Below are 66,260 nucleotides of genomic sequence, written 5' to 3' on the forward strand. Positions count from 1 at the left end.
GTAGGCCAATTAGACCAAGCAACTAGGGTTCAAGTAGGGTGATTACTCTCTCGAGATTTAACCCGTTAATTGGGACTACCATTTCTCATGGGTCCATCCCAATTCCTTGTTGGGTCAATTTTGGGGTCATGGACTCTCTTTCTCAAGAAGAGTTAAACCCACAAAGCTAGAATCAGTGTATTCAACCACCAATCCTTAATTAAAACCTAAAAATCAACCCAAATAACAAACACCCAATATCAATCTACCCTTAGATGGCAACACCCATCAATTACCCACACTAGGGTTGAGCCACAACCCTAGCTAGTGAGTTTAGCTACTCATGCTAGATACAGAAATTAAAGAAATAGATGAAGAAGTAAGCATATTAATTAATTGCTAGGAAGAAAATACAATAATCAAGAGCAAAAGTGCCAAAAATGGCTACAATATTCGGTCTCACGAGCTCAGCTGCGTTCAGAACATAAAACTTAACCTAAAAATGGAAAAAGGTCCTATTTATACTGGGCTGAAAAAACTGGACAAAAATACCCCTGCGAGGTCAGTGCGGACCGCGCAAACATGATCGCGGCCGCACTGGCTCTTGAACTCCTGGTTTCTGCTTCTCTAAAGTCGAGGACCGCGAACCGCGTGAAAATGTAGCGCGGCCGCGGTGGAAGTTGGCACGGCCGCACAGAAATGAACGCGGGCCGCTTTGCTTGGAATTGACCAAAATTAGGGTCCTCTGAATCTCTGCTCTGCGGACCGCGTGGAAATGACCGCGGCCGCGTAGCCTTCCCCTTGAATCTACCATCCTCTGAACCTCCTAGTGTGGCCGCGTTCACAGTTGTGTGGTCCGCACTAGGTCCTCTTTTCCTCAACTTGCTTAGTCTTTGACACTTGAGCAGGTTTCACTCCTTTTTGAGCCGATATTTGACATTCGTCGCTTTGTCGATCAAACCTGCAATCAAGTACAACTTGTGAGAATTTTGGGACTATTTTGTAGCAATTTTTAACCAAAGAATAGGCAAGTAGTGGCATAAAACACGTTAAGATCCTAACTTATCAACAACCACATGTAACCTCTTACCAATTGTCTTTCTGGATGTAGGTATCGTCGTATTACGAATAAAATAGAATTTAGGAGCTCGAATTCATACAACTTAGCTCTACCAAATGATCTAGAGTAAGAAGAAAGAGTGACAGTCCTAAATGCCATGTAGCCTCCTGCTTATAAGTGGTGCATGACACACACATAAACAAGACTCTACTAGACACGGCTTGTAGACTCCCTAGGACAGAACTGACTGATACCATTTCTGGCACAACCCAAATCGATGGGTCGCGACGGGCACCCGGTGCCCTTACTCAATCGAGTACCAACGTAACGTATCTTTCTCATTACATCAACGGGGGTAAATAGGCCAAAAGGGTCGTATGAGGTAACAAGAATAAAACATGAGAGAACACTCGACATAAAACAACCCAACCTGATATACTTACTTATACATATGACGTACAGGCCTATAAGGCCAAAATAATCACTCGTACACTGAATATAGGCCGATAAGGCCATACCAATCAATATATGTCTAAATACATGACATACGTCTACAAGCCTCTAAGAGTACTGATCGGTGCCAACCCTGCACCACTATAGAGCAGCGAGAGAGGTCGATACAGCTTTTACCCGAATAGGTCGGGATCGAATCCACAGGGAGCTAGATTTGGGAATTGGATTCCTATCTAAACTAGCAAGGCGTAATGCTCTTAATTACGCTTCCAATCATAATTGTCCTTTTGATTACTTCTACTTTTATACTAATGAGATGCCAAATTTAACTAAGAATAATTGCTAGAAGGGTTGTCTAATAGGTAACGAGGCACTAGGGAAGTGACTTTCCCGTAGGTGAATACTTGACGGGTTCTAAAGTCTAAGGCAAAGATGTTATGTTTGGGATCGCGATATAGCCAATGCACAACATTACTCACTCTATACCTCTCGGTAGCTTGAGTGACTTTGCCCTAATTGACTTTCTCAAGACCAATTGGGTGTCGAAATTATGCAAGCAATGTAGGCTCAAGTCGGGTATTACTATCTCTAGATTTAACCCTTTAGCTTGAGTACGCCCCAATTCCTTGTTGGACTGATTACCTAGACTCAAACTCTCTTTCTCAAGAAGAGTCCAAATCAAATAGGCACAAATTAGTGTTTGCAACCACTAATCCAACATAGAAAACACAAATCAGTCCAAATATCAACCACCCAGAAACATCTAAGCCTTAAAACACAAGACCCATCAAATACCCACACTAGGGTTGAGCCACAACCCTAGCTAATGGGTCTAGCTACTCATAATAATGGAAGAGAACATGTAATTAGATGAAGAATAACCCATATGATATGTTTACAAGCTAATAATTGAAGATTCAATGATAAACCAACTATGAAATTACTCAAAATAGTCAAAAATAGCCGTTTACATGCTCAGCTAAAAGATAGATACCCTAAAAATCTGAAAGAGAACTATTTATACAAGGCCGAATTTCCTGGAAAAAAATACCGCTGCGGAGGTACCACGGACCGTGGAAAATGCACCGCGGCCGCGGTGAGGCTTGTTAGCTTGACTTTTGGGTCTCTGAATCTGGCCACCGCAGACCTCAGAAAATGCACCGCGGTCGGGGTGACTTCACTGCGGTCCGCATAAAATGGTTTGCGGCCGTAGTGGCTTCCAATTGTCTACAATCCCATCTCTCTTAATCTCTGCTCTGTGGACCGTATAAAATCAATTGCGGCCGCGGTGAGGCTACTGCGGTCCGCACAAAATGATTTGCTACCGCAGTGCTTGAGCTTCCAAAATCTGCACTTCTCTAAATCTCCTCACCGTGGACCGCACTAAATGGATTGCGGTTGCGGTGGGTCTATTGTAGCTGTGCTTTGACTTGTTCTTGGTACTTGTGCATGTTTCACTCCTTTTTGAGCTGGTTTTTGACTCTTGTCACTTTCTTGACCAAAACCTGCAAACAAGTACAACATGTAAGCCTTTTGGGACTATTTGTATTTATTTTTAATCAAAACTCAAGTTAAAAAGAGTATAAAATGAACTAGAATCCCTATTTATCAAGTACATAAACGTCATAAGCCCGGGACAGGGCCCCGACATACCAATCAATACTTGTCTAAATAATACTAACCAAATAAGCAATTCCGGAGCAAATGGAACGCACCAACATCTTCCGCTGAGATGATAGCCTACTTGGAGGACTCTCTACAGGGACCTGCAGGCATGAAACGCAGCGTCCCCAGCAAAAGGGAGGTCAATACAAATAATGTACCGAGCATGTAAGGAATGAAATTCAGTAAATAATAGACATGAGAGAAACATGGAGTAAAGGACTTAACATGTATATCTGAATAGCTCTGTGAATTACTTAATATTATAATATCATGCATGTGTGTATAAATGCCATACCATGCATGGGTATATGCGTTCATAACATCATCAAGCCTCTGAGGGCATCCCATCATATCATCACGACCACTGTGGGCAAATCATCAACATATACCAGCTGATCAGGTGGTGGTGCGTATATAACGCCGTAACATTTTCCCATATCCCATATACATATATACATATATACCCGTATATAACACCATCTGATCATGGGTCAATGTAAATGAATGCAATGCATGATAAGTACGTCAATAAAATCTTTCAGAGTGTCATAAGACCATTATGCCTTTGATTAATATCATGAAATAAAATTTATCAACTTACGTATATTCTAAGACCCATGGACAGATGATAGAATAATATGACACATGGGGGATCAAGAACATAAGTATCTCTACTATTTCTATGAATAGAGTCATTTATGAAAATTGCGCATCTGCTCTATCACGACCTAAACCGATGGGCCACGACGGGCACCCGATGCCCTACATATCCGAGTACCAACGTAACGTATTTTTCTTATTACATCAACACGGGTAAATGGGCTAAAAGGGTCATATGAGGTAACAAGAATCAAACATGAGGGAACACTCGACGTAAAATAACCCAACCTGATATACTGACTTGTACATATAACGTACGGGCCTATAAGGCCAAAATAATCGCTCGTACACTAAACATAGGCCGACAAGGCCATACAATCTTTCATATACATGACATATGTCTACAAGCCTCTAAGAGTACATAAATATCATAAGACCGGAACTGACCCCCGACATACCAATCAATACATGTCTAAATTATATTGACCAAATAAGCAACTCTGGAGCAAATGGAGCGCACCAACATCTTCAAGTGGGATGTGTATGAAGCAGAGCAGGTTCTCTATCTGGTTCTTTACAACAAGTTTGTTAAATCATCAAAACCCAAGAAGCATAAGGTTAAGTAAAACCCATCAGACGCGTATTGTTTGGTACGGAGAGGCCCTGTCCCAACCTTTATGTTAAGTGTGTACTCTTAGAGGCTTGTTGATAGCATCCTAGGAAGCTCAACTCTATTCAAGTAAAAGGATGAAGCTTTGGAATCTCAATGAGACCCTTTAACAAGATGTCAAGCTAAAGAGTTGCAAAACAAGGTCATTAGGCTTCAAGTGCAAATAAAGAAGTTATTAATTGGGAGGAAGAAGAGCTCAAGGATAAAGGTTGTGAATTAGCTAGGTGTTACAATTGTTTTAAGGCTCAAATTTATGTCCAAGAAGAGGAGTATTGGATCCCAAGAGACATCCTTTGAAGAAGGTCCTAATCAGTCCACTTTTGGACCAATTTGGCACCTAAAATGTGCCCAAACTTGCAGTCCATGAAGTCCTACATAAAACCACATTTTTATAACATAAAAGGGACTTACTTGATGTCCAAGAAAGGTACAATAGTCGTGCTAGATGTTGAGTACAAGTTGGTGCCAAGTTGCTTGCAAATTTCCTTCAAGATTTTCAAAATTCTATCCAAGATTGGTTTGAGACTTATTTCCATATATTTTGGTACTATATTTATTGCTTTCCTAGTTAGTTAAGGTTATGTTTTTCTTTTACTAAGATTTTTAGAATCACTTTCCAAGAATGACTTGGTTTTTGCTTCCTAGTATTTTAGTTTTCCTAAGGTAGTTGAACTTGTTGTCCAAAGTAGTTTAGGACATTATTTTCTTATTTTTAGGCTTAATTTCATGACCCCTACTACCTATATAAGGGGTGTCTTCTTTGTTTTTAGACTTAGATTATTCAGATTATTATCAATAAAAATTGTGAGATTTTTCTTGCACTATTGTGTGTGGCTACTCTTGGATTTATTCTTCAACCTTCAAGATTCAACTTAAGGTGGTAAGATTAAACCATTTTCGAGATCTTAGATCACTTCTAGGTATTTAAGAAATGTGACAAGTTTAGGCTTATTGTTGTTCTTGTTATTCTAAACGCGTCGGGTTTCACAATCTATCTCTTGTTTTTAATTCTCTACCAAAGGCGATTAGTTCTTTGTCAGCTAATTGTTGTTGCTAGGATTCAACTTCAAGAATAGACTTCTTGAATTCAAGAAACTCTTTCTTGAATTCAATCTATCTTTAATTTTCCGTCCTTTTTCATTTCTTTATTTTCTTTTAGCTTCCGTACGTTTCTTGATTTTCTTGTTTTTTTAGTAATTCTTGAATTCCCTATCGCGTTGTTATCACTTGTAGACAAATGGAATGTATACGAATGCTTGTATGGCCTTGCCGGCCTATATTTTGAGTTTACAAATGATCATGTTGGCCTTATAGGCCCGTATATCATATGTATAAGTTTGTATTCCTCATGCTTTACTTCGGTTCATTTACCTATGATAGAATGATACGAAAGATACGTTACGTTGTTACTCGGTTGAGCAAGGTGCCGGATTCCCGTCGCGGCCCATCGGTTTGGGTCGTTACATTGGTACTCAGTTGAGTAAGGTGCCGGATGCCCGCCGCGGCCCATCGGTTTGGGTTGTGATAGTTTTGATGATGTCTTTTTATTTTAAATTCATGTATTATGCTAATGTAATAATATTTTTTGGCATTTAGATGATTGTTGTATTATTATACATAAATTTGTCTCATTAATTAAATTTTATTGTTCCTTCATATAAATAAACGTTTAAATCATCACATGCCATTATTAACGTGCAACGCATGTTCTAGATACTAGTAAGATAAAAATGTTGGAAAATGTCCTATGACCAATTCCATTATATCAAAGTTGCAAAAACACTAAGCAAGCAAGTAGAACACCCTGAATTGTTATTCATGATCAGATCATGCATGTTGGAATCAAATTCTTTTACAAAATCCAGAATATTATGTTACAAAAATACTAAGAGCATGTTTGGAAAGCCACCTTGGAAATAGATTTAGGTGTAATTGGGTGTAATTACATAGTTTGCCATGTTTGTTTAGGTAAGTAATTACTTGGTCAACATGAAATTGGGTGTAATTGGAGGGGTGTAATTACACTCTCCAATTCTCAAGGGGAGGTGAGAATTGGTGGTAATTACACTGTGTAATTATAAGGTTACTTTTTAGTTTCTTTTCTTTTTGTTTTTTATTTTAATTTATTTTCTTTATAACTTTTTATTTCTATTATTTTAATTTTTTAATTTTATTTTTACTTTTTAATTTCTTTTAAAATTTTAAATATTATTTTCTTTGTACACTATTTATATTTTATTTCTCTACCTTTACTTCTTGTGATTCTATGTAATTGCTTATATTTTATTTTTTATTTATTTTATTATTGTATTTTTTAAAACTACGCCTCCTAATATTAGAAATAATGAATCATGCAATTAAAGAGGAATTTCGTTGTTGAATGTGGTTATAAATTTATTATGTTTCCTAATCTTAAGTTGTAGTGGAACTTACTATTGTTGTGTTGGAATTTGGCATATGTTAGACTTTTTTTTAGATTTTAAAATTGTGTTATATTCATGGTCCAAATTTACTTGTTTTAGTAGTATCGGCTCACATTGCATGTCGTTCATTTTTTTTAGTTAGAATTGATAGATTAGTTTTGTCAAACATTTAAATAATGTTTGACATTATATTAATAAATATTTATTTTATTTTATCAAACATGAATTCCATGATGTTCTTACAAAAAGTATATTTTTAGTTTTTGTAAGTATCTAAATTAAATATTATTAATTTGAATATGTATACAAATTATTTTTACAATATTACTTAGAAATATATCATTACTAAGTAATATATATTCACGAAAAAACCATACATCTTAAATACCAAATATAATATTATTTTCATTTAGAAAAATTTATAAGCATATAATTATTGTATTAACTTTTAAGTTTTGATAATTACTTCATTTAAAATTAAATGTAATTGCGTAATTACACTTGTGCAACCAAACAAATAAATAAATAATTACACTGTAATTACACTATGACAAACAAACATGTCGTCGTAATTACATAACTATATAATTACTAGACTGTGTAATTACTACCCTAGTAACTACACCAATTCCAATTACGAAGCCAGACTTTTCATTGGGGATTCAACTTCTGTAGATGTAGGCTAGACCACATTTTTATTTCAAGTCAAGGGCAACCTTTATATTTATCATGAATTTTATTATTTTTGGCTTGTAATATACATGTGTAAATAAGTAACCTTTTTAGGAAGGTTATTATTTCTACTCCCTTATTTCTAAGATGCTCATAAAAGGGCAACTCGGTAGACATTCTGTGTTCCCGCAGATTTTGGTGCATCCCAAGGAGTGATGTAGACAGATTACCCTAGCTAATATATACATTAGTGGTTGCTTCACGGCTCAAACCATGAATACAACTTTACCGCTGCTTCCAAGATTCTCCTTCCCAGACGAGTTATAATACTAGTTGTAATACAATGTTTGTGGCCTTAATTTACTTTTGCACGAAAAAATAAGGTAGAATAGTTTTAAAAAAGGTAATTAAATAGAAGAAAATATAATTTATTCTAAAGGTAGAACCGACAATATGGGTCGGGCCGGGCTAGCGTAGCCCGGCCCATGTGGGCTTTAGCAATTGACGGGCTGGGCTGGGCTAGCCCATTATTTTGATGGGCCTTATAATGGTCAGCCCACCCCAGCCCTATGTGGGTCGCGGGCCCCAACGGACCGGCCCATCATTTTTAAAAATATAGTTTTATATTTTTTCTTTAAGTTCTGACCTAAAAAAAGATAATTATTTAAAAGTTAAAAAATATCTTATTGGAAAAAATCGAAAAACTTAATAACTTTTTATATTGTTCCAATATATCACAATAAACACTAAAAAAAGTAAAAGACAAGACTATATTTCATTCACTAAAAGTTAAAACTTTAAACAAACTATTCAAGACAACGTTCATGATGCTTATGAGATATCCAACACATCATCTTCATCAAACACATTTGAATCCGCTTGTGACAAGGTTATCTTAACATCTTCACTTTTATCTACATCTACAATTCATATGCAATATTAATTAGTTAAATATTAAAAATAATTAAATTTTTAAAATTAATAATATTTAAATTCACATAAAAAAAGATTATCAGTTTGATTTTTGGGAAAACCCGTACAACCAATTTCGAGTAGTAACAAGTGTTTGGACATTTTCATAATAAATGCAACTTCTTTACTTTGTAAGAACACGCCACCAATGCTAAATGTTAATCTGATGCTACAATGGTAATAAGAATACTAAGTACATCACGCACCATTATTGAAAGATCGGGATATTTTCTAGTATGGTCCTTCCAATAAATGACAACATCCATCTTTTGAAACTTCTCAAGATCAAGTTTTGGTTCCTCTTAATAAAGATCCAGTTCTAACTTTCCATCTCTAAAGGCGGTATACTTTTTGTTTTTTATATATTTTAAATAAATATTTTATTAGGCCCACGGGCCGGCCCGGTACAACCTCAGTCAGGCCTCACGGGCCACGTGCTTACTCGGGCCGGGCTTAAAAGCCTTGTTTTTAAACGGGCTCTAAAAATTCTAATCCTACCCTACTTAATTACGGGCTGGATTGGGCTGGCCCAACGGGCCAAGCCCATATTAACGGCTGTAGCCCATATTAACGGCTGTATCTAAAGGTAGTTTAGAATAGTTTCACTAGTAGCAATTCTCAGGAAAAAGAAGTAGGGTTCAGCAGGACCCGATTCATCCGGTTACGGCCCAAATGGCTCTACAAGATCTAGATGGTTCTGTGGATCTAGACTTTTCCATTCTCCAATCCGCGCCGTCGAAACAGCAAAACCCTAAAACCCCCAAAACCCTACCTTTTAAATCTCTATATATTCATCGTTTCCTCTTCTACTTCACTTCACTTCACAGCAGTTTTTGACGAAATCTCTTCTGCCTACTCTTAACTTTTTTATTTTCAAAATCAAAACTTCTTCCTATTAGGGTTATTGATAGAGGAATCAAAATTTTCGTTTTTTTTCATATTGGGGAGATCGGTGATGATGAATTCGAAGGCTTGTTTCTCAAAACATTCGCAGTGGCCGCCTAAGTGCTTTCGCCTTCGCCAGGCTTGAGAGTAAATGCTGCTTTTATCCTTCCTTGGATGTCTGAGATTCCCCTTTATAATCCAAACTTGAATGTTGCCTTTGTTTATTTTGAATGTTAGCTGCTGTTTTTAAAATTAAATTACTAAGCAGGCGATTCTTGTGTTTTGATTGATTGATTGAATCTTTAATTATAGAGGTGTCCATGATGATAAATTTGAAGGCTTGTTTCTCAAGACATTCGCAGTGGCCGACTAAGAGCTTTCGCCTTCGCCAGGCTTGAGAGTTAATGCTGCGTTTATCCTTCCTTGGATGTCTGAGACACCATCTTTTCAACTTACCATATTATTTAAAAAAAGTAAAACTTTTGCTTTTTCAACTAGTGGTTTTTGGCCTTTTTTTTGTGGTGCTTGTGCTGTTGGAACTGTCATTTTTGTAGCCGAATTTGGAATATTTATTTCTTTATGTGGCTGAAGTATAGCTTTTTCAATATTATGATATTTGTTATTTGATATCAGGGGATCTGGAACAGTAACGTTTGCTGCGGTCCGAACAAGTTTTGTGAAATTGTTTTTATGTAAATAGAGCAGAATGTACAGAGAATTTATACAATTAGCCTAACTAGTTTACTTTGATTTATTTTGTTGAATCTTACTCTTTCAGTGTCTATGATGATAAATTTTAAGGCTTGTTTCTCAAAACATTCGCAGTGGCCGCCTAAGTGCTTTCGCCTTCGCCTGGCTTGAGAGTTTATGCTGCTTTTATCCTTGGATGTCTGAGACACTATATTTTCATCTTACAAGTATTACATTTTGTAGCTTTTGCTTATTGAACTTACCATTTTAATGCCAAATTTGGAATTCTTAATGTTACTTGTGGCTAAAGATTATAGCTTTTTGGAAACATTATGATCTTTGTTTTATAAATCAGGGGATTTGGGACTAGGATGTCTGCCCCTTGAGCATATGTAAAGTTGCTTTAGGGATGAACAAGTCCCTGACAATTGAACTCCATTCTTCACTTTGTCAGCATTGTTTTATTTAATGCTTTGCTGATCATTATCGGATGGTACACTTTTTTGGATTAATTTGATAAGTTGCTTTGTGTTTTTTTTTTTTGTAAAAATTATCTTGTTGCCTATGATATACATTTTAAGGCTTGTTTCTCAAAACATTCGCAGTGGCCGTCTAAGTGCTCTTGCCTTCGCCAGGCTTGAGAGTGCATGCTGCTTTTATGAACACTTGATTTGTGGTACTTTTATATGATTTTGTTTGTAGTAAATGGAGTATTTGATGAGTAGCTCTAGTTTTAGATGCTTACATCATTAGCTTTTCAATCTTGTCATTCTATCTAAATACATAAATAGGATACCTAGGAACAATTGATGATTTTGTTCTTGCTTGATATGATTAAAGGAGACTAATAATAATGTCACTTGTATGAGTGTAACTCATGAAACTAGTTTTCATTATCTTTTTCTTTCGTTAAACTCTATTTATGGCCCATGATGATAAATCCTAAGGCTTGTTTCTCAAAACATTCGCAGTGGCCGCCTAAGTGCTTTCGCCTTCGCCAGGCTTGAGAGTATATGCTGCTTTTATCCTTCCTTGGATGTCTGAGGCCTTGTTTTCCTACTTTTACTGTAGATTAAGGATCTTTTTTCCTATGCTTTCTTTTAATGCTAACATGATAGTTGATTGTAGGTAAGTTATCATGAATACTTGGTCTATGCTGGTTTTGTAGGGCTATGATTAAAAAGAGAGAGGATAGAGTGAAGTTCTCATTTTTGAATGGATCTTGGTAGATCAAGATGCATAATTAAGGGGTTTATGATTTAGTTGCCCCTTTCTTTGATTCACTGGAAGCTGTTGGCAGCTTGTCAACTAACCCTTGTATCTTTATTCTATCCTGTTGCTCCTTTCAATATGAGATTTTTTCACAGTGATGGTTCTTCCATAAATACACTTGATATGAGCCCTCTCAGTTGAACCAAAATTATGTACAATTTGTGATATAATCAACTGTGCTTGAAAATTTAATAAGGCTTGCTATACTGATTATTCTGCTCGTCGTTTGCCCTTAGTCTTATCAAATGTAATTAGAATGTAGATGCTATATTTAAAGGCTGGCATATAATTAGCAGAACCGAAGTGATGGGTTGATTTAAAGTGTATTTTGCAATAGTAATTTTCCATCTAGTCATGTTTGATGATGCACTAAGAGGGCTATGGGAGTGAAATTTTTTCTTCTTTTGCATGGCTTGGTAGATGAAGATGCAAAATTCAATTTTGCCTACCAATTGATATAATTTATTGCCCAACAAACCAAGGAATTTCGAAAATTATGAACCAAAATTTCAACTTTGAAGTGAATTTGGTAAATTTTGAATGGTAACCAAAATATCAATTTGGAGGAGAGAACGACATTAACGAAATTAAAGAAGTTGAAGATGCATAATATGAACTAAAATTTCACGTGGAAGGATGTTATAAAAGGCTTTTTAGGCCTTGCCTCTGAGCAGGGCACTTGCAAAATGCCATAAGACTTGCGCGTGGGTCGTTTGGTAGGAAGTATTAGAAAACATATTTGATTCATTTTTTTCAAACTTGTGTGTAATTAAGACTTGTGTTAGATATATTATACTTGGTATTATTCTATCTATAAGTAGTCATAGAAAATCATGGCAGTAGTAATATCAAGGCTATTAAGCACTAGTATAGTTAAAGGCACAAGTGTCCTTAAAGTTCCTCAAAGCTTGTGAATGCGAAGGGCATTTTGTAAACAATTATTTTCCTTAAAAATTATGCAATGCATTATAATTTTAATACACCACACCAAGCAGTAGATAAGAAATAATATTTGCATAACTAATGCTTGCGTTATTAATTCATGCATTACTAACTTATGTATTACTCATACACCTTATCATCATTATTATTATACATCTGTAACGACCCGGTCCTTCGTTCTGAGAGTTATAGTCACATTTTTCCCATCTATGCTTATTTATATGTTGTTCAGCTGTGTTGAGTTGTATCAAGTTTGTTTTGGAGTGAAATGAACACTTAGTCTCTTAATTAGAAAGCTAAGTCAGAAAGGTCAACCGAAAGTTGATGAGTAAACGAATTCGGATTTGGATTTTCATGATTCGATTAGCTTCCTTGGGTGATTTTAGAATTAGGAGTGTGTCCGGAATGTAATTTGGAGGTCCGTGGTAGAATTAGGCTTGAATTGGCAAAAGTTGGAAGTTTAAAAGTCTTAGGCTTGAATTCGATGTTGATTTGGTGTTTTGGTGTTGTTTTGGGTATTCCGGAGGTTCGACTAAGTTCGGGTAGTGATACATGACTTGTTGGAATTATTGGTTGAGATCCCGAGGGCCTCGGGTGTGTTTCGGATAGGTTTGGGTTGTGTTGCGCTCGTTTTTCTTATGTTTCGATGCCGTTTCTTCAAGCATAAATGATATCATATTGAACAAATGAGCTCCGATTTCGTTTTTGATTGAAGCATTAGATCCGTATCGTAATTACGGATCCGTAGCAAAAAAATCGTCGAATTTGGACATCGTATGAGGATTTTATGGTCATTTTACTAAAAATTAGGTTGCCAGATTTTTCAGAGTAATTACGAATTTGTCACTAGCAGCGTATTTAAAAATTTGCACTATTTGCAAATATTAAAACCTGCATATCTCCTTCGTTATAAGGTCAAATTGAGTGATTCAAAAGCCTAACTTGACTAGAATTTCACAAGGAATCCATTAGAGGCATAAAATACGAGTTTCGGGATCGTTTGGCTCGAGAAACGAGGCAAAATAGCTGGTAGAAAAATATACAAAATTATGGTTTGTTCATTCGGTCATATTTTGAGTTGGGGAGCTCAGATTTGGGCGATTTTGGAGGCGATTTTCACCATATGGATTGGGGTAAGTGTTCTCTATTCGATTTTGATTATAATTTATGAATCCATCTTCGTTTCTGGGCTTTGATTGATGATTTCAAAGTGAAATTGAGGGAGCTAGGGTTTGAGTATTGGAGAGTTTTAAGTGAGGATTTGAGGGGCCAAACGGAGTCCGATTTTGACAAATTTTATATGGTTAGACTCGGGAGAGGACGAGGATTATTATTCTGCCATTTTTGACTGATTTCGAGACGTGGGCCCGGGGGCTGGGTTTTGGCCGATTTCGGATTTTTGGCATGTTTATGTAGTTTTTATTGTGTAATTCGATTCTTTAGACGATGTTGATAGTAGTATTATGATTATGGTTAGATTCGAAGCTTTTGGATACTAAGTCGAGGGACGAGGACATCCCGGAGTAGGATTTTACGCTGTTGAGGTAAGTAACAGTTTTAACTCTGGCTTTGAGGGTATAAACCCGGAGAAAGTAATATCATGTGATTGTTTGGTGGTGATACCCATGCTAGGTGACGGGCGTGTGGGTGTGCACCGCGAGGGATTGAGACTTGGTCCGTCCCGTGAGGCCAGGCCTAAAAGCTATTATTTGTGATTATGTGTTTACTTGTTGTTGAACTTGTTTGCCTTCATGTTAGAGATCTTGTTTAGATTTTATTCATGCTCACATTATTTGTACTCAGTCATAAAAATTATTGTACATGTTTACCTCCGCCTCTATTATTTGATAATATGTTGTGATACTTGATGTGGGTTGTATCCCCTTATTTGTTGATGATGGTGAGGCTAGTGAGGTACATGATTGAGTGAGGCCGAGGGCCTGGTTGTGAGGATATTAATACCATAGCGCATGAGTTGTCCGCGTAGCACGTGAGTTGACCGTGCGGGTCCAGGTATTGATACCATAGCACGTGAGTTGTCCGCGTAGCACGTGAGTTGACCGTGCGGATCCAGGTATTGATATGGTAGCACGTGAGTTGTCCGTGCTTAGCGCTTGGGCTTTGGGAGCCCCTCCGGAGTCTGTACACACCCCCAGTGAGTGCAGAGTGTTGAGTGTATTGAGTGTTGAGTGTGGAGTGCTAAGTGCGAGTGCTGAGTGATGGAGTGACGTTGCTGTGAGGTTGCATTAACTTTTGATGTTGCTGCATTTATCTGTTAAATTTCTTTGTGGCATTTACCGAGTTATGGAATTTACCTGTTCATTCCTGTTATATTTAAAATTGTGAAAAAAAATAAATAATTGGACTATTTTGCTCAGCTCGTCACTACTGCTCAGTTCCTTAGTTATTTCTGTTACTACTGAGGTGGTTGTACTCATACTACACCCTGCACTATATGTGCAAATCCAGGTGAGTTCGTTGATTTCAGCGCGCTTCAATTGGAGACTGCAAGGTAGTTGCCAACGTCCGCAGGACCTTGTTACTCCTTTCATCATTTCTTCTTTGGACAGTTAGACAATTTATATATCTCAGTTCATAGTTTTAGACGTTCATGACTTAGTGACACCTCGATGTTTGGGACTCGTTTCCATATTTTATAATATTTATATTTAGAGTTGGTTTAGTTTATCAGGAATTAAATTATTGGCAATGTTTTATTAAATTCTTATAATCAAATGAGTAGTAATATTTTGGGAATAGGCTTGCCTTGTAACACGATAGGCGCCATCACGACCATGTCACAGTCTTGGCATGGCAGTCCAAGATAGCGTGATAGGGTGATAACCAGTCCATCCCCAATATAATATCAAAGTCGACCATATCTAAAAGCAACAGATCTACACGAGTCTCCAGACCCCCAATCACCACAACACAAGAGCGATGGACTCGATCGACCATGATGGAATCACCCATCGGCATAGGCACATAAATAGGAATACCCAATGCATCACTAGGCATGATCAAATACAGGGCAAAATAGGATGACACATACGAATACGTAGACCCCGGATCAAACAACACTGAAGCATCTCTATCACAAACCAGAACCGTACATGTAATAACCGCATCTGAAGCCTCTGCCTCAGGCCTGGCCTGAAGGGCATAGCATCAGGGCTGGGCCCCACCACTCTGATCTACCTCTCTGGGACGGCCTGCTGCTGGCTGGCCTCCACCTTTGGCGGTCTGGGCTCCACCTCTATGACCTCTACCTCCACCTCTAGTACCTCTACCCCCGCCTCTAGCTGGCTGGGCGGCCTGTGGAACATCTGGTACCTGAATCGTAGGACGGGGAACCTGCTGCTACGACTGAGTACCCCTCAACCTCGGACAAGCCCTCCTGATGTGACCGTACTCACCACACTCATAACATCCACCCGGATGCTGCGACTGAGGAAACTGAGGCTGACCCTGGCGGCCTGAATGACCACCCCGGAAGCTCTGGAGCGGCGGTGCACTGATAGGAGCTGATCGTGCACTATAGGACTGCTGGTCAGAATGTTGCCTGCGAAAACCACGGTCACCTGATGCACCATGGGAAACCTGGAGCGCTGACTGGAAGGGCCTAGGAGGATGACCCCTATCATACGAATCTCTGCCTCCAGATGAAGTACCACTGAATCATCCTGACTGACGGGGTCTCTTGTCTGCCCTATGACCACCCCCTTATGACAATACCATCTCAATCCTCCGGGCCACATTGGCCGCCTCCTGAAAGGATATCTCGCTCCCAGCCTCTCTAGCCATCTGGAGATGAATATGCTAAATGAGTCCATCAATAAACCGTCTCACTCTCTCCCTCTCAATGGGAAGTATAACAAGAGCATGGCGAGCCAAATCAATAAACCTGGTCTCGTACTGGGTGACTGACACGGATCCCTGCTGGAGACGCTCGAACTGCCTCCGATAGGCCTCTCGCTGTGTAATAGGGAGAAACTTCTCCAGAAATAGATGTGTGAACTGCTCCTAGGTCAAGGCTGGAGATCCTGCTGGTCTAGCTAAACAATAATCCCTCCACCAAGTCTTGGTTGATCCAGACAACTGCAATGTAGCGAAATCAACCCCATTGGTCTCAACAATACCCATGTTCCGAAGAACCTCATGGTAGCTGTCCAAATAATCCTGAGGATCCTCGGTAGATGCATCACTGAAGGTAGTAGTGAAGAGCTTGGTGAACCTATCCAATCTCCATAAAGCATCGGCAGACATAGCTGCCCCATCACCGGCCTGGGCTACCACGCTCGGCTGAGCTGCTCCAACTGGCTGAACTACTGGAGTCTAAATCGGGGGAGCTCCCTGCTCCAGAGTACGAGTAGCAGGAGTCTAGGCCCCTCCTCCAGCCTGAGAGACGACTGGTTCTACAAGGAGTAAGCCTGCTCGGGTAACACTCTCCATGAGACCCACCAATCGGACCAGAGCGTCCTGAAGAACTGGGGTAGCAATAAACCCCTCTGGGACCTGAGCTGGGCCCACCGAAATTGCTGGGGCTGGGGCCGGAACCTCCTCATCAACATCAACCTGAGGCTCCACCACTGGTGCTGCTGCTCGGGGCTGAGCTCTGCCCCTACCTCGGCCTCTAGCATGGCCTCGGCCTCTGCCCCTAGCGGAAGCTGCCTGGGGCTCGGACTGCTGATCGGAAGATGAGGAAGCGCGTGTTCTCGCCATCTGCGAAAGAACAGAGTAGAAATTCAATTAGCGTTGAGAAACCAAACCGCACGACAAGAAAGAACAAATGTGAAACTTTTCCTAACTCGGTAGTCTCTGGGGGATAAATACACACGTCTCTGTACCGAATCCCTCAGACTCTACTAAACTTGTCCGGAGTTGTGAGACCTATGCAACCTAGAGCTCTGATACCAACTTGTCACGACCCGGATTCCCCACCCTCGGGAGTCGTGATGGCGCCTACTGATGAGAGCTAGGCAAGCCAACCCTTAACTACCTTTAGCATTAACTAATTTACTTCTTTTAACAATTATCGGTAATATCATGAAAACGGCGGAATAAAGCAAATAAGCGGAAGTCTTAAATTAAAGAATCTAAACAACAATGCAAAAACTCAACATAAACCTCTACCCAAGAGCTGGTGTCACATACTCACGAACTACTAAGAGTGCTAAATACAACCGTTTGAAAGAAAATATAACTGTTTGTGTCGAAATACATGAGATAACAGACTGAAATAAAAGATAAAAGAGACGTCGGGCCTGCGGACGCCTGCAAGGCTACCTCGGTGTCTCGCTGGACTGAAGGCTAACTCCCGCGCTATTGCAGCTGCTGTCCAACACCTGGATCTGTGCAAAAGAGCACAGGGTGTAGCATCAGCACAACCGACCCCATGTATTGGTAAGTGTCTGGCCTAACCCCGGCGAGGTAGTGACGAGGCTAGTACCAGACTCTAGACAAATCTGTGCAGTTATATAATATATTGCAGAAAATAAATAAGTAATGAGCAGTTATAAGGGAGGGGGGTACATGCCTCGGGGAAAACAATTCAACTTAGCAGAAACTGAATTAAATACGAAGGAACAGTACAATGCCAAAACAATATGATAGCACTACTGCTGCAGCACGCAACCCAACCCGTACGTATAAATATAACTGTTGCGGCGTGCAACCCGATCCACTAATTATAATATACACCTGTTGCGGGTGCAACCCGATCCAATACAATATATGTTGCGGCGTGCAACCCGACCCAATACAATATATGTTGCGCGCGTGCAACCCGATCCAATATAACGTATGTTGCGGCGCGCAACCCATTCCACATATACATAGCTTACAGTAATCATAACCACAAATCCCGGCAGGGGGATTAATCATAAAATACTCTATCCCGGCAGGGGAACTCAACAGTACAAGTATACTCATCCCGACAAGGGAGAACCAGCTATTACCAATCTCAATTCGAATTTTTAACATTTCTATTATCACCATTTCTAACTCATGATTAACTTCCACGAAAATAAGCTAAGTCTTTGCTCAATATCACAAGTCTACTCAATATTTCATCCATAGAATTATTCAAGAACACAAAATGTCAATTTAAGACTCACGGTCATGCTCGACACCGACGTATAGATACTCGTCACCATGCCTATACGCCGTACTCCACAAGAAACACAAAACAAATATGACTCAACTCCTAATCCCTCAAGCTAAGGTTAAACCGAACACTTACCTCAATGCTTTGAATTCAACTCAAGTCTCAATAATGGCTTTACCCCTCGATTCCACCTCCAATCCGCTCGAATCTAGTCACAAGTTACTTAATTACATCAATAAACGCTAAATGAATCAATTTGAATGCATAAAATGACTTTCCCAAACCCAAAAATTTCAAAATCGCCCCCGGGCCCACGTAGTCAAAACTCGAGGTTCGAACCAAAACCCGGCTACCCATTCCCCCACGAACCGAAATATATGATTTGTTTTGAAATCGGACCTCAAATTGAGGTCCAAATCCCCAATCTTTAGAAAAACCTAGGTTCTACCCAAAACCCCCATTTTCTCCCATGAAAATCTTTGATTTTAAGTTGAAAACATGTTAAATGATGTTAATGATTGAAAGAAATGAGTAAAAATCAACTTACAATCGATTTGGAAGAAAACTTGTTCTTGAAAAATCGCCCAAGAAGTTTGTGTGTTGAAAGAATGTTGAAAATGGTTCAAAATTGGCTAAGTGTAAAATATGCAGGTTGCAGATATGGGATTTGCGAACCCCGACCTGATGTGGGAATTGCGAAGGCAAATTCGCATTTGCGAACACTGGGCAAAGGGAGGGACTTCGCATTTGCGACCAAGAGTGTCGCATTTGCGAAAGTCCCAGTATCGCATTTGTGAGCCAGAACGTCGCATTTGCGACAGGCCCCGCTTCGCATTTGCGGACCAAATGGTCGCATTTGCGACCCAGCTACAGGATCCCCTATCTCGCATTTGCGATCACAGGCCCACATTTGCGAGACCTTCTTCGCAAATGCGAAGATTGCAGAACTGAAATGCCAGATTTTCACAAAGGTTAAAAATGCACTCACGGCCTATCCAAAATTCACCCGAGCCCTCAGGGCTCCAAACCAAACATACACACAACCTCAAAAACATCCTACGGACTTATCTGTGCGATCGAATCGCCAAAATAATATCATATACATCGAATTAAGCCTCAAAATCCATGATTCCTTCCAAGTTTCGTGAAACATCAAACTTTCCATTTTAAGTCCGAAACACGTCAAACGACGTCCGTTTTCAACCAAACTTTACAGAAAGTGCTTAAACCATATATAAGACCTATACCGGGCGCCGGAACCAAAATACGGGCTCGATACCAACTCGTTCTAATCAAATTTCATTTCTAATTTCCTTAAATATTTTCAGAAAATAATTTTACTCAAAAATTCATTTCTCGGCCTTGGAACCTCGAAATTCGATTCCGGGCATACGCCCAAGTCCCATATTTTCCTACGGACCCTCCGGGACCGTCAAATCACTGGTCCGGGTCCGTTTACCCAAAATATTGATTAAAGTCAAATTTATTCATTTTAACACCAAAATTTAGCATTTTTCACAGAATTTTATATTTAAGCTTTCCGGCTACGCGCCCGGACTGCGCACGCAAATCGAGGTGACTCTAAATGAGGTTTTCAAGGCCTCGAAAGCACAGAATTAATTTAAAACAGGTGAAGACCCCTTTGGGTCGTCACACTAGAATTCTAATTATATTCTTTTATTGTGAGTTATTATACTTAATATTAAAAGATTATTTTTGTAATCCAATATTTTATTCATGCTTATCATGCGGTTAGGCATTCTTTTTAAACCATATATTCCTATAATCCTATTTATATTTGGACAACAACGATGAGAAGTATTAGTGTACAATAAATATTGATAAAATATTGAATTTACCTCTTTTGTAAAAGTGTTTCAGTTGTTATGAGTCTTTATGACTTCGAACCAATTAAAAAAATTGCACTCTTGGTTGAAATAATACTAATACATCTATGATTAAAATAGGATTCCAAAAGGTAATCACGTAGGATTCCTAACATGTAGTATTATGTCTCAATATTAATAGGATTACAAGGCTAATGTCTAGAATTTCGGTTATGTCCTTTTATTGCGAGTTATTATATTTAATATTAAAAGGTTATTTTTGTAATCCAACATTTTATTCATACTTTTATAATAATATAGATATAGATATAGATATAAATATAGATATAGATATAGATAGATAGATAGATAGATAGATAGATAGATAATAGATTAGTATTTTATAATATTTAAAAAATACCAAAAATATTTTCATTTTAATATATAGTTCACCTTAATAGTTTAATCTTATTAACTAAGATTAATTAGTATATTTTGGTAGTATTTTTATTTTTATTTTTATTCAATGAGAAAGAATTGAATTTGGATCAATTGGAAACTCATTTTTGGATTTTAGTGATCTAGGAAGACAAAAGTCCATTCTTCACAAATCCTTTTCTTGCGCATCAGACTCATCCCTTGATCATAGCCATTGATCTACTTTCATCCAAGGGCCAATATTAATTCCCCATCCAAAATAAAACTTAACTAAAAACCTAATCTCTAAGATCTAGTAGCAGCAGCCCTCCCTTCTCTAGAATAGCGCCTCCTCCCCTTTTCAGATTTTAGACCCATTCTTTCTCTCAACTTACAAAAAGCACACAAACACACAAGAAAGAACGAGCAAAAAAACAGAACAAGGGCAATTTGGAGAAAACGAGAGGGGAGGCTGACGCAAAAAAGGGGTAACGTGAGAAGGGACAAGAACAGTCCAATATATGAAAACGATAAGGCCGTCCTATATTTGAGTTTCCTTAAACCCTTTTACCTTTCACCACTATACACTGAACGATTACTCAAATCTGCATAAATCCGTTTGAGCTCAAGTTCGAAGCATTCTCGTTCAAGTTCGAGTTTGGGTTTCGAGTTTTCCGGTGTCGATTCGAGGTTTCGTTTCGCAATTTTAGCGTTTCAATCCAACCAATGTTACTTTGTTATTCCGATTGAGTTGCAAATTTTCAGCTTTATGCATCCGTATAAAAGGTCCATCCTCTTTTACTTTTAAATAAATTTTGTACTCTGGCTAGCCTTACCCGATCTTCTGTGTTTCTTGGACTTTAAAACATAGTCATAATAATTATTCCATAATAATTATTCCAAGTGGAGACTCTGAATCAAATAAATAATCTCATTTCGTTTGATGTCAAATTACCAATTTTATACAAAATAATGTATTAGACTCTAATCTTCCATACTTTCTCTCCCTCTTCCACCCCAAAACTATGATTATAAATTAACAGAAGAATGTTTGACCTCTTTCTCAGCTTCAGCCATACATTTACGAGAACAAAGAAATTTGGCATCAAGCAATTCTATTACGTTTTCTCTTCTTTTTTTACTTTCTATTTTTTCTATGTTAAACAATAAATGAATTATCATTTTTGAATTAGAGAAGATCGTTAATTTCTGTTAGCTTTTTGGAATCATAAACAAAATAGTATTAATCAGAAGTGAGTAGATTGAATTGGAAATTGGAAACTATGTTAATCAATTACTCCCTCCGTTCCAGTTCACGTCAACCTATTTCCTTTTTGGTCCATTCCAAAAAGAATGATCACTTTTTAAATTTAGAAACAATTTAGTTTAAACTTACAATTCTACCTGTAACGAGAAGCTTTTATAACCACACAAATACTCTGGGACTAATTTCAGAAGTCTTCAATTTTTCTTAAATTCCGTGCCTAGTCAAACAGGTTCACATAAATTGAACTGAGGGAGTAGAAAGCTTAGAAGCTTTGAATTCGAAATATGTAATTTTTGTTTGGATTGGGTGTTGTTCCAAATGATTGGTAATAATCTTTGGAGTTTATATCTCAAATTTGTGAGAATTTGGTGAAAATTTGAGGTGGTTTTGGTTAAAATTTCAGATTGAAACTCGAAAAAGAAGACATAAACAAATTGTATATATCTTGTATGTCGAGTATAGAAATGCTATACAAAATATCTACAACTTATATAATTGTATACAAGTTGTATATAAAATGTATATAAATTGTATGTAAATTATAGTTTTTGATCGGATTCCGTACAAAAAATGTGTATTTAAGTTGTAGATAAATTATAGATTTTGACCGTATTTGTATATATTTTATAAAAAACTTTAGTTATTTTTAATAAATATAAAAACTTAGACAAAATCTGATAAATAAGTTTAAAATCTCGTATTTATACGATAAAGTCCCTTGATTGATATATTGATATTGCCTTTTTACAAACCAATAATTTCAAGAGTGGCACAAAATTTGGGCTCTTTTCTTTTGGGTTCAATTGTGAAAATGGGCTTGGCCCAGAACCAATTGCCAGTTCAAGAGAAAAAGGTTTTCCCGGTGGCTGAACATATATTTGATATATACGCCAATTTTATAACCGGCGAAAAGCTCAGCAAACCTCTATAGTTGAAGTGTAATCAGGTGACTCCTCCAGCTCATACTCTTTTAACACACTTATTTTTACATGTTCTTTGTGAAGTCAAACGAAATCCTTGCGTTTGCTATGCTCATAAGCTGTTCGACGTAAATCTTAAAAGAAAAACCACAACCTTTAGGTCTTAACACAACTCATATTTGGGATGCTAATAATATAAATTCCATTTTTGAGATTACGGATATCACGTATATAAGCTTCTGAAGGAATTGTTGGGCGATAACGATCGCATTTGGAATATGTAGTAAATTTAAAAAAGTTGTGTATGTGTAAATAACATGGATGTAACTCACTAATACTAAACCTGAATTTGGCTATGATTAATTGGGAGAAGGTAGAAAATAATCGAAACCTTCCCCCCTCCCCCTAAAGATTGAGGACTTGTGAGCCTTGCGCCATGAGAACTAGTCCGAGTATTTAAATGGAGAAGGTAGAGGGAGGAGTGCCCATTAACCCGGAGTTCCGACAGTTGCTGTTGGATTGGCCCAAACAAATCCTTATTCTCTTAAGGGTCTTTAAAAAAGCTATCTTAAGTTTGGTTGGGCAGTAACTAGCGAGTTGGTTAGCTAAGAAACTTGACATTGTTGCTTCAATTCTCTTAAAGGTTAAAAAGGTTCAGTCTTTTGCTGGCATAGTTTACGGCCCAATTCAAGTACTCCATCAATATTGAAGCAATTTGGAGGACTGCAGGTTTATCCAATGGGAAAAGCATCGAGGGACAAAAGAGTATGGATTTTATTCAGGATGTTGTTCTTTTTTGCTTATAACCAGAAGCTTCATCCTTAACAGGTTTCAATTTTTTAGGATATTTACTATCGGAAAGCAAAGGAAGAAGGATGGCGTGCCCGTAGCGCCTTCAAGCTCCTTCAGATTGATGAGGAATTTAACATCTTTGAAGGTTCTCTTCTCAATAACTGGCTTGGAATTTTCGTTGTTTATTTTTCCTGATTGATTCCACATGTAAGGAAAGAGAGTAATATTATAAAAGTTGCTGCATTTTATCTTTACCAAGAAAAGAACGGCTTCTCGTTATCAAACTGACTTTATGAGTAAAATCTTTTATTACTGGTGATTTCTCTTTGATGGATCTGGAAAAGTTGGCAGGTCTTCGTTAGTTCATTACAATGCAGCTCCTGATGTATAAGCCCTTTTATGAAAATTAAACAAGTTGTAGACAAACTAAATTTTCAGGTTCTGTAGCAATATTTTATATGGACTATGGAGAACAAGATATCAATTTCTATGTTTCCCAAAATATGTTTGGTTAGAGCTTGAAATAATTGTATGTTGAATGAGTAGATGGATACTAGTACTCTCTTTCAGCAAAATGCTGCAGATTAGGAGTTCACCAATTTTATTTTACATTGCTTTGTTGGTCAGAATTGTTTGTTTGTAGAACTTCATTAATTGCCCTATCTATATGCAGGTGTGAAGCGAGTTGTGGATTTGTGTGCAGCACCAGGCAGCTGGAGTCAGGTATTTACAATGGAACTTGGTTAGTTGGTTATTGTTGTTTTTGTGTCTGGGTATAGCTCTGTAATCAATAATCACCTGCTATAAAGATTTGCCTTTTTAATTTTGTTTTGTTTTATTCAGAATAACACAACTGATATCTTTAGCCCTGTGCTTACTCATGCTTATTTGAAAGGATTATTATAATTTAGGCAGAATATCCTAATAGGCTCTTGCACTTATACCGATTTGTCATCCTGGTCCTTGTATTTTATAGTTTGTCAGGTGAACACTAGTACTTATTCAAACTCTATATATTAAACCCTTTTTCGAAGAGGTCAACCTGCGTGTAACACAATTGCTTCCATGTAGGACTCCACGTCATTATTTAATGCCACATACGAAATAATATATTAAATATTATATTACCCCTCCCCCCCTCCCCCAAACCGTATGTCCCTTATTTTACACAAGCTGTTTCACTTTCACTGTTTGTTCTCCTTCATCATCTTCTCCGTGCTATCTCTCCTTCGTCTTTTTTCATTAAATTTCTGGTCATTGTTTCGTGCCTTTCTTCCGTCGTTCTGTGGCAAGTACTGTCATCTCTTCTTAACTCATTTTTTTTAATCTCTTTTTTAATCTCTTTTTTGGTTCGTTTATTAGTTGATGGTTGGGTTAGGTCGGTGATTAATTGCTCTTGAGTGTGCCTGAATATTAGTTTTTTCTTTTTGTTTTGTTTTGTTTGCTTACTATTTGAACTATAAAACCCCTTTGTTATAGTTGTGCATATAGTAATATATTCAGTTATTCCGTTTCGTTTTAGTTTTTTTTTTTGTGGGTAAAATCCTAAATTAGTCTTCTGATTTTTATTTTTCTGAATTATGTTGGATTTTATTCTGGGTTGTTGTCCACCAAGTTATATCATAATATTATAGAAATTTTTGGGGAAGATATAGGGTTAATCTTGGATGCTTTATCAGATAAAAAATTAGGTTTTTGTTTGTTTATGGAGTCCTATAAAGGCGTATTTCATCAGCAAGAAGGACGAAAAATCTGAAAAAATTAAGGGAAAGAAGAGAGATGATTTTGTTAAATACCCAAGAGAGTTCCAACTAGGTTAACAATGGAAAATGAAGAAGAAGGCCATTAAATAATGGGAAATGTTACTGTTACGGTTTTCTAATAGGCCTCACGCCCCTAAAAGGCGTGTGAGTCACGCACTGAAGCCAAGTCAGCTTTATAGTCTCAGTCAACGGTCATAAGGGTTTAATATATAGAGTTTGAATAAGTACAAGTGTTCACCTGACAAACTATAGAATACAAGGACCGGGATGATAAAGTGACACAAGTATAAGTGTCATTTAGGCTATTCTGCCTATAATTTATAATCATTTTAAGAGTGATATAGATTTTGGAGGTGGATAGGATTCTCAAGTTTTCAACATATTTTTGCATATATACGTATTTACACTTGTGTGACTAATGCCATAGGACAAATGTTGTCATATGTAGAGGTTTGCCCCCCCCCCCCCCTCTCCATGTGCCTCTCTTTTTACCCAAGGTTATCACTATTATGGTGTCCTATTTTGGTCAAACTTTTGTTTTTTGCCATATGATTTGGCTTCTAAATTGAAAGTCTTTCCCTCTGTGCTTTCGTTAAGCTCTAAAGGAACAGACCTACATAGAACATAAGAACTGAAAATATCTTGAGAATTAAAAAGAGGGAGTTCAGTCTAAGCCCGTTAAGTACTATGTTTTAGACTGTACTTTTTGAACTTTACTAGGGAAATAAATGGAAAGAATTTTCCTTTTCTGATTTTTAGAGGTTCTCATTGGACAAATATCTACGTGCTGTTGGATTTGGCATGATGTTTTATGGTGCACCATTATTGGCTTGTCTCTGGTAGTACCATTACTTCCCACAAAGAAAGATATGAAGAAGTAAAGAAATATAATTATGTGCTACATGTCTTTCTCCTTATTGTGTGCTCCATTTCCAAGTTCCTAAATGTTTTTATTCTCTTTATAGGTTTTAAGCCGGAAGTTGTATCTCCCAGCAAAGTTGTCACCTGATACCAAGTATGTATACTTTCCTTTTTGTAGAATTGATTCTATGTCAATTGCTCTTTCATCTGTTCGTCTTTTTGATGGATAAATCATATTAGGAGCTCGAGACGGTTGTCCAGGTCAATGTTTCTTAATCCAGCAAATATCTTAGTCACTTAGCTAGTTAGTCTACTAAGAAAAAGTGAATAAATATGCCCATTGTAATGATATTATAAAGTTGTCTTTTCAAATCTAATGATCGAGTGTTCCTGTGTAGTTGGTGCTTCTGTGACTTGTTTTGCCTTTTGTCTCATTTCTTCCTAATTCAATCTTTTGGAAAGAGAGTTAATCAGCATGCTATCATATTCATCATGTAATAATATGGAAGAACAATTAGTCATGAACCACAGCTTCAGCTTGCTGCATCCTCTTCTCCTAGATCCTAGTAACACATTGACCTTGCCCCACATCACCATGTGGAATGGGAAAAAGTTTGCTCTCCATTGATTTTTTCTAATGGTGATTGATTTAGGCTATTGACAAGTTTCCTACCTTAGAGGCTTGCCGCTGCAGCTATGATACGTTTGTAGGATAGGAGATTTTAACATTCACTCTTCGGCCAACTTTAAAATTGTAAAAGTCAAGTTGCTACCACTTATACTGTTTTTTGTTTTCCTGGCCATGTCACCAACATGTAACGTAGGTGCTACTATCTTTTTTATTCATGTGATTTCCAGGGACGTCGATCTACCACTTATTGTGGCTATTGACTTACAGCCTATGGCTCCCATTGAAGGTGTTATTCAAGTACAGGGTGATATAACAAATGCTAAAACAGCTGAAGTGGTATGGATTCCTATGCTGTTTCATTTATTTAATTTGAAATTTTGATTTTTGAAGGCTGGCTTGTAACTTCCTAATTAGGTTTCGAGAATTACTAGCATTTTGGCAAATTTGATGCATGTGCACTTTAATGAATCGAGATAATTATTGTCTATGGCATGTAATACAAAAACTTATAAACTGTGAGCATTGATTGTGGATGAAAATTGATTTTGGATATTTCTCTGGGAAGATAAGCAATTTCAGTAGAAAAGAAGCATTTTGCAAATTCTAGTGTTTGTGTTTTTTCATAATGTCTTCCATTTGAAGAACGAAATTCTAAAGTTGAAATGGATGAAGCAGACATGTTGAAAAAATTGACTACCTAAAAGGAAGTTAACTTCCTGTTCCATAGTAGAGCTATTTGAGAAATTAAAAATTAAAAATTAAAAAAAAAAAAAAAAGAGCATTTAGAATGGATGGAGTATTCAACGGCTGAGAAAATTTAGTAGATGGAACAGTTATATCACTCTACTTTCTTACTTTTAGCCATTATTATTTCTTTTGTTTAATTTCTCTTGAAATATCTTAAAGAAATTATCTCCCTTAAGATTCAATGCAATTTTCATCTAATATATAATATCATAATTTTCCTTTTCTCAGATATCTTTTAAAATGTTATACTGTAGCAATTAATACACTTGGAGATAATAAGTTTCCGTGTTATAACTACTCATACAAGAAATTAAACAGTGTCGTTAAGTTTAAGTTGAATCAGGAAAAGTGGGTTTATTAGAATCTAAATTTCACCACACGAGAGATTGAGTTAGTAACTCTGGTTGATGTTTGAGGGCATGATCAATAGAAAGGATGAAAAAAACAATCATTCTATATTAGCAGTTTGAGGACATTGTTTTTCATGATCAATAGAAAGGAAGAAAAAAACAATCATTTTATATTAGCAGTTTGAGGACATTGTTTTTCCCCATTTTATGTCGATTAGACACAATGCTCAGAGAAAACGAAGGTTAGGTTTGGAATGAAGGTGGCTAGTTTGGTGTCCAACTGCATCTTTGAGAGTTCACGTGTAAGTTAGGAATAACTTTTATAGCACAAGAGGCATGATCCATGACTTCAGGCTGTGAAAACATTGATTGAGGCAAAAAATTAGGGATGGTGCTGCAATTTTGCTCAACAAAAATCTTATACATCCATGCTACTCAAAATGTTGTAATACATTGGGCTTCTTATCTTAGTGTGTTCATCTGTTCTCCTATTATCTTCGTTTTTACATTTTCTCTTCTTTGTTTTTTTTGTTCTTCAAGGAGTATATTAGGAGATATTAGTATTATGTTATTTTCCCTCATGCTTTGTGGTTAACAGTTTTTATGCATCATTGTCAATTTCTAACAGGTTATTAGACATTTTGACGGATGCAAGGCTGACCTTGTTGTCTGTGATGGTGCACCTGATGGTAAGAAATTGCTTTCAACTGCCGTGATACATTAGTTTGGTCTTTGCTGTATTTGATGAAACTAATCTGTGCTAATGTTAATCTTATGTTGCAGTAACGGGACTTCATGACATGGATGAATTTGTTCAGTCCCAGCTGATATTGGCGGTTAGTTTCTAAGAGAAAATAGGTGGAATTGGTTTAGTGAATAATATTCACCTCAATATAGCAACACTGTAATAACCTACAAGGCACACTCATATAGATGTGTAGTTTTCATGGCTTTGCTGCATGCCTGCAACTATAAAATTATCAGTGCCATTGTTGTCTAGGAACACTTAAAAGTCTAATTAGAAGTTCCTTGTTTTCTACTATTTAGGATGTCTGAAAGAAATGCCTTTTTGTAAATCTCCACAATAAATTGTGTTTTCTTTTGAGGAAGATGACTAATTCTTCTTCTATCTGGTGATGTTATATCACTATTTTCACTTTGCTTCGTATATAGATTACCAAAAAAAGAAAAGAATTGTTTCTGTATGTGATTCGTTTTTAGTTTTTTGGTATCCTGCTTATAATGTTCAATTATTCCTTGAAAGATCAGTTATATGTGCTTAAAGAGATGTTTCTCATGTAAGTCTGCCATGTTGTTCTCAGTCTCTGTTTGGAGATATCTCAGTTGTCATCTGGGTGGTTGAACTTGCAGGGCCTAACCATAGTCACTCACATACTAAAAAGAGGCGGAAAGTTCATAGCAAAAATTTTTCGAGGAAAAGACACAAGCCTTCTTTACTGTCAGGTTCATTGCACGTGTACTCATTATTTTTGGATTTAGTTTCTTCACTCGTTCAAGATCTCATTTAGTCTTTAGAGGAGACCTTTGTTTCTTGTTTTCTGCTTTCGGATGTTCTACGTTCTTGGGTTATCATGGTGGATTGCTTATGTTTTGCCTTCAAAATGCAGCTAAAACTATTTTTCACGGAAGTGACTTTTGCTAAGCCAAAAAGCAGTCGGAATTCTAGCATAGGTGAGTAGCTAATGTTTTCTACCTTGTTTATGTGGCAAATTTTCCTGCTAATGGAACCCATTCATTTGCGAGCTCTTGCTAATTAATAATGTTGTAATATTTCGTGGGAAGTTGATATTGTAAAATTTCAAGGATTTCAGTATTTGCTTTATGCCCTTACAATCTAGAAAGGACCCCATGTTTGTCGTTTCACACAGAAATATTCATAATATTGATTGCTTCCTGTTTCTTAGAGTGCTGGTAGTATCTTTCTAGCCTTTGTTGTTGTTACTGTTCTATTGTTTCTTTTCATCTTCTTGAGTCGAGGGTCTACCGGAAACANCTCTCTTTCTCAAGAAGAGTTAAACCCACAAAGCTAGAATCAGTGTTTGCAACCACCAATCCTTAATTAAAACCTAAAATCAACCCAAATAACAAACACCCAATATCAATCTAACCTTANAGGTTCTGCAGCCTCCCAAGGATAAGTACAGACGTCTCCGTACAGATCCGCGAGACTTTACTAAACTGGCTCATGACCCGTGAGACCTATGTAACCTAGGCTCTGATACCAACTTGTCACGACCCCAAAAGACCCCGGTCGTAATGGCGTCTATCGCAACTAGGCCAGTCGATTCAACACTTAAAACATCAAGGTCTTTTTCTTAATTCATTTACTAATCAAATATGATCACAAATCTCTCATTTTAATATTTCAAAATAAGCGGAAACAATTACGCAGAACATCAAACACTGCCCGTAAAACACCAAACACTGCCCGATCCCGGTGTCACTAGTCATGAGCCACTAGAATACAATCTGATACTGTCTACTCAATACAAAAATGAATCTGCTAAATAAAATACTAAAAGATAGGAAGGAGAAAGGCAGGGATGCGGACGCCGTGCAACTACCTTGCTAAATCCGGAAAATACTCTGAAGGCAAAAATCAGCTCTCACTCGGATGCTCTGGCACCTGGATCTGCACACAAGGTGCAGGGAGTAACGTGAGTACGGCAACTCAGTAAGTAACAATTATAAATAAAGGCTGAGTGCAGTGACGAGCATTTAAAGTCATAAACATATCATAACATAGAAATCTCGGAGGAAATAACAAGATCAATTTAGTAGATAAATTCTGAACCCAATGAAAAGTCGTTAAAATATTTGTTCAACACTTCTCAATAGAGGCTCAGTAATAAGAAGAGTGAAAACAATATTTCCATAAAAACCATCCCCTCAGGCAACATGTCACTCATATATATAGCCCCTCGGGAAAGCCTCTCAATCACTCGTGACTCAACTATCATCGATCAGCACTCACACTCAATAGATATCTCATGATAACCGGTACGGTGTGTAGCCCGATCCATAAATATATAATCGACTGCGCTCACTAGGGGTGTGCAGACTCTGGAGGGGCTCCTACAGCCCAAGCGCTATATCGCTGCGGTGTGCCGCCCGATCCAATACATCGCTGCGATATGCAACCCGATCCATATATACATATATACATATATACATATATATATATATATATATGTATATATGTATATATGTATATATGGATCGGGTTGCATATCGCTACACCGCGGCGTGCAGCCCGATCCATAACTATCCTCACAATCCGGACCTCGGCCTCACTCACTCATCAACCTCACAAGCTACTCGGGCATCTCAGCGTAAACTCAGGGAACTCAGCCCAAAACACTTTCATAAATACTAAAATAGAGTGATGAACAGTATTAAATAGTAAACAGGTATAAACCATAACTGATGATAAAGTTTTCTATCAAAACAATGTGAGGATAATAGTAAAATACCCCTGAGGGTCCAACAGTACGGTACAAGGCCCCAAACATGGCATTCAGCCCAAGTTAACAGAAGCATTTCTAAAACATGTAGTTATCATATGGAGTTTATCAAGATATGCAACTCTACTTTTGCCACGGGACGGACCAAGTCACGATCCCTACGGGTGCACGCCCACGCGCCCACACGCCCGTCACCTAGCATGTGCGCCACCACATTTATCAAAATATGCAACCCGATCCATATATACATATATATCTGCGGCGTGCAGCCCGATCCATAACTATCCTCACAATCCGGACCTCGGCCTCACAAGCTACTCGGGCATCTCAGCGTAAACTCAGGGAACTCAGCCCAAAACACTTTCATAAATACTAAAATAGTTGATTGCTTCCTGTTTCTTAGAGTGCTGGTAGTATCTTTCTAGCCTTTGTTGTTGTTACTGTTCTATTGTTTCTTTTCATCTTCTTGAGTCGAGGGTCTACCGGAAACAACTTTTCTATCCAGGGGTAGGGGTAAGGTCTGTGTATACACTATCCTCCCCAGACCCCACCTGTGGGATTATACTGAGTTGTTCTTCTTCTTATTGCCTTATGATATTTCTGCGGAGTTACTTTGTATATCCGGCTTCAACTTTGGTTATTTCTTTGAATTAGCGGTAGGTGTTTTAGGATTAGTGGAGTCTATCAGGTATATCAAATGCGAATTGGAATGAAACTTGGGGTGTGTGTTTTGTACGAAGGAAAATGTTTTTCAATTTTCTCATGTTTAGTTGGGTTAAATATTTTGGACTATATTTTTCTTATAAACTCATTTTCCTCCAACTGGGGGAAAATGACTTCCCTACTAAGAGGAGGGAAATTCATTTTCCAAAAAATTTTTTTCAACTTTCCTCACCCAAAGCCTCTCCCCCAATCCACACCTTTGCCAACCCGCCCCCAAACCCCTGACCTTCCGACCTACACCACGACCACACCCCAACCACCCCGAGACAAAATGGGTGAGGGCAGGGCAGTGGGGGTATAGGTTTGATGTCGAGGTTGCGGTTCGGGATTGGGCCTAAGGTCCGGGTCGGGGTTCAGGTTCCGAGATAGGGGTTGGAGTTTGGGGTCGTACCCTAGACCCTCGGCCCCGACCCCCGACCACAACCTGACCCTGAATTCCAAACCCCAACCCTGGACCCTATCTCGACCTCGTAAACTGATCCCGACCTTGATCTTGAACCCGACTGTAATCTCGACCTCGATCTGGATCCTGACCCTATCACCAATCCGACCGCGAACTCCCGACCATGACCCCGAACCTTGACCCTGGCACTAACCCATCCCTTACCCCGGTTCCAACCCCAATTTGGATCCCTGACGTGCAACTCCATCGCCTCGCTCCTCCCCCACCCTCACCCGTGTCATCTCCCATAGTATTTGCCTAGATTATATATTTTTCATGACATTTTCTGCTAACTAACCAAACACCAGAAAAGAAAATAAGTAAGAAACTACTATTTTCCAAGAAAAACATGTTCCTTTATGCCCAACACACCCTTGTACTTGTATATTTCTGGGTTTGGAAGATATCTTAAAGCAACACTAGAATTGCTATGCACATAAATCTAATACTAGCTTTACCTTGTACAGAGGCATTTGCAGTTTGCGAGAATTACTCTCCACCTGAAGGATTTAATGAGAAAGATCTTCATCGCCTTCTTGAAAAGATTGGAAGTCCATCTGGCACAGAGGACCTAGGTAATTTCCATATGCCGATGCTTCTTCTCTAAATAGCCTTTTACTTTATGCTAACTTTAAATTTTGCCACCTTATGTTTTTTGAGGCAAGTGACATGGATCTTAAATCTGCCTCTATATCTTTTTCTTGGTGTTGGAATATAGTTTCTGGTTGCTGTTTTATATGTTGGAAGTAATGTGGCTTCCATTTTTTTAATTCAGATTATATTTAATAACGACTATATTTGTATTTTGCATCATCTTTCAAGCATTTGTTACATGACAGATTGCAGTAGTGCATGGCTGGAAGGTCCTAATAAGGTGTATATTCCATTTCTGGCTTGTGGAGACCTTAGTGGGTACGATTCAGACCGTTCATATCCACTTCCTAAAGCTGCAGACGGAACCTATCAGTGTTTAGATCCTGTACAACCTCCAATTGCACCGCCATATAAACGAGCTCTAGAAATGAAGAAAGCGTCGAGTCAAGGAATCCAAAACCTAGACAAGCTTTCTCTTGGCACCTGAGCTTACCTTCCAGAATCATTCCATTCTATATTTGAAAAGTCGCTTATATGTCACTAAATGTAAGGACTCTTTATTGTGTTAATTGCACTTGCAATTGATAAATTTAATGTGTTTTGTTTAGTCTTTAGACAGTTTAGAACCAGATGTGAGTCATCTAGTTGTGCCCCAGGGCTTTTGGTTCACTGGCAAAGATAGTACAGCTAGGCGCACGTCACTGTGATTTGATTCCTCTTGTGAACTTGTATTGAAGTGAGGAAGGGTAGGGGAGCAAGCCCATTATCCACCCACGTTAGGAACAATTGATTTTTCAGTTATCAAAAAAGAATGATTGTAATATACTTGTGTAATAGCAAATTTTTGTGTTGTATTCCAAAAGTTTATTTTGAAACAACGAAACGTAATTGTGTCGTAACTTCTTTTGTTTTCTCTAAGACTTGGTGTGTTGCAATTTCCATGTGAATTTGAGTGCGCAACAAGTATTTCTTCCTCTTTTGCAGTCTACCGACTTACGCGTTACACTATACAATAGGAGCAATTTTCTTTCAAGGTACTCTTGCAATTTTCAGTTAAAGTCCAGTAAAGTAGTCAACAGTCAATTCCATACAACAAATGGGTCAATAGAAATTGCCAAAATTCAGCTGAAACCGAGCAGAAAATGGCAGCAATTTCCTCCTCAGCTGCATCTCTTTGACACTCCTAAAATCCCATGATCTACTTTCTGCTCCAGGATATCACCATATAAATGTTTATTTGCACGGAAGGTGTAAAATATATTTACACAATTAGGTTGGATATAAGATACTTTAAATGAAAATCTGTTTTGAGCATATAGTGTAAAGAATTTTTATATTATTTGTTAAGTTGACTTATAATAACACGTAACTCTCAACAAAACCTAAAATGGTAACCCAAAAAATAAAGTCCGTTAAATTATACTGATAGTATAATATTTTTGGGGTACTATAAGTAAGGACAACTTAAACTCTCATTTTAAATGAGAATTTAAGTTTTCTATTTTGTTAGTATATAGGCTTCTTGTACTATCAAGTAAAGTTGATCTATGTAATTTTTCATGGCAAATTTAATATGGTGAATTAAAATATAAAATAATTACTGACTACAATAGTTAGATTATATTGATAATGTAAAAATCATTTTTCATAATCTCGGTTTATCAAGCTTAATTCTTTATAAATGAGTCTCTATAATAGGCATAATTGGTAACATGTTAGAAATAGTATTCACTTCGTTCCAATTTAGGTTGGTCACGGAGTTTTAAGAAAAGATAAATATTGTTGGGTATAATTATCTTATTAAGAGTAAAATACAAGAAGTTAAATATAAACATGTATCATTTTTGTGGGACATGCTAAAGGGACATAATATCACCTAAATTGATACGAAAGAACTAATTGATTTGCTCTCACAAATTAGATTACACTAAAAATTATTTAAAAAAGAGTTACACTCTCTGTATGGCAGTATATAACTTAAATCCGATCAAGAAACCAACCGCTACTGTCTCTTCATCAAATTACGGGAAGAACAAGTTAGGTATGAAAGAAAGAAAGAATAGAGTTACATTCACAAGCCAGGACTATGTTCACATTCATAAAATCCAGTGCCCGAAACAACTTTTACAGCTTTTAGTATAGAAAAAATTATGTGACACATCAAACATATCTATTGTATTTATCAATCGTAGTTATACTTTCATAAAATCATCATTCGTAGTTATATTATATTTTATAGCAAATTCATTTATAGTATCGAAACAAGAGAGCAACAAGCTCTCATAGATCAGTTGGTTAGAGCGCATGCTTATTAAGCAGAGGTATTTGTTTATTTTATTTCGCCTTGGTTGTATTTGTTGCGCGAACGAATACAGGCGATACAGGTTGTATCCCTTGTATAACCCTATATTTTGCCGGTTGTATTCGTTGGGCGGACACATACAGTTGACATGGTTGTATTCGCGTCTGAGTACATGTATTAAAGCTGGTAACAATTGCACAGTAGCTACGAATGGTAATTAAGCAAACTATAGTTGCGTATGATAATTGGGCTCTAAACTGTTGCGCTTTATGAAAATTCCTCTTTAGTATATTTCAAAAATCTAATTACTTAGATTTAACTTTAATTAATGTTCTCTATCGAATTAACTCTTTTAACTATTATTTCTAATAGCTTTTTCATTATTATTTTTACAATTTATCACTCAAATTCAAGTTTTAAAGATACCCATAACTTGGATGTATAAGGTAACATTTTGATAAAAACTTGAGGAAGATTCTTTTGGGATTGCATGAGTTAGACAAATCAAAATTCATAAATCTTGTCTGCCGGCCACTAACTAATGAATATTTAGTGGTGATAATTGCCATCTATCTGCATTTAAGTATAGGGAATACTTACCATTTAATTTAGATTATTAATCAATAATTATTATATATAATTATTCCTTTCGCAATAAGTGATCAATTTGCTTTTTTTTTATTTTGGACCAAAATAAGTGTCCATTTATATAATCAAGAAAAAAATCAATTTTTTTTTACAAAATTACCCTTATGTACACATCCCTAAAAAGTTTTCTTACTCCTCACATTAAATATTTAATTAAGGTTAGTTTAGTTATACTAAATATTTTTGTATAGAATTTATTATTTTCTTAATGGGCGTGCCAAAAACAAATTGATCCGTTATCGTGGACAGGAGGGAGTATATGTTATCATTAAATGATATAATAGTGCAAATATTCTTTACAATATAAGTGCATAGACTTAAACTCAAATAAATAACAAGTACAACTGGAAGAAAGAACTTACATAAAAAAAAAAGTAGGAACTCTTGAAAAAAGAAAGGATAAATATAAATAAATACACCCAAAATCTTCAAATTAAAGCCGGGCGTTACAATATGATGAGGAATCTTCTGCTTCTATGCTACTCTAGCTAATTTACTAATTCCAAAACAACTGAAATCTTTTGTTGTATGAAACTTAATTCCTACATAATAAACAATTAAAATGTCTAAATATTTTGTCCTCCTCAATATATTCATCTACATAATTACAGTAGCATAAAAACTATTCCTTTTGGAGAAGAAAAAGAAAACTAATAAGAAAAAAAAAATATTCCTCCTGTGTATGTTTGATCACATCGTCAGATAAAGGAGGAGGGTTATGGTAGAATAACCGCCAGCATAAAACTTGCGAAATTATGATGAGTCCTCATGAGCTTGAAAACTTGTTTGAGATTGAGGCGTAGTAATTGTTATTATCGTTTAGGAGAAAAATGAAAATAAAACTATTGGCAAGTAGTGCTGGAAACAGAACTGGACCTGTGTAAACAAGAAGAAGAATTCAAGAACTCAATGCAATCTTCAATAGCTTCAGCTCTTTGAGAATCATGAATTGTTTCTGCATAAGAACGTGATCTTGCTAAGCTTGCTGATGATACTTTACGTGATGACCTTTTTCTATTGGAATTCGAAAGGAAATTTAGAGCACTAGCCACTTTAGTTCCAATATTCTTTAGAAAACTAGCCACAGAAAATTCAGAAGAAGAAGAAGAGGTTTTTTGAAGCCTAGAATTCCAATTAGATGATGAAGATGGCTTCTTTTTAAAGTAAAAATTATTTTGGTCATAGAAATGATCAGGGCTAAAACTGACTCTTCTACTCATTTTTTTTTTTCTTTTAATTTGTGTGTTATTGGAAGAGAGGGAGAGAGTTTTGTGACATGAAGAATAGAGGCAGTTGGGAAAATGATGAGAGGTATTTATTGAGAGTTGAAGAGAAAGAAAAAGATTACTACTACTCCATATATGGCCCCATTTATTTTTCAGTTTTTATTGTGGTAATTAATAAAGAAAAGAAGAAGATTCAAACCTACTTGACCTATTTATTGTAATAAGACAGGAGAAAAACTTTAACTGATATTCTGCAACTTTTCATGGCCCATATTCATATCAGTTTGACTATGGACCAAATTAGTCTTTATCTCATTTATTTACTCTCATAATTTCATGACCTAGACTAATTAAGCTATTCATGCATTCCCATATAAAATTTAGCTAAGTAATATTGTTGCAACTACTTATTTGTGATAAAATGGGTGTGAATTTACAAATATATATCTTTAAGTTCTATATATATATATATAGTTTCAGTCGAAAATAGTGATCTTGCTGACACATGCTCTACGGAGAGGTGATTGTTGGAGCTTAAGTGCAAAAAGAATTAATTGATGGTCTATTTGGTATTTGTAATAAATAATAACAAGTCTTAGTTGTTGAATCTATATCATTTTTATTAGGTTTAATAAAATGAAGGGTAACAAGTGAAAATTGAAAGGTGGAAAAGAAAACATGTACAAGAAACTAAACGATACATTAGACTTTGGATAAGGGACATAATGACTTTGATTTGTTCAAGATTGATGAAACGTGCATGGAGGGCAATCATGAGGTCAGTATATATCACAACTACTTTTACAAAAGTTGAAGAGAGATCATTTTCGAATAATTAATCATCTTCATGTACCATTTTTATTTTCTTGTTGATTTCTTGTAATGAAGAACTTCTACCGTGGGCGGATTGAATCCATGGTCTTTCCATCAAACTAAATAATTTATGTATATATTTTTTGGAATTCGCCTAATATTATCAGTTGAAAGCTGAATGATAGACTTGATTGAATACTGAGTTATTTACCCAAAAAAATAAGGATCAATTATGATTTTATTTTTTTCTCCTTTCTTTAGTGACACATCCATACTCTAGAAATCCTATATCCACCTCCACCTAGATCAGAATAGGATCACAATTTGGCTCCTTAAATCTTAGTTTCTAATTTATCAATGTAAATTAGAAATTTACCGAACCGAGAAAAGATAAAATTTGGTCAAGAAAGGAGAAGAAAGTGTGGTGCGGATGGCGGGCCCCTACTAGGAATGGGATAAAGTGAAATAATGTACATTATCTTTTTTATTTTATTTTTGGTTAAAAGGAAGAGGGCGAGAGCTTAGGTGGCAAAGAGAAAACATGAAAGGGATTCATAAATTTTTACAAAATTCAAAGTATAGAAAATAAACTAGTAATTAAGTAAGTGTATACACTGATGGATGCAACTTTTAGGCAATGAGTTCAGAGTATATATATTTTCGTGTGTGAAAATCGAACTGATATTTTTGCAAATATAGTACATTTAAATCATAATCTCAAAAGATAATTAGTGGTGGAAATAATAACTTACAAAAAGTGTCATCTCACACTTCTTCATCGGAAAATATCTAAACATACGTGTAAATAATGTACAATCAGTGGCATCGTGTGCTTACACAAAATTTCACATACGTCACAAAGTTCAATCCATCAGTATTAAAAAATTTAAAAAAACTTATTAATTTTAAATTTTAGATTTGCCTCGAAAAGTATACTAACTTGAACTAGTTGATCAATATTTTTTTAATGGTGTATATAACATAGTGAGGTAATTTGAATATTGACTTTGCTAAATGATTCAGTAATGTTTAGTTGAAAAAAGTTTTATACCACTTTGTATTCTCATATTTGTAATTGTACACTTTTGAAGTTGGAAATTAATTTCCTTTTTCTCTTTTGGGCATAAGGAAATAAATCAGATAAATAAACCTAACATAAAGGAGTCGTCAGCTTTAACTTTAAGAGGTGCTCCTCGATATCCCATGCTTGGACCTTTGCCCAATGTCCTAGCTCTCCCTTCTCTCTTTTGCTTGCCATTTGACTCTTCATTTGAGTTTTACTTTTATTGACCGATAATGCAACAAAGTTTTTAATTGATATACTCCCTCCGTCCATTCTAATTGATTTTTTAACGATTTTCACACATATTAAGGAATTTATATTTTAATATTAATTAATAATAAAATGAATCATATAATCCTAATTTATTCATTGAAAATATAACAAATACTCCTAAACTCTTTATTTCAAGAATAACTTTGGTAAAAAAAGTTAATTTCTTCTTGATATTTGAAAAATCAAATATTGCAGACCACTAAAAAAGGTTAAAAAATCAATTAAAGTGGACCAGAGAAAATATTATTTTTAGCTTGTTCTAAAAAAAAGTATTTTTAAAAATAATAATATAATTTTATGTAATAATTTATCATTATATATATATATATATATATATATGTGTGTGTGTGTGTGTGAGAGAGAGAAAATTGAGAATAGACAAAGACAGAGAAGAAAAAGAGAAGAATCTGTTTTGAAATGTGGTGGGGGTACTGTGGGGGCATGGCGTGGATATTTGGGAATCGCTCCTATATAGTATATCTTTAACTTTCTTTTACCTTCTTTGACTAAAAAAGAGTACTCCTGTATTAAAGCACACCTTTGGCCCTCTCTTGTTTTTCCTCCAACAAAGGGCAGACAATTGAAGGGTGTTTTGGTAAGTTGATAAAATGAAATGGGGAAGATCATCATATTATATAAGAGTGTTTTCTCATTTAAGAAGCTTTTATAAAACTCGTATATAGATTTAATCTTTGACTTCACAACGATCTCCTCGTCTTTCCCTAAGAATGGAATAACAATAATATCAACGGGATATATGTTACTATATTAGCAATAGTGGTAATACAAAGTACAACAACAATAACAAACTCAGTATATTTCCATAAATGGGGTTTGGGGAGGGTAGTGTGCATGCAGATCTTATCCTACTTATGGAGATAGAGAAGCTGTTTCAGATAGATCCTCGGCTCAGTGGCGAAGCCAGAAATTTCTTCAAGGGTGTTCAAACTTGAAATAATTGGAAAAAAATTTCCGACAAAGAGTGTTCAATATATGTTATATACCTCTAAAACCTAATATTTTACCTATATACACAGTGTAATTATCCGACAAAGGGTGGTTAGTTGACCACCCTATAAGACACATGCCCTCGCCCCAGCCTCGGCTCAAGGAACAGTGGAGATAAAGCAACAAGTATGGCAGGATACTATTCACAAACGACCAAAAAAGAAGAAATCTACCGAAAAAACCAACCAAAGTCGGTCGGTATTTTTAATTATGTAATTAAAAATGCACTGTTTGGGAATAGAACCAGGGTCTATACTATGGCAGGATACTATTCTACCACTAGACCATTGGTACATATTGGTTTAAGACTTTCTTTTATTTTATTTATACTCTTTCATTGCATTTTCGCGCGAAAATAACCGACGAAATCGGTCGGGTTTATTAAGAATATAAAATTACCGATCGAAGTCGGTTGGTTTTTAAAATGACCGACTCAAATAAGTCGGTCGGCTTTTTGAATATTAATTTTAATTTATTTTACATGAAAATCGATCAAAGTTGGTCGGTTTCTTAAAAAATAAATTTTGCGGGACACCAAAATAGTTTCCTGCATTTTTGCTCCAAACAAATCAAAGGAAGTTGGTCGGTTTTGTAAAAAAAATTTAAAAATAAAATATTTTGAAAACCGACTGACTTCGGTCGATTTTTTGACCGACCGAATTCGGTCGGTTTTGGCCGAATTTCTAGTAGTGGCAATGGACAACCTCTCACACCTTGTGACCGGAGCATTTATGTCTCTCCTCTTCACATGCTCGAACCATCTCAACCTCGATCTTGTAATTTGTCCTCCACAAATGCCACTCCTACCTTGTCCCTAATAACTTCATTCATAATCCTGTCCTACCTGGTATGTCCACACATCCATCTGAACATTCTCATCTCAGCTACTTTCATCTTTTGGACATGAGACTTCTTAACGGGCCAGCACTCAGCCACATACAATATAGTTGGTCTAACCACCACTCCGTAGAACTTGCCCTTATGTTCAGGTGGCACATTCTTATCACACAAAACCTCCGAGGCGAGCCTCCATCTCATCCATCCCGCTCCAGTACGATGAGTAACATCCTCGTCAATCTTCCTGTTTTCTTGAATAATAGACCCAAGATACTTGAAACTATCTCTTTTGGGGACGACTTGAGTATCAATCTTCACTTCCACTCCTCCTTCATGCATCCCATCACTGAACTAGCACTCCAAGTACTTAGTTTTCGACCTACTCAAATTGAAATCCTTAGACTCCAATGCCTGTGTCCAAACTTCTTACCTAATGTTAACTCCGTCTTGCGTCTCGTCAATCACGACTATGCCATCCGCGAATAGCATACACCATGGCACCTCCCCTTGTATGTGTCGCGGCAACACTTACAACGCTAAGGCAAACAGAAATGGGCTAAGAGCCGATCCCTGATGCAACCCATCTCCACTGGGAAATGATCCGAGTCTCCTCTCGCAGTCCTCACCCGAGTCTTCGCTCACTGGTACATGTCCTTAATCACCCTAATGTACGCCACTGTGAAACTGCTAGCCTTCATACATCTCCATAGGATCTCTCTCGTGATTTTATCATAGGCTTTCTCTATGTCTATGAATACCATATGCAAGTCCTTCTTCCTCTCCCTGTACTGCTCCACCAATCTCCTCACAAGGTAAATGGCTTCTGTAGTAGACCGTCCCGGCATGAATCCGAATTGGTTCTCGGAAATAGTAACACTACATCGCACCCTCCTCTACACCACCCTCTCCCAAATTTTCATGGTATGACTCAGCAGCTTGATACCCCTATAGTTGTTGTAGTCCTAGACATCACTTTTGTTTTTATACAACAAGATCATCAAACTCCACCGCCAATCTTCTGGCATCTTTTTCGTCGTGAAAATAACGTTAAACAACTCAATAAGTCACTCCAAGCCTACCTGACCCACTTCTTTCTAAAATTCCACTAGGATCTCGTCAGGCCTAGTTGCCTTATCCCTGCTCATCTTCCGTATTGCCTCCTCAACCTCCTCGCTTCTAATACGCCTACAAAACCCAAAATCCCTCTGACTTCTTGAGTTTTCTAACTCACCTAGCATGATGTTCCTGTCCCCTCCTTCGTTCAAGAGTCTATGGAAGTACTCCTGCCATCTACGCATGATATACACCTCTTCCAACAGAATCTTACCATCTTCGTCTTTGATGCACCGCACTTGGTCAAGGTCCCGAGCCTTCCTCTCCTAATCTTGGCTAACCTGTACAACTTCCTGTCGCCTTCTTTGCCCCCAAGATCCTCATACAATCGCTTAAAAGCTGCAGTCTTAGCTGCCGTGACTGCCAAATTTGCCTATTTCCTTGCCTTCTTATAACACTCCCTACACGTCCTCTTCTCCTCCTCATCGGTGCTCCCCAGTAGCTTCAGGTATGTCGCTTTCTTAGCCTCCACTTTTTCTTGGACCTCCTCATTCCACCACCAATCTCCTTTATGGCCTCCCGAATAACCCTTCGTTAATACAAGTTCCAAATGGTTAATTATATTGTCAAACGGAATACCATGAAACAATGAGGTTAAAACGGAACATAAGGTAAGACCATGAAACAAAGACGGAAGTTGTAAGAGCATTAATTTTACCATTTTGACAAGGGAAGGGTAGCTAAGTGGCAAATACCCTCCACCTCCAACAATAGAATTGACAAAGTTGGGACTACTAACAGAGAACTCGAAATAGCATAATCGAATTTTATATATGTGTGAAAAACATATATGGATAGAATTAAATATATTCTCTCCGATCCAGTTTATATGAACATATTTTTTTTTTTTGGTCCGTTCAAAAAAAATGATCCCTTTCTAAATTTGGAAATAGTTTAGTTTAAACTTCCAATTCTACCCTTAATAAGAAGCTTTTATAACCACACAGATACTCTGAGATGTTTACCGCCACAAGTTTCAAAAGAATTATAGCCATACAATTATTTTGACTCGTTTAGGACCACAAATTCCAAAAGTTTTTTTTTTTAAACTATATATCCAGTCAAACAGGTTCACATAAATTAAAACAGAAGGAGTATTATGTATTAAGAATCCACACTCTCAATTAAAATGTACGACTTCTAAAGTTTGGATCTGCCACTAAGTAGCCAAACGAAGAAAAAAAAAACAATGTTAGGCTTTCGAGTAAAGAGGTTTGAGGTTAGAGTTTAGTGTAAAAACTCTAATCGCATCCGCTATCTGTACCAAATCATTAGATGAATAATTGTCTATCATAAAACATATTTATCAGTCAACTTAGACTAAGTGATATGCATACTCACTTTATTTTTAACTATTAAGATAAATTATTTGGTTGGTCATCGGGGCGAAGCTATCTTTTACAAAGGGTGGTCAACTGATCACCCTTCACCGAAATATTACGAAAAATTACACTGTATATATAAGTAAAGTATTGATTTTAGATGTACAAAACATATATTGAACACCATTTATCGGGAATTTTTTAGTTCTTTCAAGTCTGAACACCCTTGGAAACATTTCTGGCTTCACCACCGTTGGTCATACAGCCAAAATAAGTAAATATTTACCGAAAGTTTACCATATCAAGGGGCAGAAAAGTATTTTATTATTTTGAGAATCCAATGTTAATGGAAAGTGAATGGTGGAAGAATTATGTGGAGAGAGAGCACTGTGAGTGATAGCAAATTAAATAGGACCTGTTATACTGCTGAAATGGTAAGGATCGGAGGGGAAATTGATAGTTCTAAAAGACAGTTAATGCCGAGATTGAGAGTGTTCCAAAGGTCCATATCCCCACCCTCCCAGCAGCCATTCATTGTGGAAAATGACGCCAAACAAACACTCGAATTGATCGTCGTTAGGCATTTGGTTGGCGTTTCGACCATTTCTTGGAAATGTGTTTTGAGAAAAATTTGTGGAATTCCTTTTCTACTCTTGTTTGTCCCAAATTAATAGTCATGTTTTGCTTTTTAAGAATCAACTAGTAGTCGTACCCGCGTGACGCGCGGTCAATATTAAAAAAATATTAATTAAATTAAATTATGATTGGGCTTGTTTGATCCTATTAGATCGTATTGCTTTAATAAAATTCAATTGTCATCTTGTTTGTCAATACGATATACTCAATAATGAAATCTCTATTAAATCAAAGGTACTTATATAGTCAGTGAATAACTTTTGTTCTATATTTTTCTTTATTATATTAGCCAATGTTTAGTATTCGCTTTCTTTATGTAATTATGAGAAAATATTCAATTTATTACTGTTGAATTTTTTTTTTTTTAATTTTAAATTTTATTCTGTTCTTAATAATATTATCTAAATTTTAATGAATAAAATTTCGGTTAAACTAACGGGACTTATACAGGCAGCGCATCGAAAAACGTTTTTGCTATGTATTTTTCTTTATTATATCATCCAATATTTAATATTATTACATTGTTAATAGAAAGTTTAGCATATTACTCTATTTAATATTTTTCTTTGAAAGTTTTTTCATTTAAAACTCCAACTTGAAACTATTCCCCAATTTGAATTGGTAATTTATTATTTTTTTAATTTCGTTTTATTTAAAATTATTTTAAAACTCCAAATTGAAACTACTCCCCTATTTGAATGGGTAGTTTTTCTTCTCTTTTTTCATTTTTTTGATATATATAAAAGTTATATATATATATATATATATATATATATATATATATATATATATATATATATATGTGTGTGTGTGTGTGTGGGTCTTGCTAACGTACATGAAGGTAGTATATTAACACCCTACCCATTTTGTCTTTTCCTTAAATACCCTAATTTTTAATTTCTATACTTTTATATGGGTCTTGCTAACATACGTGAAGGTAGTATATTAGCACCCTACCCATTTTGTCTTTTCCTTAAATACCCTAATTTTTAATTTCTATATATTTTTTTTTTGGTTGAAATTTCTATACTTGTGAGAGGGGTCTTTTGTAATTTTTATAGCAAAACATAATTTTCTTCACTCAGCTTTCTCTCTCTCGATTTGCCTGCTTCTCTCTTCTCCCTTTCTTTATCCTCCCTCGCTGTCTCTTAGCTATTGTGAATTAGGAATTGAGACTTGAATTTGGGCTTGAATATTTCGAATTTGTTATAAATTGTTACTTTGGGTTTGTGTCAAAGTAGTTTTGACCTAGATAATCGAAGGTAAGTACCGTTGAAAACATTGGTGGTTCAAAAATTCCGAGTCCTCCATTGATAAACCTTTGAAGCTTCTGGGTTTTGTGTCAGATCGAAAAAAAAATACTCAAAAATCGACTGGGTGTTATCTTCAATTGTTGGAAACTGTTTTGCAAACTTGAATTCGAAGTTTCGGGAATTTTGCCAACTGATTTGAGGTGTACTCAGACTGAAATTCCAGTTGAAACTCAAGCTCCTTAGATCTGAAGGATTCGAATTACTTGGTGGTATTGGTTCAATTAACTTTTGTTTTTCTTTTTACTAAGCTAACTCATAAAATTAATTAAGCTTCCACTTTTTCTCATTAAAATCACAATTGTTGAATAATGATTACAGAGGAGAGAGAGAGACGGGGAGAGAGGAACAGAAGAATGGGTATTGGATCTAATATTTTTGTGAAAAGACCAAAATGTCTTCCCTATTAAATGTATTGGAATAAACTATTAAGGGTATTTAAGGAAAAGATAAAATGGGTAGGGTGCTAACATACTACCTTCTAGTATGTTAGCAAGACCCTATATATATATATATATATTTAATATCTTGATAAATAGAGTTGGAATGAACCTCTTCTGTCCTTGGCTTCGCCCTTAATAAGAGACTCGTCCTATTATTTTTCCAAGAAAAGTACCAATAACACTATTCATTAGATTTTGAAAAGTACAAGTCAAACTTCACGAGTATACTTTGTTGTTTCTTTTGTCGAGATTGAGAGAGTCAATCTCGGTCGATCGATTGACCACCTAGCAGATTATGAGAATCGATTCCTTCTGACACTGTCCAAATCTTCACATTATAAATATATAATATTAGAGTTCTTTCACTTGAACAAAGCGAGTAATGGAAGAAACCACCAATATAGCCACTACAGGGTGGAGCTAGAAGCGCAGGTACAGGTTCAGCCGAATTCATTAACTTTAGTAAAAACTTTATATTTTATATTAAGAAATTTACTAAATATATACAAAAATAAATTTAGAATCCAATAATATTATTGTCTTAGAATTTAGAACTCATAAAGTTTAAAATCTGGCTTTACCTCTGATTACTATGCTTTATATTAAGAGAAATTTTCATAAAGCACTATCTTTTAGTGGTACTTAGCTATCTATAGATACCATTTGCTATATTACGGATTGTAGATACGTTTTTTTTTGTTATAAGATGTATTAGATGTATTTACGCTATTGTATTCATGAATACAGTAGCAAAAATAGGCGTGAATCGGGGAAGTCCAGCTAATCAGTTGTTGTATTCGAGTGTATTCGACTGTATTCAGGGGATTATAGCTGGACAGATTTTTGTATTCGACTATATTCATGGCGTGAAACAGGGGATTATAGCTGGACAGATTTTTGTATTCGACTGTATTCATGGCGTGAAACATGGGATTACAGCTGGACAAATTATTGTATTCGACTGTATTCACGGCGTAAAATAGGGGATTATACTGATTTTAAACGGAAAGTGAATCAATTAACATAATAGACTCCTAATATAACTTAACAAACTCAACTATGACACACAAATTTTGTATTTCCAGTTATAAAAAAATTCTCAACCGAAAAATACCCCAAAAACATAGAAATCTTCAGAGAAATTGTATAATACATCTGAATACATAAATTATATTGATTAAAAAAAACATATGAAAATACATTCATGGAATATAGCGAGACAGTGAATACAATGAAATACATAGAATACAGTGGGATACATTGAAATACAATGAATACAATGAAATACATCGAGATACACTGAAATACATTGAAATATATTAGCAGAAAAAGGGTTTCTTCATCATCAAACCCATCTTCGAAATTCAGCGAATAACTCAACGGATCATAACGAAACTGATCAGTAGAGGAGGAGTGTTGTCTCTTGTGCCGGTTGGATCCAAAGCTGAAAATAGTAAAAACCTTGTCTTTTAAATCCGGGAGGTTATTGGGTTCCCAAATCAGCGCCGGATTCTCATCGGAGGATGACGGCGGAGGCGGAGGAGAAGGGTGGCGGTGAGGAAAGCAACAGGAGAAGCAAAAGGAGTTCTTCAACTTTTGCTTCAGAGATGGAGCTGAATTGGGTATAGAAAAAGGATGATTTTCGTCCATTGGAGTTTGAGATTTGGGAGTAAAAAATGGAGGAGAAATTGAGGGGTTTTACACAGTAGAGAAATAGAAAACGACGGATATTCTAATACATGAGAGAGAAAAATAATACATGCGTATTTTATGGCTTAAGAGTAGGAAGTGACCATAAATAGTTATTTGACTATAAAAATCAAAAGGTTGCTGTGGAATATAATTTTTTAAAAGGGTATTTATTTAAAATAAATAAGATATCAACCTTTGCTATATGAGGTAAAAATTCCTTATATCAAATTACTTGGGTTCGATAAATGAATCCTATATATCTAATTCCACTCCAATGGAAGAAACCAAACGATCCAAATAGTTTGCAGTTATTTCCAAACAACAAATTCCCTCCCAAACACCACGAGTAAGAAAAAGTGAGCATTGGGCTCAAAATTTGTAGCCCATGTTCAGAAAACATTGGGCTAAAGTTTTGGAATTGGCTTCACCCAAAAATGGGCCGAATACTTATCTTGTCAGACCATTGGGCTTCTACAGCTGGGGGCCCGGAACCAAAATGTTGCAAAATATGACTCAAGAGACGAAAATAGGTGAAAAAAAGCGGGAAATTTACATGAAAATACACTTGGAGAAAGCACTTTTCATCCGCCTAACCCACAAATACGGTTTTCATCTGGTAGCCCACAAACGTTAATCAATTTTATGAAAACAAGTCAAACTCACAAATTTCGTCGAACTTCGTCAACTACACCCATAATCACTCCTAAATCAGATTTCGCTTTTTTCTTTCATTTTTATCTTTTCCCTTTTTCCATTTTCATTCTTATTTATTTTTTACTTCTCTCTGTATAGTATTTCCTAAAATTCACAATATCAGGAAGTTGAAGTAAAAAATATATTCATCCTTAAAGTCTATAATTTTTTTTTTTTTTTTTTGCAAAATTCAAAGTTTTGTTAGGGAAATTCTTATTTCACTGGAAAAAATAAAAATTTACATTATTAAACACTATCTAAAGGCAATTTTTTTATAATTTTCTATGTTGTATAATTATGTATACTTGTGTATAATCATGTATAATTCTATATAACTATGAGAATACACACAAATATACATGGTTATAATTATGTATAATCTTGTATATTTGTGTATAATCATGTATAATTCTGTATAACTATGAGAATTTTCACAAATATACATAGTTATACATGATTATACAAAGTATATATAGTTATATACAACATATACATCATTCTTCCTCCCTTCGGAAGTCATTAAAAGTGAGAAGAAGAAAAAGAAGAAGGAGGAGGAAAAATTACCAAAAAAAGGAGATTTCATAACTTAGAATAAGAGATAAGAATTAAAAGAAATAACCACTCAATATTTTCTTTTTCTTTGAACGGGAATAAAAAGATCCTCTAGTGTGAAAGTCGGAATCGGCTTCGGCGAGCACTGAATCGAAAAGAAAAAGACTACAAAAGATAGATATGGTGTGGATTATTCAACAGTGTTATTTTGTGGAAGAGGAAGATAAAGATGAACGGAGCAAGGAAATCTAAAGAAGAACTCGATTATTTTGCCAGAGAGATAGAGAATTGAAAATCGAAAATGAAAGAGAAAGAGGGGTGGGGAGAAAATCTGAAAGGGAAAATTGATTTGGGAATGGAAAAAATTCCTCCGCATAAAGAAAAAGAGTGGGGACAGTGATGTGGCTAGTCGGTGAAAATAATTTTTCAACATTATAGAAACTGGGCATACCGGGTAAGAAGGGAAAATATAGGCCCAATTTTGTTAGAATGTTGGGCCAACTGACAATGAGAGTAATTTAGGGAAAAAAAGCGTTGGGGACAATATTATGTATAACGAAATTGCTTCCTTTAAAAATGAAGAATTAACCCATATAGTCGCCCACCCAACCGCTTAAACTAAAAATACCAGTGGAGGTATAATCTATACATAAATTATGTATTATATGCGTGTAATTGTATATAATCTATGTATATGAGTAGAAAAAATAAACAATGACTATGACTAGCTATTTATGTAAAGATCCCTATAAAAATTGCTTTACTAATTGATTTTCACATAATAACTATTTAAGGGGCAAATAAGCATGAAATTCACCGAAAGAATGATAATTTAGATGTCTGCTCCAGTCAAACGTTTTTCTTGTGTAATTATAGCTTAAGTGCATCTCATTCATGTTATAGGCGGAGAATTTATTTGGAATATACACTTCAACTAACCATATATAAATAGTATTTCTTTTGTTTCAATATTGTTCGAAGAATTTCAAAATTCCAAGGTTTCCAAGAGAAAATTAGATGCAACTAAACTGGGCTCCTCTCCAATTCTCAATAATTGGAGATTCTCCATTTATTTAACCAAACAAACACTGAGATACAATTTTCTTTTCTAATTAATGAGAGATTTTGAAAATCAATTTACTTCCAACTAGTTAAAATATATTCCTTTTTTATTCCATATATTTTTTAAAAAGAGAAGAATTCATTGACTAACAACCTAAGAGAAAAAACAACAATTCAGATGTCTGCACCAACTCATACTTATTTTTACGTATTGAATATGTAAATTTCATTTCGAAGACTTAAAAATTATATGTTCAAATTCACGATCAAAATTAACTTGTTTGACTCGCGAAATCCACGAACCGCCACATAAATTGAGACGGAAGGAGGAATATCTTTTAAGAATATTTATAGCTTATACAATGCAATATCTTTAAGTCATTTAATTTTTTATTTAATTATAAAACATATACCTTTTCCCTCCCTCTTTCTCTCAGTCTTTGAATGGTTTTTGTCCACCAAAGGACAGAGTGATCCTTTAAATTTCAAAATTCTCCGACTAGAGTTATGGCAATAAATCAAAAAACCATTAATAAAAGCTAAACCACAAAAAGATTATTAAGATCATTGATATTTTTGTATTGTTTTTACTTGGCCAATTTTTTTTAATATAATATTTTTGTAATTTCGTCTTGCACATGATATCAGTTTAATTATACTTGGTATTTACATACTTGCGTTACACTTCCAAGCAAAATATCTAACGTAATATATTTGTAAATATAGGAATAGGATATTTCGTATAGCGTGTCACACTTGACTTCTTTCTGGTACGATATTAAAATATGTGGTTATCGTATATAAAAAGCTTAAGTTGTTAGTAGAAATGTCAAATATGTATATTAGGTTAAATTTGAGTGTGTTAAAATGAGTTGAATTCATAAATGTTAGGTTAATAACCCGCCACAATTTTGCTTGGATCAAGATGGACATGTCATTTTGGGCTAAACAATTAAGGAATTTTTATATTCCTATACCAAATAGGAAACCTTTTTACCCTACATGTTTAAGGTTTGAGTAAATTACACTTAGTATACCAAATTACCAATCCTATACCATACTTAATTAAGGGTCTAATTAATGGGCTGTTTTTACTCCTTAATTAAAGGTATCCATATCTAATTAATGGGCAGTTTTTACTCTTTAATTAAAGGTATCCATATATCTGACGTTTCTCTCTCCTTACCCCTCACCCACGTTTTTACCCATACCCCATATTCTTTCTTGTTCTTCATCCACGATTGCAAGATCAATCAACGAAAGATGTCCTTTGAGATGCATTAGCCAGCGAAATCTCATTATATTTGAATGTCGTGCCAATTTTTTCTGCAACTATTGTGGCATGTGATCTGATTTTCTGAAAGTCTACATGAAACCAAAAGTTGCAACAAACATTTTAATACGCCACGAACTAGCAAAACAATGACAACAGATACACTTTAGTAGTTTTTTTTTTGGGTACCAAACAAAATTCCCTCTTCTGGATTTACTGTTTCTCGTGTATTTGTAGTGTAATTGCAGTCTAATTGTAGTGTAATTGTAGATTTAGTGTAATGGATATGATCTGTTGAAGCCCTTACCTAGATTTACTGTTTGTAGTGTAATTGTAGTTAGTTTGTAGTTTATGTAGAACATTCCAAGATTAATTGTAGTCTAAAATGTAGATATAATGTAGACATGATTGTGGATGATGTGTTTCATGTTTTCCCTGTAACTGTAGGTAAATTGTAGTTATTCTTATATTAGGTACTTAAACTGTAGGTAATTTGTACATTCACTATAGGTAAACTATAGGTAAATTTGTTTGAATTGTAGAACTGGTTTTATACATAATTGTAGAGTTTTTGTAGTTAATAGTAGTTATAATGTAGGATTCATGTACCGCTTCACACCATCTATCACAGAATGGATTTGATCTGTTGAAGCCCTCACCTAGAATTACATAACAAACAACAATAAAAATATTTACAATCATAAAATAGTTTATCTACATTTTATCTACAACGTATCTACAATTATATCTACAAATTATCTACAATCTACAAATTAACTACAATTTGTCTACAAATTATATACAATCTACTATTTGATTTCACGATGTATTTGATTTCTACAATTTTTTCAGCAGTATCAATTGATAGTTGTTCTGCAATTGTAGAGATCAGAGTACTATAGCTTGCATTCTCATCTACCACAATGGCATCCACCTCAAAATCCCTAAATCTGCCATAGGTATCCCAATTGCCATTAAATTGTAGCATAATTACGATTTTGTACATGATTTGTTGTCGATGTTGATGTTTTTTTGATTTCTAGATTGAAAGAAGAAAAGATGAAGAAGAGATATATCTGATCGACAATTTGATAGAAGCAACAACGAAGAACAGATTTTTTCAACTTTGAGTTGTTGAAACTCGAAAATTTTGAATTCTACAATTTGAATTCAAATCTTAGAAGCTGTTAGTAGTTGAATATATTCGTAGTTTTTGTAGCTGTTAGTAGTTGAATATCTGTTCGTTCCTTTTTTTTTCTTCAGAATTTGAATTGTATATCTGGAGAAAAAAACGCAGATATGAAATCTCCTTTCCCTTTTTAAAGATTTAATTTAATGTAGAATCAATTATCACCAAGAATCTCTCCTTAATTTTAGCGCGTTTTTAAGGAATATTCTGATCCATTAATGCCTGATTTTCGAATGGTACAATTTTTGTAGGTAAAATGTGGACTGGGCGGGTAATATACAAAATATGCACATTTTTAGTAATAAACTTTCATATATGGTATAGGAAGGAAAAAATCCCAACAATTAATTGTGATCCAACCCACCAACTCAAAATTATTTTTTATTTGTCATTATTCTTTATAATTTGTTTAGCAACAATATCAGATTAGTTAAAGATTCCTTTTATTGTGACTATCTCATTAACAGAATCCAAAAATATTATTTTTCAATATCTTGAGGCTATATAGGCTGTCCAAATTGATTCAAGCTTATAGATCAACTAGTCTTTATAGTACGCGCGTTGCGCGTGTATTTCATATCAATAAATATAAAACTTATAATAATTGCATTAGATATTATTTACAAAAGTGTCTGAATTATCGAATGAAAATAAAAATCCAAATTCCTAAAGAAAAAAAATGATGACCATTAGTCACGTTTATCTAACTCAATAAAAGAAGTTCTCTGCTCTACAAAATACCTTATTATAATTATTTGGACTTTCGTTAGGGATAAATTTATGATGATAAAGAGAAAGATTCAATCATTATCATGATAAAGAAATTATACATACTAATAATATCACTACTTTCCTTAGGTCAATAGTGATGGGTATATCAGTTAGCCACATATCCCTAACTAAATATTTATTTGCGATTACGGGCAATATCTATCCGCTAGATAGATTTATCGACACTATGAAAAATTATGAAACTCTATGACAACACTTTTGAAAAGTGTTTTATTAACATTTAAAGAAATAATGGTTTGAAATAGCTAATATTTTTAACATTATCCACCTTAAATCTTTATAATTATAGCTAATTTGCTCGTGTATCCTATATTCATGAATATACAATTTTGAAAAAAATCTCTCTATCTATCTATCTTACATATCTATATGATATGTTTGAGTTGTAAATAAAATTTTAAAAACAAGTAATAGGCCTTATATAAGTCCTCAAATGCTTTATTATTATTGCTTTCTCGATTATCTTCGCTGTTGAGTTAAATATTTTACCAGAAATAATGCATAAATAATATGGAGAACTGACATTCTTTAGAATAAATGAAGAAAAAATACAACTAATTTAGAATACATTTTATCTTCTATTGTTTCATCCTTATCGCGTCAAGTTTACACTTAACCAATTTGAGATAATCGGTTTTGCTCTATCTCCAGTTTTACTTTTTGCCAATGTTATTTTATAGAAATAAATTTTTGTACCGTATGAGTTTTATCAACTTGAATAATAATTTTCATATACGGATAGTTTTAAATAGAAGGGAATTTAATTTTTTTTGATGGCAATTAATTATATTTTTAATTAAAATTTGTATTTATTATTAGTATTAGCTCATCCAAAATTTTAAATATTTATTTAATTATAATTTAATCTAATAAAAACCTATTTTCAATGGATAAATTATCCATCTAATATTTTACTTTGGATCGTTGTTGTCACGACCCAAATTCTGCACTAGGCCGTGATGGCGCCAACATCGTTGTTAGGCAAGCAAACACTAATCGTGTAACGACCCGATCGTTCGTTCTGAGAGTTATAGCCACATTTCCCCATCTATGCTTATTTATATGTTGTTCAGCTGCGTTGAGTTGTATCGAGTTGGTAGGTTTGGGTTCGGAGTAGTTTTGGAGTGAAATAAACACTTAGTCTCTTAGTTAGAAAGCTAAGTTAGAAAAGTCAACCGGAAGTTGACTTATGAGTAAAAGAATTCGGATTTGGATTTTTATGATTCGATTAGCTTTATTAGGTGATTTTAAACTTAGGAGTGTGTCCGGAATATAATTTGGAGGTCCGTGGTAGAATTACGCTTGAATTGGCAAAAGTTGGAAGTTTAAAAGTCTTAGACTTGAATTCGAGGTTGATTTGGTGTTTTGGTGTTGTTTTGGGTATTTCGGAGGTTCGACTAAGTTCGGATAGTGATACATGACTTGTTGGAATTATTGGTTGAGGTCTCGAGGGCCTCGGGTGTGTTTCGGATAGGTTTGGGTTGTGTTGCGCTCGTTTTTCTTATGTTTCGACGTCGTTTCTTCAAGCATAAATGATATCATATTGAACAAATGAGCTCCAATTTCTTTTTTGATTGAAGCATTAGATCTGTATTGTAATATCTGTAGCAAAAAGAATCATCGAATTTGAACATCGTATGAGGATTTTATGGTTATTTACTAAGAATTAGGTTGTCAGATTTTTCAGATTAATTACGAAATTGCCACTAGCAGCGTATTTAAAAATCTGCACTATTTGCAAATATTAAAACCTACATATCTCCTTCTTTATAAGGTCAAATTGAGTGATTCAAAAGCCTAACTTGACTAGAATTTCACAAGGAATCCATTGGAGACATAAAGTACGAGTTTAGGGATCGTTTGGCACGAGAAACGAGGCATAATAGCTGGCAGAAAAATATACAAAAAAGGGTTTGTTCATTCGGTCATATTTTGAGTTGGGGAGCTCGGATTTGGGCGATTTTGGAGGCGATTTTCATCATATGGATTGGGGTAAGTGTTCTCTACTCGGTTTTGGTTATATTTTATGAGTCCATCTTCGTTTTTGGGATTTGATTGATGATTTCAAAGTGAAATTGAGGGAGTTAGGGTTTGAGTTTTGGAGAGTTTTAAGTGAGGATTTGAGGGACCAAACGGAGTCCGATTTTGACAAATTTTATATGGTTAGACTTGGGAGAGGACGAAGATTATTATTCTTCCATTTTTGACTAATTCCGAGATGTGGGCCCGGGGGCCGAGTTTTGGCCGATTTCGGATTTTTTGCATGTTTATGTAGTTTTATTGTGTAATTCGATTCTTTAGACTATGTTGATAGTAGTATTCTGATTATGGTTAGATTCGAAGCTTTTTCAGACCGAGTCGAGGGACGGGGACATCCCAGGGTAGGATTTTACGTTGTTGACGTAAGTAACAGTTTTAACTCTGGCTTTGAGGGTATAAACCCGGAGAAATTGATATCATGTGATTGTTTGGTAGTGATACCCACGCTAGGTGACGGGTGTGTGGGTGTGCACCGCGAGGGATTGAGACTTGGTCCGTCCATTGAGGCCAGGCCTAAAAGCTATTATCTGTGATTATGTGTTTACTTGTTGTTGAACTTGTTTGCCTTCATGTTAGCGATCCTGTTTAGGTTTTATTCATGCTCACATTATTTGTACTCAGTCATAGAAATTATTGTACATGTTTACCTCAGTCTCTATTATTTGCTAATATGCTGTGATACTTGATGTGGGTTGTGTCCCCTTATTTGTTGATGATGGTGAGGCTAGTGAGGTACATGATTGAGTGAGGCCGAGGGCCTGGTTGTGAGGATATTAATACCATAGCGCGTGAGTTGTTCGAGTAGCACGTGAGTTGACTGTGCGGGTCCAGGTATTGATACCATAGCACGTGAGTTATCCGCGTAGCACGTGAGTTGACCGTGCGGATCCAGGTATTGATATGGTAGCACGTAAGTTGTCCGTGCTTAGCGCTTGGGCTTTGGGAGCCCCTCCGGAGTCTGTACACACCCCCAGTAAGCGCAGAGTGTTGAGTGTATTGAGTGCTGAGTGCGAGTGCTGAGTGATGGAGTGACATTGTTGTGAGGTTGCATTTACTTTTGCTGTTGCTGCATTTATCTGTTAAATTTCTTTGTGGCATTTACTGAGTTAAAGGAATTTACCTGTTTATTCCTGTTATTTTTAAAATTGTGAAAAATAAATAATTGGACTATTTTGCTTAGCTCGTCACTACTGCTCAGTTGCTTAGTTATTTCTGTTACTACTGAGGTGGTTGTACTCATACTACACCCTGCACTTTATGTGCAAATCCAAGTGAGTTAGAGCGCGGCGATCGTTGAGTTTAGGCCGACTTTAATTGGAGACTGCAAGGTAGCTGCTAGCGTTCGCAGGGCCTTGTTACTCCTTTTATCTTTTCTTCTTTGGACAGTTAGACCGTTTATATATCTCAGTTCATAGTTTTAGACGCTCATGACTTAGTGACACCCCGATGTTTGGGACTCGTTTTCGTATTTTATATTATTTATATTTAGAGTTGGTTTAGTTTATCAGGAATTAAATTATTGGAAATGTTTTATTAAATTCTTATAATCAAATTAGTAGTAATATTTTGGGAATAGGCGTGCCTTGTAACACGATAGGCGCCATCACGACCAAGGTTAGATTTTGGGTCGTGACAAGTTGGTATCAAAGCCTAGGTTACATAGGTCTCACGAGTCATGAGCGGGTTTAGTAGAGTCTTGCGGATCGGTACGAAGACATCTGTACTTATCTTCGAGAGGCTGGAGAACCTTTAGGAAAACTTCACCTTCTTGAATTCTTTTCGTGCGGTATTGATTCAGATTGAAGTGTAACTCTTTGAATTCCTTCCACGCATTCGTATGCGCACATGAACGCTCGGTATCAGTTGTGCATTGACGAATTGTGATTCCCTGGATGAGGTGCGAGATGTGATTTCTGTGTGTTGATGTTTGGCCAGTCTGGAGGACTTGAGGCCGGGTTTTTGAAAGTTGATTGAGCACTGAGGTGTTGATTGTGTGAGCACGTGCTTATATGTCCGTTGATGTCCCTATTAGTGGGATTCGTGATTTGATGGCTATGTGGCGAGTATGATTTGACCGCGAGATTGTGTTCGGATTGATCGAATGTGACGAGAAGGGTTTACTTGAGATGTAGCAAGGACTAATGGGTGTTTGATTTGTGACTTGATATAGCTTGTTCAGGCTCTGTCTGACAAGAGGTATATTACCAGCATTTGGTTGTTTTGGGCAACTGCTATGATTAGAAATCATCGTTGTGAGTGTTTGAATTATGTGGTATATCATGTGATTTCAGGTATGTTTTAGACTCGTTCGAGGACGAACGTTTGTTTAAGAGGGGGAGGATGTAACGACCCGATCGTTCGTTCTGAGAGTTATAGCCACATTTCCCCATCTATGCTTATTTATATGTTGTTCAGCTGTGTTGAGTTGTATAGAGCTGGTAGGTTTGGGTTCGGAGTAGTTTTGGATTGAAATGAACACTTAGTCTCTTAGTTAGAAAGCTAAGTTAGAAAAGTCAACCGGAAGTTGACTTATGAGTAAAAGAATTCGGATTTGGATTTTTATGATTCAATTAGCTTTGTTGGGTGACTTTAGACTTAGGAGTGTGTCCGGAATATAATTTGGAGGTCTGTGATAGAACTAGGCTTGAATTGGCGAAAGTTGGAAGTTTAGAAGTTCTTAGGCTTGAATTCGAGGTTTATTTGGTGTTGTTTTGGGTGTTCCGGAGGTTCGACTAAGTTCGGGTAGTGATATATGACTTGTTGGAATTATTGGTTGAGGTCCCGAGGGTCTCGGGTGAGTTTTGAATAGGTTTGGATTGTGTTGCGCTCGTTTTTCTTATGTTTCGACGCCGTTTCTTCAAGCATAAATGATATCATATTGAACAAATGAGCTCCGATTTCTTTTTTGATTGAAGCATTAGATCCGTATTGTAATTACGGACCTGTAGCAAAAAGAATCATCGAATTTGGACATCGTATGAGGATTTTACGGTTATTTTACTAAGAATTAGGTTGTCAGATTTTTCAGATTAATTACGAAATTGCCACTAGCAGCGTATTTAAAAATCTGCACTATTTGCAAATATTAAAACCTACATATGTCCTTCGTTATAAGGTCAAATTGAGTGATTCAAAAGCCTAACTTGACTAGAATTTCACAAGAAATTCATTGGAGGCATAAAATACGAGTTTCGGGATCGTTTAGCATGAGAAACGAGGCAGAATAGCTGGCAGAAAAATATACAAAAAAGGGGTTTGTTCATTCGGTCATATTTTGAGTTGGGGAGCTCGGAGTTTGGCAATTTTGGAGGCGATTTTCATCATATGGATTGGGGTAAGTGTTCTCTACTCGATTTTGGTTATATTTTATGAGTCCATCTTCGTTTTTGGGATTTGATTGATGATTTCAAAGTGAAATTGAGGGAGTTAGGGTTTGAGTTTTGGAGAGTTTTAAGTGAGGATTTGAGGGACCAAACGGAGTCCGATTTTGACAAATTTTATATGGTTAGACTCGGGAGAGGACGAGGATTATTATTCTGCCATTTCTGACTGATTCCGAGACGTTGGCCCGGGGGCCGAGTTTTGGCCGATTTCGGATTTTTGGCTTCTTTATGTAGTTTTATTGTGTAATTCGATTCTTTAGACTATGTTGATAGTAGTATTCTGATTATGGTTAGATTCTAAGCTTTTTCAGACCGAGTTGAGGGACGGGGACATCCCGGAGTAGGATTTTACGTTGTTGAGGTAAGTAACAGTTTTAACTCTGGCTTTGAGGGTATAAACCCGGAGAAATTGATATCATGTGATTGTTTGGTAGTGATACCCACGCTAGGTGACGAGCGTGTGGGTGTGCACCGCGAGGGATTGAGACTTGGTCCGTCCCGTGAGGCCAGGCCTAAAAGCTATTATCTGTGGTTATGTGTTTACTTGTTGTTGAACTTGTTTGCCTTCATGTTAGAGATCCTGTTTAGGTTTATTCATGCTCACATTATTTGTACTCAGTCATAGAAGTTATTGTACATGTTTACCTCAGTCTCTATTATTTGCTAATATGTTGTGATACTTGATGTGGGATGTGTTCCCTTATTTGTTGATGATGGTGAGGCTAGTGAGTTACATGATTGAGTGAGGCCGAGGGCCTGGTTGTGAGGATATTAATACCATAGCGCGTGAGTTGTCTGCGTAGCACGTGAGTTGACCGTGCGGGTCCAGGTATTGATACCATAGCGCGTGAGTTGTCCGCGTAGCACGTGAGTTGACCGTGCAGATCCAGGTATTGATATGGTAGCACGTAAGTTGTCCGTGCTTAGCGCTTGGGATATTGGAGCCCCTCCGGAGTCTGTACACACCCCCAGTGAGCGCAGAGTGTTGAGTGTATTGAGTGTTGAGTGTTGAGTGCTGAGTGCGAGTGCTGAGTGATGGAGTGACATTGTTGCGTGGTTGCATTTACTTTTGCCGTTGCTGCATTTATCTGTTAAATTTCTTTGTGGCATTTATTGAGTTAAAGGAATTTACCTGTTTATTCCTGTTATTTTTAAAATTGTGAAAAATAAATAATTGGACTATTTTGCTCAGCTCGTCACTACTGCTCAGTTCCTTAGTTTTTTCTGTTACTACTGAGGTGGTTGTACTCATACTACACCATGCACTTTATGTGCAGATCCAGGTGAGTTAGAGCGCGGCGATCGTTGAGTTTAGGCCGGCTTTAATTGGAGACTGCAAGGTAGCTGCTAGCGTTTGCAGGGCCTTGTTACTCCTTTTATCATTTCTTCTTTGGACAGTTAGACCGTTTATATATCTCAGTTCATAGTTTTAGACGCTCATGACTTAGTGACACCCCGATGTTTGGGACTCGTTTTCGTATTTTATATTATTTATATTTAGAGTTGGTTTAGTTTATCAGGAATTAAATTATTAAAAATATTTTATTAAATTCTTATAATCAAATTAGTAGTAATATTTTGGGAATAGGCTTGCCTTGTAATACGATAGGCGCCATCACGATCAAGGTTATGGGTCGTGACAAATCGACTAGTAAATCCTCATTAAAATAATTAATGCGTGAAGACCCTTCCTTATTGATAAAGAACTAGGAGCTGGAGACTTAAGCATAATTTTATGAAAAGTAATAATTACGAGATTTAAATCATGAGAAATCGAAAATCACAAGTCTACCAATGTGTATGCCAAGACCTGGTGTCACAAGTGTAGGGCAACATAGTAGAATATACAAAACCATACTACCCTACTATCTGGAAAGGAAAGAGACGGGAAAAGTAAAGACATAGAAAGACTCCAGCTGCTGCAGAACGTCTCAGAAGGGCAGCTCACCAGAAGTCTCAAGCCAAAGAGTCCACTCTATGCGCCGGACTGATGGCCAGATGCACATGCCTCAAAGCCTGCACAATCAAGTGCAGAAGCGTAGTATGAGTACATAAACAATATGTACCCAGTAAGTATCCATTCTAACCTCGAAGAAGTAGTGACGAGGGGTCAACTTGACACTTACTAGGGTCAATAAATATAACAATATGAAGTTCAATATTCTAATACACAATGTACTTAGATAGCAACAAGTTCAAACAAGAATAATACTGAAAGTCCTCTCACCGAATAAATAAATCTAGGCATTTCCTTCATTTAAAACAAGTTGCCTTTCAAGCAATGAATCATACGAATTATAAGAGGTTCCGGTTCCATTATCACACACAAATACCACCGAGGACGTTCGGCCAGATGCAACATAAAAGTATCAACCTGCCGAGGCGAACGGCCCGCTCCCATGAGAGTAGTGGAAGTAATCACCCCGCTCGCGGAAAATTACTTGCGACGCGGTTAATTATAAATACAACTTAAATGGTTCCTTAATTCTTTTCAAAATAATTATTTGCTTGAAATCCTTGAAGTCATGACATTCTCAACGAAGTTTCAGTCAATACAATTCAACAATTTATAACCATATAACAGCACCCACAAAGCATGGTGTAAGCCTAGAACTACCCGGACATAACAGGAATAGTAGCTACGTACGGACTCTCTCACTTCGTGCATTCGTAGCCCCCACAATTAAATCATATATTAGTTAAGTTCACCTATGGGGAAATTTCCCTCTTACAAGGTTAGAAAAGAGACTTACCTTACTCCGCGGTCTACTTTTCGGTCTAAGCTTATGCCCGAACTCTCAAATTGGCGCCAAACACTCCGAAACTAACCAAATAGAATAAAAACTAATCAATATAGGCTTAAAAGTTCATATACCAACTATTAGAGTGATTCCCCAACCCAAATTACAAGATTCCAAAAATTCATCCCCGGGCCCACGTGCCCGGATTCCGAAAATTTTTGAAGAAAGTTGTTACCCATTGTTGATACCCAATTTTTCCCTGTATATTTTATATGTGAAATATATTTAAAATAGCATATATAAGTATATCCAAATATTTTTACTATTTTTCCCATAATTTTAAGGTTTTTAAAATGATTTATTTCCCTTTTTCATCAATAAAAACCCAATGATTATTTTCATAATTATTATTTTTGATAGTTTATTTATTAGAATTTTATATTTATGCTAAAATGTAGCTAACATAATTTTTGTATATTTTATAAATTTATTTGGTATTTTTAAAGCTAAATTGCATATAATTGCAATATTAGCCTATTTTAAGATTTAATTGCATTTTATACTTACAAAATTGAGTCCGGTATTTTTTCTAATATTTATATATTATTAATTAATTCAGTATCTTTAATTTGTTTCCAGAAAATATTTTACTATTTTTTATAAAATAAATAAGGGAAAATGGCTATTTAAATGCTAGCCTATTTTTTTTTTCTAATTTTGGCCAGATTTGGCTCCTCTAATCCAACCCCAATTTTAATTTCAATTACCCAGCCCAACTCCTAAAATTACCCGACCCACGACCATTCTACATAACCCGCCCGGATCCCCCGTTTAATCCAGGCCGTTGATCAAAATGATCAACGACCACATTTTAATCTTTCCTTTTTAATTTACCCTTACCCCCCAAAACCCTAAGCACTTTCACCTACCAGCCGCCTATGAACCCTCCAGTCTCTCAAACTCTCTCGAATCTTCTCAAACCCTAGCCACCATCTCCGCCCTAAAAGCCACCGGAATCCATGGCTTCCAAGGTTTTGGAGGCCCTATACCCACCTCCTATTGCTCCTACATGCCTGGTCCTTGAAGATTCAAGGCCTGACCACAACGAAGTTTGGTCCAGGCTTCGTTCGATTCGAGTTCCACGGTCATCTCCGGCCTTGCTCCGGCGCATCATGGTTGCTCGAGCCTGACTTTGACCTCTCCGACTTATATCGGTGATCTTTCAAATCCTTTCTCATTTCTAGGGTTCTTCTGAAACCCTAACCCTTCGAGGTTTTCTCCGATTCCTTTAGATCCGTTGTGTATCTATGCTTTCCCTAAGTTTTCAAACGATTCTCTGGTTTTTCTTGCAAAAATTACCTTCAAAACCATTTCTTTTCCGATCTAGGGTTTTCTGAAAAGTTTTAAATGTTTCTCTTTTCTTTTGTGTGCATTTGCCTCTTCTATGTTCTTATATTTTTCTTCTACCATGTTCTTACATGCTTCTTCTGCTGTATTTTCCTATACTGTGTTCTCGTATGCTTTCTCCACTGTATCTTCTCTACTGTGTTCTGATATGTTTTCCCTACTATATTTCCATTACTATGTTCTTAAGTTTCCTTATTAAACTTTTCAGCATGTTTCTGCTACCGATCTTATCAATTTTTCCATTTTTTATGTTTCGTGTTAGTTTCTTCTACTCTATTCTTTTTTCTTTTAGCTCTTCTACTGTGCTCTGCGTGTTGCCTTTCTATCATGTTTCTCATGAGTGTCAGTTGCTGAGAGGAACATGGTAGAGGTTTCAGTTCTTTCTGAGACCTCTGAACCGATTTCGAGTCTCTGAAATGAGTTTCAAAACACTTGTTTTTCACATGATTCCAGCTTTTGCTAAACTCTTCTGAGAACTGTACATCGGATCCTTTGTATGCTGATAAACGATACTTCTCATCTACTTTTACTGACCTATGTGACAACTATGCTTCTGTGGTCTATTTTCTACTGATTTTTACAATAACACAACATCTTTTTTCATGCTTGACATGTCTATATGCTCTTTATATGCAATGAATTTCCCTCTAAAATGGTTTTCAAATTTGTGATTAGTTCAGACTTCCTTTTGAGTATGTCTGATTGATTTTTCTTTCCTTGTTTGCTAATTCTCTCTGTGACTCGACCTAAGTTTTCCCTTCTCAGCTTTTGCGACTTGGTTCATTCATGGGTTAGTAATTACAAGATCCTTGATTTTTTGATTTACTGGTTGTTAATAATTTTCTTACCTTATTTGTACAATCGTGTACTTCAAAAACCCTGTCCTTAAATAACCTTTATGTATTTGCCCTTAATTACATGCTTTGCACAAAGTGCTTATTCAATTTCTTTCCTTAAATTGTTTTACCCGTTTGAATCTGAATCCCTTAATTAAGGGAAGTCTTGTGTAATTGATACTTAATTGACAATCAGTTCCTTAACTATTTTCTTACCTTATTTCTGCCTGGTTTTCAACACTATAAATGCACGACTCTTTAACACACAGCACACGATTTTCAATCCTTCACTTCACAATTCACAACCTCTTCTGAACTCATACTTACTCATAATAGTATTCTCTCTTAGCCTGCACTGTGGCCTGTTCACAAGACCTATTGCTTTTTCTCTATTTGTTTCTTTGAAACTGGTATGTCCTAATTTAAGCTTCAGCATCATCACAATGTGTTTATTTACTGCTTTTGTATCCATGTTTGCTTGCTATTCTGTATATCTCAACACTTAAATTGGCATGCTAATTTCCTTCTGTTTGTTTGTTATGAACCCCCATTCCCCTATTACCCCTATATGTTTTGAGTTATGACTTGAGGCATGGCAATGTAAGTTGTTTTCCATGAATTAAGTTTGATCCATGGGGATTTTAACCTCTAAACAATATGTGTTAACAGGCCTAAGGGTGTGCCAGCATCTCCCATTGCTGGGTATGCCCACCAGCCTGCTTTTGCCTCTTGCAACTCCCCATTCCCTATACCCTTATGTGTACTGATTTAAGCTGTTTTCCTTTTCCCTTTCCCCTTTCAGAATTCCACTTCTGCACTTGCACTCTCTCTTAGTCCCTAAGTTCTGCCCCCTCTTGTGAGCCTTGCCTTGGGACCTTGAGTTCCCTCTGAACTTGGACACCTGAGGGCTGGCCCTTCCACGCTGCACTATGTCTTAATATGGTAATGCATTTGGGTGTGAGCACTGCCTGGAGTTCATGTGAGACTCTTAGGGAACTCTGACACACCCCAAATGAGAGAAAGGCTTTGAAATGTGACCTCTTGGAGTTGGTTTACTTCATACCTTAGACAAGATGTCTGAATCAGGTTCTCCTTGGTTGTACTTTTAATTTCTGATGTATTTTCTTTACTTTACTTCTTTTTTTTTCTGGGTTGTAATAACTTTGTAATAAAACTCTCGGGGATGGTTAGTGAAAAAGGGAAGGGGTAACCATGTATGCAAAGGGTAGATAACATGTCTTTCTGAATTTCTGCATTCTCATATGTAGATATCCTGTCTATAGGAGTTTCAAAATTTCTGCATTCTCTCATATATAGATACCATGCCTTTAGGAATCCTGCATTCTTTCATATATAGATACCATGTCTATAGGGATCCTGCATTCTCTCATATAGATGCCATGTCTACAATTATTCGAAATTAGAATTCTGCATATGCATATAGAAAATATGCCTATATGTTTATAGGCCCTAAATAATCAATTGCAATTAGATATCATGTTCTTAGAAAATACAACACCTAGATATCATGTTTGTAGGATTTCTGCGTTTCTCTATCTCTGTAAAAGTGTTCTAAAGTCAACAAACGCATAGAAAGCATGCCTATAGGAGCTTTAATAAAATCTGAATCGCCTCACTCGCTTATAAGTCTAAAATCGGTATTAATGCTTTACCAGTTGCAGAACTTATGATCTTTTGCTAAAACTCGCCTTTCTTTAATAACTGACAATTTTTTCTTAAATCAGTATGTATTCAGTTTAATTCATTGTTTCTGAAATCAGTAGATATCATGCCTATAGGATCTTCGTCCAACACCTAGGCAAACCATATAGTAAATTTTATAAACCAAATCAGATTTTATTAGCTACAACCAGCAGGCAGGCCTGATTCGGGCTTCTTATCTGAACTATGTAATAAATCAGTCTGCCTCAACCTTTTAAGTTTTAATTAGACCTTAAACAGTATGTGTAAGTCATGCTAACTACTTGCTTTTCTCTGTTTAAAGGAGGTGTATTTGAGCCTTTGTTTGTTTATATGCTTTTCCCCAAATTTGCTAATATGTATTTTTGCCTGTCGCCTTAGTATTTTACCTTTTTGAAACCACAAATAAGCCAATATCTCCTCCTTTTAGATTAGTAGTCCCAAGTACCTTCGGGGCTGATAGGATTGGGGCGGGTAATAGCATGCAATAGGTAAACGAGACCATTCCGCGCTTTAAGTACCTTAACGGGGTGGGAAAGGGTAGATATGGATATGATGACCACGCGATAACATCACGTGTAGCCCTCATTGAGGAGTGATTACCGGATGTTGTGTGGGTGATCCATATTATTAATAAACCTAAGACCCCCTTTCCCTTTGTTCTTTGTTTCTTTTAAATCTTTTAAAACCATTTCTTC

General features: G+C 36.1%; 1 protein-coding gene and 1 long non-coding RNA gene across 3 annotated transcripts; both read left to right on the forward strand.

Annotated features, from left to right (window-relative positions):
• LOC109229401 lies at positions 9,186-11,561 on the forward strand. Its single transcript, XR_002068563.1, has 2 exons — positions 9,186-9,526; positions 10,013-11,561. It is a non-coding gene; the product is annotated as an uncharacterized LOC109229401 (long non-coding RNA).
• On the forward strand, positions 20,945-34,106 carry LOC109229402 (putative tRNA (cytidine(32)/guanosine(34)-2'-O)-methyltransferase). 2 transcript variants are annotated; one of them, XM_019394826.1, is made up of 12 exons: positions 20,945-21,418; positions 23,463-23,584; positions 23,663-23,756; positions 24,285-24,334; positions 26,340-26,389; positions 27,094-27,202; positions 28,592-28,652; positions 28,747-28,799; positions 29,335-29,427; positions 29,592-29,655; positions 33,081-33,188; positions 33,453-34,106. In XM_019394826.1, the coding sequence occupies exons 2-12, from the start codon at positions 23,558-23,560 to the stop codon at positions 33,692-33,694; spliced, it is 951 nt and encodes a 316-aa protein (XP_019250371.1). In that variant the 5' UTR covers positions 20,945-21,418; positions 23,463-23,557; the 3' UTR covers positions 33,695-34,106. The 2 variants fall into 2 exon arrangements, with proteins under 2 accessions (XP_019250371.1, XP_019250370.1); XM_019394825.1 differs by lacking the exon at positions 20,945-21,418 and adding an exon at positions 22,689-22,845.

Source organism: Nicotiana attenuata, chromosome 7, assembly GCF_001879085.1.
Source record: "Nicotiana attenuata strain UT chromosome 7, NIATTr2, whole genome shotgun sequence".
NCBI classification, from domain to species: domain Eukaryota; kingdom Viridiplantae; phylum Streptophyta; class Magnoliopsida; order Solanales; family Solanaceae; genus Nicotiana; species Nicotiana attenuata.

Bases quoted from the DNA above. Each gene is read 5' to 3' on its own strand.
- LOC109229402 (XM_019394826.1), top strand. From the start codon at position 23,558: ATGGGAAAAGCATCGAGGGACAAAAGA. The intron at 28,800-29,334 runs GTTAGTTTCTAA...TTGAACTTGCAG, and splicing joins AGTCCCAGCTGATATTGGCG to GGCCTAACCATAGTCACTCA. The intron at 29,428-29,591 runs GTTCATTGCACG...TTCAAAATGCAG, and splicing joins CAAGCCTTCTTTACTGTCAG to CTAAAACTATTTTTCACGGA.